This window comes from Pyxicephalus adspersus, chromosome 11, assembly GCF_032062135.1.
Source record: "Pyxicephalus adspersus chromosome 11, UCB_Pads_2.0, whole genome shotgun sequence".
Taxonomy (NCBI): Eukaryota; Metazoa; Chordata; class Amphibia; order Anura; family Pyxicephalidae; genus Pyxicephalus; species Pyxicephalus adspersus.
In genome coordinates, this window is record NC_092868.1 from 30,156,404 (window position 1) to 30,228,492 (window position 72,089).

General features: G+C 36.9%; 1 protein-coding gene across 2 annotated transcripts; it reads left to right on the forward strand.

The window, feature by feature from the left end:
• The first annotated feature begins 10,289 nt into the window (after positions 1 to 10,289).
• TRIM29 (tripartite motif containing 29) lies at positions 10,290 to 38,137 on the forward strand. 2 transcript variants are annotated; one of them, XM_072426191.1, is made up of 10 exons: positions 10,291 to 11,082; positions 21,215 to 21,310; positions 21,971 to 22,204; positions 23,480 to 23,666; positions 30,872 to 30,961; positions 31,723 to 31,812; positions 33,715 to 33,798; positions 35,803 to 35,895; positions 36,234 to 36,310; positions 37,715 to 38,137. In XM_072426191.1, exons 1-10 carry the CDS (start codon positions 10,477 to 10,479, stop codon positions 37,772 to 37,774), a joined length of 1,617 nt encoding a protein of 538 aa, XP_072282292.1. In that variant the 5' UTR covers positions 10,291 to 10,476; the 3' UTR covers positions 37,775 to 38,137. The 2 variants fall into 2 exon arrangements, with proteins under 2 accessions (XP_072282293.1, XP_072282292.1); XM_072426192.1 differs by lacking the exon at positions 33,715 to 33,798 and having other exon boundaries at positions 10,290 to 11,082.
• The last annotated feature ends 33,952 nt before the right edge of the window (positions 38,138 to 72,089 follow it).

Genomic DNA, 72,089 nt, shown 5'->3' on the forward strand with positions numbered 1-72,089 from the left:
TATAAGACGCACTTTTTCTTCCCCAAAACCTGGGGGGGGAAAAGTTGGTGCGTCCTATACGACAAATGTGTTGTAAAATAATTAAAAAAAGATACTCACCCGATACCCGATCCTGCGTGTGTCTCCTCTCCTCGCTGGCTGCATGCAGCGTGTGTCTCCTCTCCTCTCTGGCAGCATCGTGTCTTCTCCTGGCTGCAGTGCAGAGCGAAAGAAGCCAGCACAGCGCCCCCTGATGTTCCCTGTCCTAACTGCCGTACAGTGGAAAAAAGTACAGAGTGATCAGAAGGGGAATTTGAATGACACAGAGTGATCAGAAGGGGAATTTGAATGACACAGAGTGATCAGAAAGGGAATTTGAAAGGCACAGAGTGGTCAGAAAGGGAATTTGAATGGCAGATGAGTGATCAGAAGGGGAATACCGGTATGAATGGCACATGAGTGATCAGAATGGGAATAATCTTTCAGAATCTTTTTTTTCTAGATTTTCCTCCTTTAAAATTGGATGCGTCTTATATTCCGGAGCGTCTTATACAGCGAAAAATACGGTAGGTAATAAAGGGTATTAAAGGGTTTGGCCTTCCCCCTTGCCTGTGACTGGACAGTGAAGGGAAAAGCAGCATAATAATGAGCTCATCTCTCTGTTACTCTGCTTCAACACCATACTTTCTGTAGCATCCTTGCCTCCTTGTGCTCCTTCTACCTCTCACAGTTTGAAATCTGCTTTGCAGGGGTTTTAAAAGGCTGTTACAAAGTTCAGGTGCTTTTAGTACTTGCATTCAAAAATGAATGTTGTTGCTCTTGTTAATAAATGCAGAGCTTTATAAATCAGGGAATTTTGCATTCCCTCAAACATTCCCAGCTGGGAATCAATTACTGCCACTGAAACAAATGAACCTGGGAGATTCCCACCTGGGAAAGTTTGAAGGAGTGGCTGATTCCCTGTTTTATAAATAGAACCCTTAGGGTAAATCGAGAAAAATGTGACAATTATTATAAACTTACACACCCTAGAGAATACCAGATCTCGTGTAAAAGGCATTTTTTTCCTAGTTGTCAATTGTACATGACAATTTAAAACAACTTAATATTCTGAGTTATGCTGGTTAAACCGGACATGGTCTGCAAATACTGAAATGCTCATGTTTCCTTATGCCTGCAAAAAAAGAAGCAGATTTCAGATCTCATCACCCATATAAAAACATATTTTTGGTTATGTTTCAGAGGGTTTTATCTCTGTGTTGTGATGATGGTTCACTGCTTCTCTCTCTTCCTTCCCAGGGGGTCCTTTTTTTCAGGTGTTTTTCAACTGATATCTGCCTTATTTAGAATTACTCACAGGTAGGGAAGTGGGAGCCGTACTCTTAGATATCTCTATTCAAGAATTATTTTTATTGCACAAACAGGTTATTCTCACCCACTGACCTTCGTCCTTTCACTTACACTCCCAACTAAACTCACTGTTATGTGCAAGTGTAACATTTACTTTATGGTGTTTTTCATTAAGCAGGTGTTCCCAAATTTTTAAATATTCTACCATAACAGTCTCATGAGCTATACAAACAATGACATTAAATCTGAGTATAAAATGTAAATAATCTATGACCTAAGGATACAACTGAACTGTCTTTAGCACAACCTGCAAGAAAAACAAGTACTGAATATGATTTTCTTTTAATGTTTTAGTTTAGGTTAAAGTACTTAGAATACATTCATCGAGAACTATATCTGTTTTAATTTCAAGACATATTGTTTACATGACTAAACCTAATACCTGTAAAAAAACTTTCCTGCCCTCTACACCCTTACGTAGGTCCAGCTGACCCAACCCAGTTGCTATACTAACTTTTAACTAGATCTATTTAACTAGATTTTACACAGATGTTTATATTATTCTTTACAAACCTTCCTTTGGCTTCTTGATTAGACATTGTGCCTGCATAGTTCAGTCTCATAGATTATTATTAAAGCTATGTTACTTTAAATTTAAAATCTTTTCAGACTAAGCATAAATAAATAACTGTCCCTGTCCTATTTTGTTAATTTTGTGAATTATGATCTCCTGTTATAAAGTCGGGATCTCCAAGACATGAAAGGTAAATGCCCCATTTTTAAAAGTCATAAAATATACTGAATATAGTAACTGAGATTTAAAAAAATGTTAGAAGACATTGGCACATGTCCTCAGTGAAGAGGGACAGAGGATGTTGACTTTGTGTTATGTGCTCTATGATTATGATTATTATGATTTTATTAATATTATGATTATGATATTATGATTGCGCGAGTCATTGCTAATGTTTTATAGATTGTGCAAATTTTCTTCAGTTACTATGTCCAGGCATTTCCTAAAGAATTCTCCTTGTTGGATGGATTATTGGACTTTGCCCTATACTTACATATAAACCCGGCAAAGCCTGTACTTTTCCCCTGGTTAATATATGCAATCGTACTGTGCCGTATTTGTTCTAATCCATAGGTCGGACATTTATAGAGTATTCTTTGCTCTTGTTTCAAAGTGGTTGAACTTTGTTCAGAGCTACAATGACTAAGTCAGTAACAACAACCCATAGGTCAGCTTTCCATGTAATTGCAAGGAAACACATCTTTGTGTGTCTTGTGCTCAGTGTAATCATGTAATCAATAGCAAATGCAAATCCAAATAAAAGAATTGTGAAATAAATAGCAAAGTAAGCCATGACACTAGCTTTGTGGTATGTCTCCCAGGGTGTCCTGTAGCCCAACCTTGGAGCTTTGGGAGGCAGTCAGGTTCTATATCAAGTATTAGAACACATTTGAGCACCTGGGGGAGGAGAAGATGGAATATTCAAATGAAATCAGTGAGTAAATATGTTAAAGTGTAATACAATACCTTATTCTTACTGGCTGAATTCAAACCTTTGTAGAACATTTTGAATGGTCCGTCAAAGCACTGCAATAGACCTTTTAACTCACCTTCAGCATTATTTAGGCACACCTCAATAGGATGGTTCCTATCTGTTTGTTGTGGTGTAATCAAAGCACTGTTTTGTTGTATGTAGAGGATTTAAATTAGGGTGCCATTAAAAAAGAATTGCACCGCAGTGTACCACAGCTTCAACCCTGAACACAGAAACAGATTTGTCATAATCCGACCATTAGTTTTTTATGTTTCTGAGCTTAATTTCTTCTCTCATTCAACTGTTACACACTAACACTCCCATGATAAACTCCTTTAAGCTCAGCAAAAACGGGTAACCATCAGTTGCCCTGCTGGAAAATAACGTGGTAGGAGGCCAGTTGTGAATGGGCTTATGCAAATGAATATGCCATATTGTCTGACACTGTGGGTGTAAGTTCAGGTGAATCAGTTCTGCAACATCAATGACTAGACAAATAGGGTAATTTAATGTCAAGTCTATGAATGTTAAACAGTGCGTTGTCTCTCAGGAGCTTGGGTTCAACATATTGCAAATTGGATAAATTATTGGGTGAGGCTGGGTAGGACAAGATATGCATTAAGTCTGTTGTCTAGGCTCGGTGTTTACAACTGACACTTTTAATGTTGGTAGTAAACTTTAATAGCTGGTACTGTACAGTAGATAGATGCTTTGCTAATTAGATCTAAACTTATAGTTATCATGGAGACCTTTCAAAGCTTTTCACAATTTCCCACTGCTATGAATATATGAATATATATCACATTATTTACCCAGCATTTTGTAGGGCAGATTTGTAGATCCTAATACTCTAAAGATATATCTCAAGGTAGACTTGTGTGAACCTTGACCCCAAATAAACATTTTATTGAGGAAGAGGACTTTGAAGACACTGACATATGATATGAGATATATATATATATATATATATATATATATTTATTTATATATGTATATGTAGCAATGGTTATGCCTTAAGAAAAGGTTCTAACAATAAACAACTATGTGCAACCAATTAACATAAATACTATAGTTTTACATATTTCAGTTCAGTTTCAAATAACGAATCAAGAATTTATCTTCAGAACTTACAGATGATGCCAGCTCAGTCAGCCTGGACCATTTCTTACCCATGACAATAATATAATAATATATTATTATGTGTTGATAGTTTAAACCTAGAGAGTATACAAATATACCTCAATTTTAAAGGATGCAGGGTAGTTCAATGTACCTCTGGTTAATATTCAAAATTGAGCCAATTCTTATATCTGCTCAAAATGAGCTAAGTCAAAATACATATCCACACATAGACTGAAACTGCAGTAATTGTAACAAGTGGACTCTTACACCAAACAAGACTGTTACCATGTCTCTCCTTCATTTATATGCCTATAGGCTTGAACAGCAAATTTAGGATATCAACCCTCAAAAAGATTAGAAAGAAAAAAAACCCATAAAACATGCAGGATAGATGGTGTTGGGGCTTAATAGTGACTATCCAATGTGAGGGCACCTTTCTGTTTGACAGCCTTAAGTCTTGTGCAGACATTGAATTTCTGTTGCTGGAAACTTTTTAAAAATGTTCCCAGTTGATTCAGTATATTTGGCTTAGTTCGGCCAATCAGACCTCTAATCTCAAACAATTTTTTATTTTTCCACACAAATTGCAGGTTTTTTGCACAATAGGCATGGAAATAAATTGCTTCTAGGTTTAAAACTACAATATGATAAGGTAAGTATGTTAAGAGTTTTTTACTTTTTATCTTATATAGTACCACTTTTTTATACTGAGTCTGTATAATCTCCTGAGTCTACTTTTTTCCTATCATCCACCTACATTGACCTAACTTAGCGCATCAAGATCCAAGCATTGGTCTGTTTTTCTTTCCTTACTGTTATTCTGCCAGAACCTGTGCAGTACTTCCCCAATGGCTTCTATATATTATAAGGTGAAGCTTATTTTAATGAAATCAATAAAAATCGCCTCCCCTCTAACTTCCAAACCCATGCCTACTGCGTGCCTAAAGTATAACTAATCGCAAATCGAAAGAAGGAGGGTTATACATGCCATTAAAGCATTTTTTGTTTTATGGATACTTTATATCCTTATATAATAAGAAGACTATTTTTGTCTTCTTTTAGATACATACCTTATTTTACACCCAATTACATTATTATTTTCTAGGTAATGCAGGCAGATATTAATTGGCAGATCATACCATGTGGTTGTCAATGAATCCTGTTCAGCTGGGTTATGATGAAAACCAAACCCCGAAAATATCTGCAAACATTTTCCTTTTTTTCGATACATTTTAATGTATATATTTCATACTTCTTCAATATTTTTTGTTTTACTTTTTAACCATTTTGGTTTTAACTATTTGCAAATTTTAATGCACAGTAAACTTTATATAATGAGCACTTTCTACTACTTCAAAGCCTTTGTTGCTGTGTTTTTTGGATATTATAATAAGAAGGGAGGCATAGGGCTGAGAAAAAAAAACAAACTCCAAGGTACACATCATCCAGCACAGAGTCCTCATGTTGTATATATTGCTCTTTGGTTCATAAAAGGCCACAGTATCCTTCTGCATTGTTCATAGTGTGAGCAAAGATAATATTATTGAAGCAACTTACAAAAACACTATTTATACAAATTATGTAACCAGGCCTTCAAAGAGAAGCTACAGATTCACAATGTTAAACACACAACCATTGAAGTCATTTCTAATTTTACATAAAAATATAATTAATGTGGCAATCTCAATTAGAGCAGTCATAAATCTTCTATGTGTGTAGTGAACATTAATTTATTCTGTAATAAACTTGAAGAGAGTCAGTCATATGTACCGATTTTCAAGCATCTCTAAATCCAAAACCTTTTTCTGTTTTGAAGGGAAATATAAAAACTGACATCACATATTTTTATGCCATCTGTGTTTTTATGGTGTCTGGGTCTCAATGGGAAACTTTCCATATGTTTCTTGTCCTGTACACTCAATAGAAAGTTATATTTTCAATGTGATCCTTTCATTCCTCCTCTGGTTGCACATTAGAATTTTGTATTGACTCTCATTTTAATTCTTGGTGATAAACATGATTAGCACAATAGAGCGAGTTATTCTCGCTATTGGGGACACAAACAGTAATGAGAACCTGTCAGTGGTTCTAACCCCCAACCACTATATTGAAATCTATCAGCAAAAAAAAACTTTTATACTTTGATCTCTACTTCTGATCTGTCAAAAAACATAGTGTTAATAGCTTAACTATTATTTTTTGTTGTTTTTTTTACTATTTTTACTACATACGTTCTATGTAAATGCCATGGTGTTAAGCCATAGGGCCGCCCTATCTCTACCTGAACTCTGCTCTGACAGCAGGCAATTAGAAACTGTCACATAACAAATGTGCTCTCAGGATTACATGAAAGAAATCTGAGGAGTTTATTGAATGACAGAGTTACCCTTTGCCAGCAGCCCAGAGAGATTATCTATTATCAGCCCTGAAATGACGCAGCACACAAATGTCCCTCCATAAAAACAACAATGATGGCTCTGATCATAATGTGAAACAAACAATACCGAGGAAAGGTGCACATGGGCAGGGCCATGTACTCAAACAAAACAAGAATTACCCAGAACACTAAAAACTGGCTAGCAAAAAACAAATTATTTTGTTGCATTTCTAGGCAAATACTTGAAAAGCCACCCTGCTGCCTCAAGGAATTTCTGATGAATGTTTATTCTAGCTCAGAACTGTCTTCCCAGCTTTGGCACATATAAAGTAATGCACCAACTGAGAGCGGACTCGCTAACTTTTTTGTATTGCTGTGTCCCATAAGGGAGATTTCCCTTCATTTCCTGTCTCAGAGACACAGCAAGATCTATTTAGAGTGAGAGGATATATTATTCTAGACAGCTGTTAGGAATGGTAAACATGAGCAGACTACCGATTTTGTGCTTAATCGAGCAATCAGATTGATATTTAGATTGGTAATCTATCATGAAGTCTCAAAACACTGCCTACACATGTATAAGACTAAGTACACCCGTGCAATAATTGTCGTTGGAAAAGATCTTTCACAATCCTTTCCACGATTGCACGATGCATGAACGAGTGTTGTACATACAGCACCGTTCGTTCTGCTCTATGTAGAGGGAGAAGAACAGACGGGACCCCACTGTGCTTTCTCTTCACTTGCATTATGATCATTAGTCGTCCATCATCCGTGGATCCACCAGGACGATCGCTTAGGCAACTAACACTATACACATGCAAGATTCTCGTCCAATATCAGCCCTGAGCCGATTATCGGATGAGAACCATTGCACGTGTGTACGTAGCCCAAGATTACACTGTGCCTTTAATCAGATTTGATCAATCATTTGCACACAAGATGCAACTTGAGCAGTTTTGATGGATATTTACCAGTACATCTGATCCATCCACAACTGAGCAGAACTAAAAATATTTCCCCTCATCTCTTCACTCCCCAGGATCAACAGTTTTGGTGCATTTTCCTTGATAAGATATAGACAGCACTAAAAGCACAGCAGGTGTTCTAACTTCTTCGCATTCTGTCCAAACTACGAGGAAAAACTTTTGATTTTACACAAACTTTATTGTAAAAAAATTCTCAGGAAAGTAATGTCAGCTCTGAAAGTGTGATGGGAGCATATAAGCTGTGCTACTAACTACATGTATGTTCTGCATATTACCCCACAAGGAAAATGCTTTTTTTGTTAATATTCTATGTTTTATACAAGTTAACTTCCAAAAGATCTTCTAAGGGTTTGAGCATTATTGTTACTCCTGTAAATGGTAAGTAAATGCTTCACATTTTTATGTGCTCCTGAATAGTTTGGACTTGTACCCTGCAGCACACAGCAGTGTTGTAATATGATCTAGCCTCAATAAATACTTTAACGTGTTTTCCCTCTAATTCTGCTAACATTCATTTCTTTAACTGTGTTCAATAAAGAAAACTTACTTGACATATTTTTTTTCCTTATCTTTATTATAAAATGTTTAATGCATTTATTTGGTAATTGCTTACCATTTTTTCTTTTTCCCGTGATAAATAATGATTAAGAAACATTAGCCAAAAACTTTTTTACATTTTGGAATGAACAACATTTTATGGCTTATTCACATGTCAAATTTCTCTTACTGAAATCATGATCTTTAATGATTTTTTTCCAGTGAACATACAGCAATGGTCTATGGAGAGAGGAGGATGGGCAGGAGACACCCCGCTGCATCCTCACTCCATAACTAATTACAATATTCGTTCAGTGGTTGTTTTAGTGATCTGCTAAACAATGTTGGCAGGCTACTGTACACACACGAGATTTTTGCTGGAGATGACCACAAATGTTTTGTCTCAGATGTTTATCTAGTTTGTGTATGGGAGTGTAGCTTTATTGTCTGGGTAACTGTGTGGTCAAAGGGTCAGATGTTAGAATGTTTTCAACTAAATTGAGAAAAGTTAGAATCACTGTGAATTTTTTTTTCATTTCTAGGGGGATTCCCTTGACTGTCTGTGGGGTCATTGAGGCATGAAAGGGGTAGTAAAAATCTCATCAAAAGATACACATTGCAATAAACAGGGCAGCACACTGGCTCAGTGGTTAGCACTCTGGCCTTTGCAGCACTAGTTCCCAGGTTCAATTTTTGGGCAGAACACTATCTGCATGGGATTTGCAGGTTCTCATTGTGTCTGCGTGGGTTTCCTCCCACATTTCTAAAAATTGCAGTTAGGTTAATTGGCTTCCTCTCAAAATTGACCTTAGACTGTATAAATGACATATGACTATGGTAGGAACATTATATTGTGAGCTCCTTTGAGGGACAACGAGTCACGTGACTATGGACTTTGTACACCACTGCATAATATGTTGGTGCTATATAAATACTGTGTAATATTAATGTGTAATAATGATAAAGTTTCATTTAAAAAGTACAACAAACTATTTTTGTTGTTAAAAGTCAAACCCATTTCTGGGCAAATTAAAACCCCTTCAACACATTCTGAAGTTTTTTCCTTACTTCTAAAGCAGGGGTGTCAAACTCTGGCCCAGGGGCCCAAGGAATCCTAAATATGAACTGCAGTTGGCCCGTTGCTGCATTGAAATAGCACAGCTACTTCAGTTCTTGGCATCACTTGCGTCTATATACCAGCAGGCTTTCTGCCTATGCGTGGACCTGCATTGGACTGTTTTATAGATGCAAATAATGCCGGGAACCTTAGAAGTGGTGCTATTTCAAAAAAGAGGGAATTTCAGCGGCCGGCCACTCATAAGGTTTAGCTCCGCATTGGCTGTGTCTGGCATTTCCAGCACTCCCCCTCAGCTGTACTTTTCCTTGCTACTCCAAGGCATGGACTTGAATGGTCGGATTTTCATTGAAGAATATTGTTATTTTTATTGTTAGCCTGTGCAAAAAGGTTAGCATTGAAATTTAACTCAGAAGGCTACAAATAGAGAAAAAAGCACAAGATGTTTTCTTAAAATAAAAAAAGGCTTATATCTAATGAGAAGGAAAATTTTCCTCAACTTTTTCAATAAATTTCAAGGTGGGCCCACAACTTTATATAAGTTTTTAATTTTGTGTATTTGATTTTGATACCCCTGTTTTAAAGCAAGAAAATCTCACTTAAATTCACCTTCCAGGTTCTTTGCCAGTGAAATACCCAGGGGTAAGTAACCAGCATTGTAGGTGCCCCAGCTGGTCCTCTGTAGTCCCTTTGAAAAGATCCCATCACTAGATAGCCAATAGGAAGTGTTCATGTCACACAGCCAGTGATGTGGACACCTAAAGAAGCACCCCCTCCTGTAAAGAAGCCTGGAGATTAGCATTAAATGGATAGTCTACAGAATGCACATGTTTTGTTTCTTGTGCTTTATCAATATAATTTTACAGATTACCTACTGTGTTCAATATGGATTAATTGAAAACTGTTAGATCTTTTGAGAGTTATTGCACCTTACTGCAATGTGCTGTAATTTAGTATTAACAAAACAGCATAAATCTTGCATTGCATTGACTGAGCTTTATTTACCAAAGTTTATAGCTGTTGCTTTGTATTACTGTTGGTCTTTATATGGCCTTATTAAGCAAACCTAACATTGTTATAATGTAACTACGTCCACATAAAATCCGCCTTTGTATGTAGGTCACTAACAGCTAATAGTATACTTAATCAGCAGGTTGTGCAGCCAAAAAATAATTGTCCACAACCACAGGCAGGGCAGGTTGCAGCCAGTGAAAAAAATAATTAAAAAAAAAAAGTCTCTTGCCGTGAAGTAGGGCAGGGCAAGAATGTTCTCAGAGCTTCCTGGGTGTGGATCAGATTGTGTAACCTTAGCTGCCTCATCTCTTCATCATATCTCGTTTGCTGTCATTCATCATCATCAATAGGAATCTGGTTTCTTCACTAAAACAGGTGTGACTCAGAGGTAGACTTTTATCACAGCACTTTCTTTACTTATTCTCAGATTCTCAAAGTATCTGCAGAGACCGAAAAGCACAGGGAACCGTGCAGTGTTAGGAAGAAATGGAAGAACAAAATACAAAAACTACCAATGGCACCATTATCGAAGAAGCAGAGGATGTTGTACAACCGGATTCTGAGAACTCAAGCGTCAATGATGAGAATCAGAAAGTACTCATCAATAGTCCTGGCCCAGAACAGGGAGGTGTGAAGTCATCATTATTGAAAACCAGCCCTGGAATAGGGAGTATGAAAATTAGCAGGGTGAGTCTTTTTAATTCACCGGATTCGCAGACACCCAGCACTCCTAATCCTGAGAATTCAGAAGCTCGAAGGTCTGTTCGTGTAAGTGTAGGATCTATGGATAACGATGATGTTCTCTGCGATTCATGCATCGACGACAAGAAAAAAGCTGTCAAGTCATGCCTGGTCTGCCAGACATCTTTCTGTGAACCTCACCTGAAACCCCATCTGGAGGGGGCTGCTTTTCGGGACCATAAGCTACTGGATCCCATCAGAGACTTTGAAGCTCGAAAATGCCAAATGCACAGCAAAACGATGGAGCTGTTTTGTCAAACAGACCAGACGTGCATCTGTTATCTGTGTATGTTCCAAGAACACAAGAATCATAACACAGTGACAGTAGAGGCTGAGAAGTATGTCAAGGAGGTAAGTAATATTTTTGGATACTCATTTGGGGTAGAATAATATTATCACGAGGGGGAGAAATAAAGTCACACTTATTAATGAGCATGGCACAAACCTCCTAATGTAGTCAAGTAAAACATACATTTGTATTATATCCAGGCAAATAGGAAAATTCATTACACACAAACTGTCGACAAGAATCTAGATGTTATATTTTTAATGGCCTAGCCCATTCTTTATAAAGTTTGTATGTTTCACTGTTTGCAAATCCATTAATCAGACAAAGAGGAGTGTTGTGAGGTCAATATTATTTATACATAGTGCATCTAACTTGCAGGAAATGCAGAGGTTTGACATTTTATAAAGATTATATACGTTACGAGATCAGTGAGGCATGAATAGCATAGGGCCCCTGTTCCAGAACTTTTTGATCTCTTTAGTCAATGCCCAACTGCAAATGCTTTTTCTTTAAACGTAGATAAATGAATAAGGTAAGTTGACGCCTCTGTAATGCCCAGAACTTGCTCGTGGTAAATATTCAATGAGATTAAACTAAAAGCAAGGCCAGACCATTGTGAAAAACATGTCTTAACTCAAAGAGTTAACTTGAACTAGAAGAGAACAATGTTCAGGCCTATGTGACGTGAAAGGAGGACCCAGCATCCACCCATGCCATATTTCATGTGAAGAGGTCATTTATTCATGGGAAGCTCATGTTAAGTTTTACAGTCTCATTTAAAAAGATTGCCTATATTGTCTATAATAGTGAAAGGTTGCTTAAAAAATTAAATAAAAAACCCTGTGCTCAGGTTTTATAAAACTTATAGGAGTTTTGTAGAACAAACTTGGAGGTCAACACACAAAAGCTTATGTATGTGCCATTTTTTCAATGATTCTCCAGTGAAATTGATGTGAGATCAAATCTTGTTTCTGGGACAGGTTTAGCTGGTATGTCCAGCTTTATTCACCAAAACTATGCACTTCTATTGTAGAGAAGTGAGCCTGAAAAAAAGAAACTTGTTTCTAACTAGTCTTTAACTAGATAAGCATGCTATACCTTTAGCTAATTGATTACTGTCATTACATTGTTGTTACATCAATCCAAAGTGTCCGGACAGGAATGCTTAGGACATTATGTGCAGGCAGGGTAAGAGATGGCCTTTCTATAGACAAAATGTATCTCAGTAACATAATCTTAATGCAAAAAAAATATTCAGGGATTGGTTTTAGGGAAACCTTATTGTTAACAATTCCTAAAACTTATCATCCAAGAAAAAAGAAATACTAAAACAGTAAAGGGTTAATAAAGTTTTCCTTTTGTGTAAAGTTATTTTTTAAATTGAAAAGTATGAATAAATCTTCCTAAACTGGCCAGACATGAAAAAATGTAATTTAGCCATCAAAATTGCATTTCCTTTTTTTTTTTTTATATTGCAAATCAATTGAAGACATAAAATAGTGGTTTGAATAACAGCATGGAGATGGAATTAAAATTACCTACATCTCACATAGTTGAAAAACGTAATCGCTTTTCATGAGATTGTTGTAAAAAAAAACAAAAAAAAAAAAACATGCACTATTTTGCACATTCATTTGCTTTAGGTCCTGTTCTTGGGGATTATTTTTGCAATTCCTGGCAGATCGAAAGTAGTTGCAATTGACTGACAATTGCCACGTGTATGACCAGCTTAAATTCCTTTGCATTTAAATGCAAAACGCAATTGTCATCTCACTTTCTATAATTAGGTAGAAGTATGAAATAAAATCAAAACGTTGCCTATAATACATATGCAATCAAATAATTTCATGATCCAGAAACATAAAGCATTCAGTCTAACTGGCCTTTTTTATAACACACTGTCCCAATCTTAAATGAGAGTTTTTTTAAACCTCCAAACTTTTTATTGCTCTGGATAAAGCAGTAGAGGATTGGAACCTCTTTCTGGGGTGTGCTTTTAGTGGTCTGCGTTCTTGTTGACATTTACGAATTCAATGTACATTAGTGATCATTGTCACAAGACTGAAACTGAAGGAACATTCTGAAAATGTGGCACTTATGATCAACCAAGTGGGAATTTCCTTTCACTTCCTGTTGTGTCTACAGGACAGGAAGTAAATGTCAACCATCCAATTCCCCCCAAACATTAAAAAGGTTTTAACTTTTTTTTGGTATGTAAAAAAGTTCTGGCTTATGATATACATATAAAATAACATTTGGCTAGTTTTGCAGTTGCAGTTTTTTTATCTTGTTTTGATGGGCAGTTCTTGGCTTCTTGTGTATATAATAACTATATAACTACTTATCTATCTTCAATCCATCCATCCATCCATCTCAGAAAATATTGTTTACTAATAAGGTTTGAGAAAAAAACGAAACCTAATTGGCTAGGATACTTGATGGCAAGCATGGCGTGCATTGTAACGTAAGCCTAGGAAGAGTGCGGTTCGGAAGTGGTTAAATGTATGGAGGCTTCAATGCTGCTATGGTCCTGTCTCAACAGAACCTAGACTGAGGGCGTCTCCTTCATTATGACATTTCATAAATGCCTCTGTATAATAACTGAAATCTATGGCTGTGTTGCAGCCCCACCTTGGGTGTGCCTGAGCATTATGCAGACAAGGTACTTGCCTGCAGCAAAATTCTGCGTGTTACACAGACTGACATCACCCCAACCCCACCTGGGAAATTGATAAGTGACAGCTTGCAGCCGTGGTCTGTATTCGAAGGTCGTTTCTTAGGGCCTTAGGCTTTAAAACTGGATAAGTCCAGATTTACTCCATATATCATAAGGCAGACAGTCACAGTAATTTGTTGGGACCCAGTGCTCTTTGTGTGCTTTGGTTAGGTTAACAATTAAAATGTATGAAAAATCACCTACTGTATGTGTTCTTTATTGTTTTTAGGTTATGTTATAATATTCTAGATTTTATTTGGATATTACATGACTCTTAATGAGGAACTAAACTAATTGGTGGGTTTCTTTCATGCAGTATGCACAACAAACCTGCCGATTATGGCACATACTTACCCTGTGCAGTCACACTGCACCAATGAAAGGTCTAGGAACTGTCATCCCTGCATGCTAGGAAGCCGCCATCTTTACCGCCACTGTCTTCCTCCCCACTCATTGTAATGCTCAGGAGTTATATTATACCTGGCAGCTGACTTTGCTACACACAGAGCTGAGCTCTAAGCTACATGGCGCATGCGCTGTGTAGTTTAGCGCTTAAAAAAAAGCCACCAGGAGCCAGGGAGTTAATTTTTTTGAGTAAAAAAAGTATTACATTTTTGCATTTTTTTTTTGTCAAATAATATTACCTCCTGGTGTGCTTTTGTTTTTTCACTTTAGGTGTGCTTTATTATTTACAATGTTACCATCGTAAAATGCAACCATAACATTAGGATCAATCATCAAATTCCATTTTAAGTATTAAATTACATTTTTTATACTGATTACTTTTACATTATATACAAGTGATAGTTCTTTGAGCTGTAAATTTTAATTGAAGGGAAAGTCATCAACAGCATGTTTCTATTTTTGGTGGCTTTGGGTTGACTTAAGTCATTCCCTAGTTTTTACCATTTCTCATTGAGCATGTTTACGAGCATTGCAGTAATACCAAGTTTCCTATTTATTGCTTGGAATATAAATGAAATAAATGAAGGAAAACTCCCGCAATGAGAGTGAGATTCCCTCAAAATGGCTGCAGAAAGTGGTAAAGCTTGAAACACAAGTATAAAACCCAGATCATTAGAGACTTCAGAGGTACAAGTTATCATCACCCACCCAGTGCATCCACCCATAATTTAAATATATATATGCATATAGAAATAATTAATATACCATCTTTCTGTCAAATGTGATTTGGAAATTCTGCACAATCATTCCTGGTAGTTTGCATACCAAATAAACATTTATGGTATGTTAACAGGCTTTAAAAGCTTAACCAGTAACATTGATGTTACCATAGCAAAACAGGTTCTGCCACATTTGTGTAACTACACTATATATCAAAGTGTCACCATTGTCCTAATATGGGCTGTGGGCATCTGAAATATTTCAGTGGACGTGTTATGTGCATAGATACCAGCATTTTCAAAGAATTTTCCTGCTAGGTTTTATAATTCATCTTATCAACTACAATAAACTTGTAGGACTTAGAGCAGTACAAATTTAGGTATTACATGTTTGGTATATTGTATCCTAAATTATGCTTTTCAAAAAATGCATTTGAAGAACTAATATGCTAATAATCACAGTTGCACTAATTTACAATTTCTAAAAATTAGGAAAGCTGCAAAATTAGCAATGCTTGAAAAAATATTATATATATACTACCAAGGGAACTTGACACAGAAATGACTAAAAATAATAAAAAGTGACCCGATGCAATGCAATTACATTTGTAACATTAGCAGGATTAAAGTATATAATTGCCTTTATTAGACTAGCCTTAGGTCATATGGAACAGTTAAGTACATTTAGTATGCTGCTTCTTTCATTATTAAAATTACTCTTGCTCCCTTTCTGTGTAAGATTGCAATGAATTTACACCAAGCAAAAAGTTGTGTTTTTCTTTCCAACTGAAATATTTTTACTTAATGTTTTGGAGAGAATAGGGAAGGGTTTGGAGATCTGTCTGTGTCCCAGCAGGAATATTTACCATTATTTCTTGTCCCAGAAACACAGCAAGAAGTAAGAGACACTCTTTACAAACATAAAAAGATATGCAGTTTGAGATAATTGTTACCCACTGAAAGATTTCCCTTTATCTTCTGTTCTCAAAAATGTTTTATTTCCCATCATTTTTTGTATTGGAGATAATAGTCAACAGGATACACTAACCTACTTTTTGGCACCAAAGATTTTTCTTTTAGCTTAGAAGACATATTGAAGGGAAGGTAGCACGTTTCTTGCTAACTAGTACTTTCATATTAACTATAAAAAATGGGCTTTATTGACCAAAGACAAATGTATGGTTAGGGGAAAAGAAAAATATGCTGTAAGTTGAATGAAATGGCATGTTTTTGGATAATGACTACATAATGTGCTAGGAGAGCAAAGCAATGATACAAAAGGTGACCTTGTAGACAGAGATATTTATAGTGCTGAGAAAATATGAATTCAATTACATATGGGAGCCCATTATTGGAGTAATATACGGGGCATAAACATAAGCTAAGAAGTAGAGACTCAATATGACTGCACAGGATAATACTGTCTCTAACTATGAAACCCATGTGTAACCTCTACTAATGATAAGGAAAGGACAGTTATATTATAAATGATAAGGAAATCTTTCATCAGTTGCAGTTGTTTTCCTTTTCATCCTCTGGAGAAAGAGCCATGCTGTAACTGTAACATATCCACGAGTTAACTTACAGTGTGATTTGCTGCTCTTGAGCACATACTTTAAGTTTGTAAAGTTCTTGGGAATGGTTAAATATGTGGGATTCCACTGTAAGTGAGAAAGGGGCCTAAAATGGATATATCAATAGATAGATCCCCCAAAAATTCTTAAACAATATTAAAAGAAAAAATAGTATATGGCAGGGGCAAACTCCAGCCTTTAGGCAATATATGGCCTAGCCAATAGTCCCTTCTGGCCTAATGCCCCCTGGCCGATCCAGCCTAATGCCGGCCGGCAACCCTCAGCTGTGTACATCCATGAATGCTCAAATTATTTTACCTTAATCTTTAATGGCTGGCTAGGTACCAATGGACTGGTGGTCAACTAATTTGGTAGCAATATTTAAAAAAGGTTACCGTTCTTCACCAACTAACTTCTGACCTGTAAGATTATATTTTATATAGTAGAGGACTGTTTTTAGTTTTAGGGTTTTAGGGTTATATAAGGAACCACTTTGCCTGTTTTTGCCATAATTTAGGATCTTTTTGGCTGTAAATCCATGAGAAATCTCCATTGGGTACTGCAGCTGTAGGAGACTAGAACCAGGGAGTTGTAGGGTTTTCCAAATAAGATTGAAAAACTGAAAGAATGAAAACACAACACAGAAATGTTCCGGATGAACAATCTGGGCAGATCAAACACAAACTCAGCTTGTATATACAAAAGTCAATTACATACGTAAACAATATTAACAAGCAGTAAAGGTATGCAAACTCCTTATTATAATTTTTATTAGTATGCTGCCTGGCCTATTCATTTACAGTTTGTTAAAGTTTTGCTATAAAGATGTCACCTGCATACCTTATTGGGTTTTACCGAAAAATGTATATAAATTTATGAAGCATGACATACTTCAACAATATGCTCTAGTATGATCTGTATGTAAGGATGGTTATTTTTTTGAATTCATTTATCTGTATACATGTTCTTTTGTACTGTAATACTTTGAGTATTTTTGGAACTTGAGAAGTATGGTAATATATGAAAAAGGTGATGCATCCTTTAATTAACCCTTCAAACATGTTATTGAACTCATATCACCTTTAGTACAGGTAGTCCCCATGGTTACATACCAGAGGAACTATAGCTTTGTCCTTAGGATCACCCACAACTTCTGCTGTGTTTAGCAAAAGATTTCTTCTGCAAGTCATGCAAACTGCCCCTCCCCCCAACAAGCCTCCATCCTCCACACAAGCGAGCAGGGAAGCCCCGTTCGTATCTAGGAGTCGTCCTTATGTCAGATGTCCTTAACTCGGGGACTACCTGTACTCAAATAACTTTTCAAACATGTCAAACTCTGCAGTCAAGCATGACTTAGGTCAAACACGAGTTTGTGTGGGCTTTATATTTATCACCTTTCCTTGTTAATTTAATATGGCTTTTACAAGAGATGATCCCTGACCCTAGGAGATATATTTGAGGGTTCAAAAGAAATCTGATCTCAGGTCCTGTTCTGCCAGCTTCTTGACCTTATGTTAGTAACACTTTTGTTTCATAACAAAAAGTGAGCATAACAATATTAAATTGTAACACAACTGTCTCCCGAGTGTGCATAGCAGTATTATCTCAGTAGACCTGTGGATAAATTATATATCTAAAACACAAAGTTTTTGTTTTAAGTTTGGCTATAGTTGGGAAAGGGTAAATGTCCAATTCAAGTGATTTTCCTTCAGTTCCTTTTTTAGTCTCAAGTGAGAGACAATCTCTCCAAGTAAGGTAAATCCCCTCTTTGATGTTTGTCACCGTAACAAGATGTTTTTCCTTTATCCTGTTTTGGTGACAACTTTTACATTTTACATTAGTTTCAGTTCTGTTACTTATGGCCCCCAGAACAAATTGAATGAGTGAGCTTCTTTACGAGACAAAGACAGCAAAAAAACCTGGAATTCAGGGATTCCTAGCCCTCACCACTTTATCCAAAGGCTGAAAAAAGTTTTGGCTTTAGATACACTTCTATGTCTACTATGTCTACTATGACTTCTACACTTCTACTATGTGTAAATAACTACGGGGTTATGTGTTTGATACAACTATGGTAACTCAGTAGCGGGCCTTGCCCTGAATTCAGGTGGTTGACTGGGCAGCAGATGTATGACCTCAGGAGTCTTCTCTTTGCTCAAAGAGTCTTCTCAGAACAAATGTAATAAATAAAGGGGAAATATAAACTTCACAGCTTTGGTTTGAAAATTATAATAAATGATGACTACAGATCATATTCTGCCATAAATCCAATATAACCTGTTTTTTTAATGGGATCCCTTTTGCCACTAGAATCATTTCTCAGGACTCAGCTGTTGATTTATTTGTCTGTATATTCCCAGTATTATTATAGCAGTTTTAGAGTTTTAGTAGACTGGTCTTTTAAACTTATTTGTACTGACTAATGTGTTACTTATATCATTAAATCGGGCAGTTATTGCAAGGATGACTTTGCTTTATTACTGCAATCAATATATTTCCTTAGGATGGCAATGAACCTTTTATTTGTAAAATAAATGAAACATTAAATGATATTTTTTGGATTCTTTATATTTATACCAATGGGCTGAAACCACATTAAAAATTTGCAGCTCAGTCTATTACAACCCCTGTTTAGTATATTTTGTGCATCTATCTAGAAAAGTCAATTGTAACAATTGTTCTAATGACACCACACAGAAAGGTTTCCATTGATTTTTTTTGAGGATGGATTCAATAAATGGTTTATTTATTCAGTTTGCTTTGTGTAAGACACATAAGAAGAAATGAGAATTAATCATTTTAGAACTGGAACCCTTCGTATAAGCTTGTTCAGGCAGAAAGAAAGAAATACTCCCTATGCTAGTTTTGCTCCACTTCCTGTTCTGACAGTGGCATTATAAGTGGCTTCATATGCATTCCATTAGAGTTTTTAATCAGCGTTGGTTATTAAGAAGTAATAACTAACGTTAGATAAATCTTTTTTTGAATTTGCACTTGGCAGGAGAAACACTTATCCTTGTCATGTACTTCAGACCAATTAAACATGCAGATCAATATTTCGAGGATAATATATAATGATAATTAGAAGTGCTGGATAGCACAAGACAAAATTGATAGACTCATACCCTTTGTACAGAAGTAGGAGACTTAAAAAATATTTGAAGTATGCAAATTAGATTATGTAAAGGATATTACCAGGTCAACACAACTAGTAAGAATAACAGATGATATATTTGAATTTCACCTTTTCAGCTCCAAAGATTTTCCTATCAATAACCTCCTAAATTATGGCAATGTCCTCATTGTAGAGCTAAAAAATACCAAGGGCACAATGGTAATGTGTGTGTTGTCATGTATTTTACTGCATCCTGAAACAATGAAACCTATGTGTGTTACCATTCATTTTAAATATCACTGTAACATACCTACACAATTATTATTTATCTGTATTTATAAATCGCTGACATATTACGCAGTGGTTTACAAACTCCATAGTCATGTCACTAACTATCCCTCACAATCTAACGTCCATACTAGTCATATGCCAATAACATGGTCTAAGGCCAATATTGAGAGAATCTAACCGCATGTTTTTAGAATGTGACCATAAGGCTACGAACACATTATAGATTTTTGTCTAGAAAACTAAAAACCATGCAAACACAAGGACAACCTACAAACTCTGGTGGAGTGTATTTTGGCTGGACCCTAGACCTGAACTTGGGACTCAAGTGCTGCAAAGACGAGGGTGCTAGCTGTGTTGCTTATAATGCAGCTGTTCTATAGCATATCACAACAGCATACCACACACTGCATTGCCGTTTAGTATTTAAAAACTACTGCAGAAATATTTTTTTCTGCATTACGGTCTATTTAAAATAAAGAAACTTTCCTAATGCAGTTTGCTTTATAAAAAGTTTATACATTGGCTTGAATGGCATCCTACCCCCTGATAACCAGAAGCCAATAAAAACACTATGTACTAAAAATGAGCCAACAGAATAAGCATGAACAACTGAATATTAGATTTTTAGTCCAATTTTGCAATTGGCACAAATTCAACCAGGAAAACTAATTGTAAAGGTCCAAGGTAAACATTCCTATTCATCCAGTTTATTTTGATTTTTTTCAAAATGCTCCAATAAGACCAACTCATTCAGATAATTCCAGAACACTAAAAAGTAGCAGGGACTAGGGAAAACTGGGGGAAAAGAACAAAAATGATAGCAAGTGAAAAAAAAAATCAGGAGCGGGGAAGAAGGTAAAGGGTAAAGTGCTTGTCTGCCATTTGGGGAGAAGGGGGGATTTAAAAGACAAATAACTAAAAGTGAATTTATACGTTAAGCAGAACCATATTCATAATGTAAAATGCCAAGGACAGCTGAAAAAAAACATCCCAGTCATGTACAAATTATTTTTTTCCTCCCTTAGCTAGCCCTTGAAATTTGTAGCACAAGAGCAGAGGGACGGCAGAGGCTGCTAGGAGGACTTTCTTTGCTAATGAAGCATCTGATTCTATTGACATTGCCACAGCAACCACATTAATATGTGCATACATAATACATTCATCATAATACAAACTAGTACTACATTTATTCCTCATTTCACTAATTTGCTAATGCCATCAAATACATAACTAATGACTGCAAGAGCAGAGATGGAATTCTAAGTATTCATAGAAATGCTAATAGAAGTTCACAGAGACAGTAGCGTACATACAGTAGATTAGGGTTTTGATGTCAATCTAGAATTAATATTTTCTTTGTTTTCTTTCCTAAAGACAGAACTGTCTGAGATACAAGAGCAGCTTCACCTCCAGCTCCTTGATGTGGATGATGAAGTGGAGAGATGGCAGAAGGAGAAAGATCGCATTAGGGTAAGAAACTCAAAAATCCCATCACTGATTGGAAAACCAAACATTACATTGTAAGAGTTACCCAGTGTTAGTGTGGCTTGTTTATTATTGCTGAGGTGAACAGATTGGCAGTTTTTTTTAGTTGTAAAAATTGCAATATTTTGGCCTCATCACCAACATATTGTAGTATGCTAAAATGTAGTATGTAAAAGTATGGGGTTGGAATTGAAAATAAAATATTTCTATGTAAGAATTGTCATAACTTAGTAAATTAATCCAAGTAATGACAGTACAGGTATAAAAATATATAAATAATAGACAATACTGACAATAATTGCCTTTGTCTTTTAAAAAGTAGCAGCCACCAGCTATTACTCCATATTAACTCAATAGTACATATCAATGGATACCCTACAAGTATGTTCTTGAAAAATGTTAACAGTGGTAGTGCACTCATGTCTCTGAATATAGGTTCCCTTTACCCTGAATATTATTGAGATAATAGTACAAAAAGTAAAGCTGATGACAACAAAGCAATAAATCAATTAAAAACACACGTTAAATGGGATTGGTAACTAATAATTACTGTGCCCTAAACATCACCTTTGTAGTTTGCATGCTACATTATAAAATAAGGAGAATTGATCCAGGCTAACTGTATTTTTTTTTTTTTTATTTCAGAATTTCACAGCCAACCAAAAATCAGCTGTGGACCACACCTTCAAGGATACTATTAAAGAATTGCAAAGACAGCAGGAGGAGGTGAAAAACAATTTAGAGCAGAAAGAACGTGCTGCCGTTGACCTCATCGAACAAATTATAGGTGACCTAAAAGTGAAAAAAGAGCAACTTCAAGACAAGCAACATGATGGAGATAAACTGTTACATACTACTGATGCAGTACTCTTCTTACAGGTGAGCTAGTTATTACAAAGTTAATTACATACAACTTCTTCTAGTATGTAAACATAGCAATACCTTCATATTTAGTTTTAATAATATGCAAATTTTGACATTTTGTTAAAAGTCAGCACCCTAGTTGTCATGCCCTTCTCCAACCACTGACATATGGGTGTCAAACAAGGGCAACGGTGCATTTGATGTGCAAGCTATGATAAAGTCTGGCTGTACAAGAGGCAAGATGGCGGCATTCTAAAGGAGAATAAATAGGTCACTGGAGACTTGTGCAAAGTTTTGTTGTTTGTGTATCAGTGAATTGCTTACAAGCTGAGTAGTTCATATTTGGCTGCAGTTTCTGTAAACACTGACAAAGGAAAGGGTTGCTTTAATATGGTTCAAAAAAGATTTGTGTTTATCAAGTCCAACTTTGCACCACTCCTTCAGTTTTTGTTCTAAAAGAAAGCAAAACAAAAGCCATGGACATATGCTGCCAAACAGAAGCAAAAGTGTTTCTTCTCCTCCCAAGTCAAGGTCAGATGAATTTCCTGGAACTTAGTGAATACAAATTTGATGTTATTAGTTGCAGGACAACCAATATATATGGTGTTTCTAAATAAATTGTTTTTTTTATACCTTACTAACCCTTTACTTAAATCCTAGTATGCATATTGTCACTTATTAGTATCACTTATTAGTAATAAAGTTCTGCTTATTGCTATTAGTAAATCATGCTATTTCTATCAAATGAAAACCATTCCCCATACTGCCTAGAGAAATGTGCCACTGCTATGGGGCAGCAGAACTATGAGTGCCCTATCTGAAAGCAACAGAAACTTTAAAAACTTGTAAAGAGTAATAATAAAGAGCAATAAAGCATTGTACTTCTTCTTTTTGTAAATAACATTTTTATTCCTTCAATAAAATAATGAACCGTTCCCAAAACTTCTGTCCTATCAACATTGTGGTGGCTAAACGTATTCTACATTAGGCATTAAGGCCTAATTACATGAGCTGACAGTGAACCAGGCTAATAAAAAGATATCTTTAAATATCTATAGGCAGACAATTAACAACACCCACACCCTACATAGTAAAGATTAGAGAAGGGTGGGGGCACAAAGCAGAGCAGGTCAGTAAGTCAAAGAGACTTATTAGAATAAAGAATACTCAAAAGAAGAGAGAAGAGAATGAAAGCACAGTAATCTGTCATTAGGCACTATACTAAATATCTATGAAGCCACTAAATGATGATGTCATTTAACTTTTATGTTCTTTTTTTTAATTTTGCAGGAGTTTCAGGTGGTAATAAGAAATGCTCCTCCAATACCCCCACTACCTACGTATTCAGTGTCACTGGAGGGAGAAAGGCTGACTCAAGCTATGGGAGCAATGAGAGAAGAATTGCAAGGAGTGTGCAAGAAAAATGTTGAGAAATACTGCAAAATGGAGGCTAATAAAAATCTTGTAGAAAAGAATGGTAAGTCATTTTCTATGTTTCGGCACAGCATTATGACTCTATCAGTGAGTATTCAATACCTATTGCAATCAGATCACTTGGTGGCTTTGGTCCCGACCCTCTATTGTTTTAGGAGTTCAGACATTATTCTAGCTTGTATTGCTGCACATTTGTTCCAGGTCAGTGAAAAAAGGCCAATATTCATATGATTACAGTCATATGCAAGCCTAGGTATTTTATTGATGAAACGTGTTCTCTGTTGATGGGATCAGCATATATCTAGGAAAGTAAAAATAATCTAAAATGGTAATGAACTTTACTGCATAAAACTGCTGAAAGGTAAGCTATCAGCACAATTTTGTGCCGAGAGGAAGTAGTTCCCTTGCCCAAGTTGCAGCCAATAAACATGACAGAAGACTCCTAACTATGAAAGATAACTTAGTAAAGATGTCAGCGATGGACCAAAAACAGGGAATGGGGTGTGGTGGGTGCTTTGGCAAGTAGATCTTTCATAATATTCAAACACTCAGTGTATACTTGCACAGTATGAAAAAACCTGGGTACATGCAAAAAAGTTTAATTTCCACATATGGCATTTTGATAGCTGCCTTGATACGTCATACAGAAACTGAGATTTGCATATCACAGCAGAATACTGGCCAGGTGCCAGAATAAAATATCCTTATATTTCAAGAGCTTGCTTTTTTACCTATAAATAAATCTACTCTGCCAATTCCAAAATTTTTCATTATTCAGTGTTGTACGGATATTTCCTGTTAGGAATCATCATATTAATTTATCTTTCTTTTAGTTCTCAGGATGTGGTGCAGACTTATGTGCCACACAGAGGAGCTTAATTGCTTTTCTAAATGTGTGTTGATTTCTGCGGTTTCTGTACAATGCATTTTTTATTAACTGATCTACCTTCCAACCTCGGGCACAATATGCATAAAATAATTTTGCTGAAGTTCTAGTATTCTTTAAAAATCCATTATCACTATATCTAAAATTTAAGTAGATTGGGGATTGGGAATAAAATGCACTTTGCAAGCTTTCATAGATTGATGGCTAATATACCAAAATGGTACAGAGAGTATTACAGCTTCTTTGTGCTATCTATATGTAAAGACATTTTTAAGGGTGTACTGTATAGAATGCAAAAACATTAAGGGGATAACACCATAAGTAGGACAAATGTTATATATTTCCTATGTATGTTACGAAGGTAATGTTCCACAAATAATCCTTTCTTCACCCTCAGCCTTTCTAAACCTTTTTAATATGAGGGAACTCCTGAAATAACTTTCAGGTCTTATAAAACTACTGACAATAATTACAATATCCACACCTCATAATATTTAAGCATGGTGGTCTGTGGCAATAATGTCACCCCAGACAAAAAGATTGTTGGTGTCAGTTGTAACTGACGTAAAATAAACAAATAACAACTTCTGGAGGAACCCTGGCTGAAAAAAACCCCTCTAGAGCAGCAGTCACCAACCGGTGGTCCACGAGAACATTTTCGTGGTCTCCCGTATGTCTCCCATATGCATCGCAGGCTCAGGGTGGTGGGCAGGTTATGTCTCTGAACACAACCCACCGACTCTCCCATCGCAGACGATGCGATGGGAGAGTGGGCGGGTTCTGGTAGTATGACAGTATTATGACGTCACGTGACACACGGCTCCCCGCATATGCATGGTCGGCAGTCTGTAAATGTAGTGGTCCGTGACAACCAAAAGGTTTTCTGACTTGAATATCCTCTTCTTGCAGTGATTCAGTATGGAATCTGCTAAGTCCCCAATGCATGTAGACATACCCTGCAGAATGACCCGGGTGTGTCTAGGGGGCGTTATGGTGACCCACCCAAATAAATATTGTGATTGGTCTCCTCAGTAGGAAATGCTGCCACAAGAACAGTTTTAAAACAAGAAGAAAAGGAGCAGCTAAAAAGAAAGCACTTTAGTAAAGTAAAAATATGGAGGGTCTATGGGAAGTACCTATCCTTCCTGATTCAGTAGTAGCAGTAGAAGCTTGTAGTTCTGATTCTCTGGGGCTTTGTGCTGCAAGCTTAGTGGGATCCCCATTCAAAGTAGTTGGGGCTGATTTACTAAAGGAGTACAGAATGTACGTAGCAAATGTGTGAATGCTTAATGTACATGTACACCTAAGATTTACACCTAGATTTGCATTTCATTTTCTGTATAGAGTTGGAAAGGAAAGTTTATTTTGTTGCTGCCTGTGCAGACATTTCCTATCACTTACCATTTCTGAGATTCAAAAGGTTTATTGGAAAGTTTCCAAATTAAGAAAAATTTCCCTCCTAAACAGTTGTTTCTGCAACAGGTGTCACCACTGGATGATTTATCCTTACCTCTAGGACAAACTCTAATGTTTAATTTCTCTGTAATTTCTTTTTTAATTGACAATGGTTACCAGGACATAAAAAGAATTGTGTTTCCCCAGTGGGGTCACAGACAATAGTACAAACCCTCCCCTACTTTGTCAAAACCAAAAAACAAAAAAGGTTTTGTCTAGTAATACAAAATAAACTTTACCTAGGATGAAGCTGGTTGCTATGAAAGCAGAACGAGAAGAAAAACCTGCACACTGTACATGGTATAGCAAGTTATTGTGAATTTTAATACATCCCTAAACATTATTAAAGAGCAGAAGACATTGTAGAAATGAGATCCAGAGGCAACAGTTCAGAGCAAACGTAGTGGCTGGGTTGATAATGATCTCCTAACTTGGCTAACATTGCATGATGTGTGATAAATTGTAACTGAAGGCTTGTTGAATTTGGGGACTGGTTTAGCACAAAGTAAATAGCATATACAAAGAAATTCAAGCAGGACATGGGTTAAATAGAGATAGAGATACTATGCTACCGTCAACTTACAGAAAGAGATTGAGTTTCTGTAACAAAAGCTTATATTACCTTTGTTGCTAAGCATTAAGAGAAAGCACGAGGACTGCATTCCTGTTACAAATGTATGTCCCTCTACTGTTCCAATCACTATTATTCTCCCCGTAATAAGTGATGCAGTATCTGCACATGTCACCCCACCCTTCTCCATTCACGTAAGGTTGACAAAGCTGATACTGCAAGGTAATAACCGTGCTTATTTTTCTGCCTTGAGTGTAGTTAAGTGGTACCTTTGTATACAAACAACTGTCTATATCATGCAACCAAATCATCACAAACAATTCTGTATCTCTCGCTGCCCTATCAGCCTTTTTTTATATATATTTCAATGTTCTTGCTACACAGGTCAATCCCTACCCATAATTATTTGTATCATACTTACCAAAAAATACTTATCGATATTGCAATTAGTACACCAAAACTGGCTGAAATCTCTGAGGGAGTAGGCAATAAAAAGATGCAAGGGACAAAATGTTGCTATGGGGACTAACTTTTTTAGTTATACTTTTTGCCTTGCAAAATACACCATGTACTAACTGAAGGTTGCCGTGAACGTTCTTAAAACATAAAGTAGCTGGATGTCTAGAACTAAAAAAACAAAACAAAAAAACAACCAACAAACAAACAAAAAACAATGACCAAGAAGAGGTCTGAGGACAACCTAAAAATGCATCATCAAGGGTCAGAATATCTAAGTAGGTTGTGGGCAGCACGGTGGCTCAGTGGTTAGCAATTCTTTCGCAGCGTTAGGTCCCAGGTTCAAATCTCAGACAGGACAATATCTGCATGGAGTTTGCAGGTTCTCCCTGTGTTTGCATGGGTTTCCTCTGGGTACTCCGGTTTCCTCCCACATTCCAAAGTTAGGTTAATTAGCTTCCCCCCAAAATTGACTTTAGACCGTAATAATGACACATGACTATGATAGGGACATTAGATTGTGAGCCCCTTTGAGGGACAGCTAGTTATATGAGAATGGACTTTGTAGCGCTTGCATATTATGTGGGCATTATATAAATACATAATAATATAATATTAATAATACCAATAAAAAGATTGTTCAGTAATTTGTTAATTAGTAAACACATATAAATACAAATACACTTTGATTGTGGTTATTTGTAAAACAAACCAAAAAACTTCAAAATGCACATGATAGGAGAAACCACGATAAATAAACAAAAGACCTGATAATTAAAAAAATATACATAAAACATAACCGAAAATAATGCAATCTGTTGATTTTTTATACCTGATAATGGGAGTATGTTTAGTGTACAACCTGTCAGTCTTTGTTTCAATTACTACTAAGCCTTGGCAAAGTGTTTGACAGAGTCCCTGAACTTGTATATGGTTTTGTTATAATTGATATATTTGCATTTAAAAAAACATTTACTATTACTGTGTATTATATTAAATAATGATTTACATGTAAAAATATGTGCAACTAAAACAATGTTTTATTAGAAGAAATCTGTGCTGTGATTTGAAGTTCAGTTGCAAAGAGAGAATACATCATAGTGCACAATCCTTACATGCTGTTACTTTTGTCATCGCTTTAGTTCTGTCCTTGATCATTATGCATAATTCATGCATGAGGAATGTTTAGTAACATTGTATAATTGCATTTTACTAACCTTGTACTGGAAATGTTATGATATACATTATTCAGTGACCTCAGAAAAAGTATTTATCATATAAAAGACAGAGTTGTGATAAAGCTGCAACTAGACTTTAGTTTGTTTGTGATATTTATGGTGAGAGTCAAATAGTAATATATGTGTAAAAGTTCAGTGTAACAATTGTTACATTTCTGGGATTGGTAAGATTCCAGTTGTCATTCTATCATTTTCATTGCTGACCTTTCAAAGTCAACTTTTAGAAACACCATGTTTGGACTAAGTGTTTGGTGTCAGTTTACCAGGAAACAAAAGTCATAATACTCGCCCCTAAATTGGCTTCATGACCCCCAAAAAGCATCTAGCTGTACATTTACCTAGGTATAACCAACACCTTTTTCTTTAAGATAGGATGCAAAAGGATGAAAACACAATCCTTTTATTTTTTGCTCTCCTTCTACTGTCTTGGGGATATTCATTCACTTTACGTCTTGGATATACAACAGAAAGTGATAATCTCTCTAAAACGAGGGAAACTGGTTCCCCTGGGCTGATGATTTTCCATTCCTTTAGAGAAAAATTATGTCTTTTTCTGTCCTAGTGAAAATAGTCACCGGGAGAATTCAATGGTTAAAAATTCCCAGTGGCGGCAGCAAAAAACTTCTTGGTGGTTAGTGGTTCTAAACTGTGGTCAAAAGCTGAAAAAAGAAGTTTTGCCTATACATACACTTCCTGCTTGATGCTATAGGATCCGCAGCTATTTACTGCACACTCATCTCTGCTCCCATTCAACCTAATAGGAGTAGTTAGAAAAATGCGTTTGCGTTGTGGATCTTGGAAGTAAGATATTACTTATGGCCACATGGTTGCCTTTTCTCCATTTTAGAAGAAAATGCATGCCTTTCACAAACGCACAAGGGCTCCTGGGTGCAAGGAAGCAGTTAGCTGCACTAAGGATCGGCTTCCCCCCATTTTTATACCTAAATTACATTATCATATCATAATATTGTATTTATAGTGCCTCCCCCCAGGATTCTGGGTTTCTGGGTATCTACAGCGGCTGCTCGAGTAGGGATGTATGAATATTGAGAAATATGTTAACTAGTTTAAGAATAAAACTATCTGTCTAATTAAACATTGATAATTGAATCAGTGGAAGATACTGGTCATTTTACAGGAATCCAAAAAACATCATACTCATTGCTTCTGTAGTACGTCCACTCTTTCTGCCCCAGGGCCATTTTCCACCTTTACTTGCCCACAATGCCTTGATCCCATAATGAGAGCCAGGAGTTGCTGTGTAAGCTATTCTACATGTTACTGTCAGACAAAAGGTGCTGTCTGACATAATATTTGTATCACTCTTATGATGAGACAGACATACAATGTGACTTTATTGTTTCTTTTATATCTCCTGTTCCATTCATCTGACGATTAAAGAGATGAGCTTTGATCTAAAGATGATGTCAGTTAAAGCAACCTGAAAAAATAAAATAAATGTGTTTCTTCTAGTTTCATTCTAGTTCCCTGGTTAACTCTTTTTTTCCCCTTTTCGCTATTCTTTCCTGATGTTTTTTCTGCGTATTTTTAGTTTTCTAACCATTAAGAAAAAAATGTTTTTGTTTCATTTGGAAATAACTCCTCAGCATTTTGTACCAGAATCATAATTTTAGTGTAATTTCAACTACTACAGATTATAATTATTTTAAAGCACAAGCATGTCGAAAAACTGCATTTTTCAAGTTTTTTATCCTGTATAATGACAAGGTTATGGCTCCATAAACTGGCCCATAACAGAAATGTAAAAATAGCTCTGATCCTTAGGGAGTTTTCAGGTGTCAGAGCTAAACTGGTTAAAAAATAAATGACTGGGTAGATTGTACAGTAAGAAATGACAAATTTGTTACACTTTCTGCAGTTATTTTTGTTATTGTAAAGCCAATGTCCTGTGACATTGTTATATGACATGTCAGCAAAAAATGGAAAGGCTGTACAGAAGGGCATTTTCAGAACTGCCTAAGCTGCATGTTTTTAATGCAAATATATTCAAGAATTTATAGAAAGTTATGTAAAATGGTTTGTGCCAGAGCTAAATAATGTAGAATGCATGTTGATACAATAATGTATAACAGTAAGGTGGACTAGGTGGATCAGTCTTCACAAAATACGCAGTGCAAAAAACATAAATGATTGTGCTAGTATTAGGAAACACTATTTTTTGTATTTATAGAAGAAGAAAAAATAATAATTACCAAGGTGTATATTTTTTTTATCTTGTTTCTCACCATGGACCGCGGCTCTGGTCACTTTCTCAAGGCACCGCTGACGTCCCTAAGCCTCACTTCTGCTTCCTAGTAAAGCAAAGTATTCCATTCCATAAAAATGTCTTCCAAACCTGTGCCGAGGTGCGTTCTTGCTGGATTTGGGGTACTAAGCATGGCCAGAAGGCAATGGTGAGGCTTGGTGATTTTACTAGCATCCAGGAACCAGGGTCAAATGTATTTTACCCCTTCTTATTTTGGGCTCTTTTTGGGCTCACAATGAAACTTGACTATAGAAATTTGACATCAGAACAGATAACAAATAAACAAATATCTCATGTTTGAATGTTAATAAATAATAGCCTGTTATCAATATTGTAAAGTTTTGTTGGACTAAACAAGTTTATTCTTTTGTTTTAGTGGAGAACAGATACATGACTGGACATACAACTGACTGGACACAAGCAGGCGACCCATACGGAAGGTTCGGCTCTCTCTTTAATGTGAAAGGTAATAGCTGGCGCAATTTAATAATTTATTTGCAGTTTGTCTTATATTTTTATTGTTTTGTTTTTGATACTATACAATTGTGGTGTCACTGATTATTTGGCACCCAATATGTATACATAGTATACAAGTTTTACTATACATAGTATACAAGTTTTACATAAATGAACCAGATTATACATAGTGGCAACCATGCTGGTCAGAGGAAGAGATCAAAACTCAATATGAATGCAAATCATGGACCAAAATGTATTTTAATCCTATACAGTCATAAAACTCTGCAGCCCAAGCCATTAGTTTCCTAATTTCTTAAGCAGAATAAATTCATTTAACAATATGGAAGTGGTCATTGGATTACAGTGCAAATCAAGGCTATTTCAGATTACATTCTAAAAAGCTAATAATAGCATATGTCCTTTGAGGGCTATGCTGAACACTCAGTAACCACTTTACTCCATACACCTAATTGTTAAAAATAACGAAAAGAAATTTATGGATTTTAATGAATATATAGGTAAGGTAAAGATATGCATTTCAAAAGTTTATTTAAACATTACAAAGTTGATGATGTATAAAATAGGTTATTGAGACAAGTGGAAATATTATGGGGACCAGGTGTCTTGGTTGGAACTTTCTAGAAACTGATGGATTTCCACATAAAGTGGGTTATATAGTTATGTACTGTAAATTAAAGATTAATTTTATTACATTTATTAATAATATTATCTTGATGCATACATTTTACCTTGGTTTATACTCTGCAGCCACTGGACGACAATCCTTTCAGCCCTCTTCTGTACGCACGTTAACTGAAAGCCCTTCTGCAGGCTTGAACAGCCTCTATGGAGCCAAAGGTATAAAATACACCTTTAATGTATTCTGGTGATGTTTTGTATGTTAAATACGCCATGCTGATAAGCTACCAACTAGTTTCATAGATAAGGTACCCACAGTGCTAGTTAGAAAATGAATTTAACATATATAATAAACAAATTCCTATCAAAAAACTCCTGAGTCAAGGCAAATCACAATATACCAAATTAATTTGTAATGCCATATCTGAAAGTTTCATGAAATATGTTTTTTAATTTTAAAAAGTTGAAAACCTTTATTGACATACATTTTCAGCTTTCTCTCAAATGTTCATTTACTATAATCTGGCTATGAAAAAATAATCAGGCTATAAAAAATTTAATTTGAGAGATTTTAAAAGTTTTAACAGGTTTACAAGGTGACAGAAATTTGAAAAAGTTAATACCCAAGGTATTAGGTTTTACTGTCTTTATACTTTCACACCCCATCAACTGACAAGCATAAGAAGGATTTTATTTGGATGATACCTAAAATTTAGTGGTAGAACTTAATCCAATATATAATAAATATTTTCGTAAGCATTAAGGGATGTTCCCACTAAAATTGCCTTTAGAGTACAGCCCTGACTAAAGCTTCTCCAAATTCTTGGTTTAGCCTTGACATGCAATGGAAAGGGAGGGTTGAACATTAGACGTGTGAGTTGTGATGGTATGAGTCTATGATTACAAAGTCTTTAAAGATCCAAAACGATTTTAAAGAACAGATATACTCTAACTATGGGCTGAAAAGTTTTCATATGCCTTTCCTAAATGCATTAGTAAAAACCAATGCTGCAAAAAGACTTTTTTAAGCCAAAATATGTGAATATCTTGCAAGCTATTAAATAAACATTTTAGTCTATTTTACCAGTGTAAATAATATAAACAAAATAATAAAGATTTTTTATAAAAAGTAATATAATTAGTAAGTATATGCATAACAACCTAGCAATTTTATTAGGCAATGAATAGTAGCTGAACATTGTGTTCTGTTTTGCAACTTTTGAATAGTGTTTATATGCTTTTTCTTCATACATGCATGATTTGCCCAGTTCATACTCTTGCATGTTGTATACTCTAACTCTGTTTGCCACATGTAATAAGACCATGCATATATTAGATGTAGGTATTGCATCCCCCTGGATCTCAGAGGATGTGCATAGTGCTTCTTGATCTCAGGGTAATTGATCAACATTCAATGGTGAATTAAAATGCATTTCAGCTTAAGTGTTCCCTTTCTTTTACTGTGCAGGGAAAAGTAAAAGGGTCACCCCTGCCCCAACTTCCCAGCATTATGTAATCACCTTTCCTTGATACACCAGCTCTTAGTTTAGCTCTCTGGACTGGTAAAAAAGTTGAATATGTAACTCTTAACTTACTAGTTGGGTCATAAAAATTGGACCATATTTATCAAAGCTCTCCAAAACTAAAGAAGATAGACCATCATGGGTGAACCTCATGATGGAATGAGTCTAGTCCAAGACTGAATGCATTTGCCAAATAATAGCACATGATTTTAAGAAATCCATTCCAATGCAATAAATGTTCCTTGTTCATAAAAGTTGAAGTTATCACAGCAAAGCTGGGCAAAGTGAATATTGTACACCTAAGTATAAATATTTTTTTGCATATAGGGTCTGCTTTTCCTAATATATTTAACGTAACTTTGATTTCCTATCTGCCTTTGTTTAAATTTTTCATGACATTGCCTAATCTATTGTGATCTGCAGAGCTCATTCAGCATAAGCTTCATTATGACTCCCCCATCAGATACTAAGAGTTTTATTTTTATAGAAGAATGATTACCATGATATTTTTGTAAACTAAGAGACCTCTAAAGATATTTATTAAGTAAGGACTTTGTTCTGTAGTGTAATGCTCAAGAGATAGCAACTTTTGTTATAGGATCACACAGGATGTTCGACACTTCTTCCCTTACGAGCCAAGACGATACTCCCATCTTCTCTGCTTCAAACTACTCTCAGAAAGGTATTCTTCCTGGTTTTGGTGATATTTAACCATCACACCAAGTGTTATGTCTGCATTGGAAATCAGAGTATAGCTCCTGTAAAGGGAAGTTTCATCTTTTGATCACTGCATGTGCTTTGCTGCCGGCTTTTCTGACCTACACTCAATGTCATGATTGCAACCTTTTCTTCTCTTCTAAGTTCTTAAGAACTAACATATCTGAAGACAGATATATTTTATTATATATATTATATATATATACATATAATATGCAACTTGTGAAAGATAATAAATAAAATGTATTTGTTCTCTATTGTGTACAAAATACAAATATAACAGAGTGGGTTTTAGGAGACATTAGGAGATCTTATACTTCTGAGTAAAGCAAACCTGTAATATATTGTAGTTAAGATGATTTAAAGGCCTATGTGCCACTTTCCTGCCCAGGCATTGCCCCACCATTAAAAATAAATGGGCTACCTTAAAACAATAGACATTACAAGGCATGGTATTGGGCATGTTACTGCACCTTTGATAATCCATTGCGGTGACCAGCAAAAATCTGAAGAAGGCTATTATTATTATTATTATTAATATTAAACAGGATTTATATAGCGCCAACATATCACACAGCGCTGTACATTAAATAGGGATTGCAAATGACAGACTAATACAGACAGTGATACAGGAGGAGAGGACCCTGCCCCGAAGAGCTTACAATCTAGAAGGTGGGGGAATTTCACACACAATAGGATGGGAGATAGGTAGTGGTGGGAAGTAGTGGTGGTTTCAATTGACAGACTATGTGATCAGTATTTACTTCCTTAGCTGCTCAATTAATGGCTCTTAGCTGCTCAATTCCAAAAATGTTTTTTTGGAAAGCTTGGAAAATGTACTGACACAAACAAAACATTCTGAATGTCACAGCAATTAATTTTCAAGTATAAAATGTGAAATCCACTTCAACAATTGTCCTCACCTGCTTTTGTATGCAGTTATTATATAACCAATGCTATTTTAACTACTTGAACTGGAAGTTTGGCTGGGGCTTAGAAAATCTGATGCTGTCACACTAGGTCAAATTTGATTGTTTCTTCCAAGAGCTCTCTTTCAATGAATAAACAACTCGAGGCAGTACTACGGTATTCTACTTGGTTCTAAGAATGGGAAACTGACCAAGGTAGAAACTGCACAAAGGTAGTAAAAAGAGATATTCAGCTGCAAATTAGGGCTAATTTTAAATTTTGCTTTATGCTAAAGCTCACATTTTAATAGGTGTTGCTGCAACACACACTAATGTGCAAGTATATGTGTGCTGTATTATGCTGCCATTTATTCTGAATAAGGAGTTTTTTTATATATGATTAGGAGCAACAAAGGTCCATCAGTGTGCAGGAAGATAGCTGCTAGCTCACTTTACACTTTAATTCACCATTTTATAAACTGTGCAATAAGCTAGCTGAAGATAAATTAAAAGTCAATATAGAAAATGACTAACTCCATATTGGAGGGGTGAACCATAATAAAAGGAAAGCAGATTAGATTTGATCATAGATATGTCTGTTTGTAGAGGTGTAAAGCCATCTTGAGCTGGAGCCATTACCATGTCAATGTTTGTTTAGGTATCTGTGACACCAAATCATTCAAAACCACATATTCTATTTTAAAATGTACCATATTATAAAATACATTTGCCTTCTAAATTGGGTGCCAAAATACATTTCCTCTTTTAAAAATGTCTCCTTTGACCCACTCTGCTTCTACTAATTGTGCTCTAATTCAGTATTCTTTTTTAATTTGTTTTAGGGTAATGTTTTATTATCTTGTAAAATTACCAAGCTAGTAAGTACATTTTAGAGATTTTGATAAACATCAGTTTGTATGTTTCTTTTATATCTTTTCTCAGTAATTTTCTTTGAAAATACTTAATAATAGTGGTCAGTTTAGTGATTTTCCTGCTATGGAATTATGATTGTAAAAGCTGTATTTTAATTATGTATTTCATTTGTATTGAATTTTTTCTAGTTACTAGCCAAGTTCCAGCCTACCAATTTTCATCCACTGTGACAACCACAGAGACTTCTAATCAACAAGACAGCAGCCCCTATAACATGAATGGTAAATATATTATTTAAACTGCTGATGATGTATATACTGTCACTGAGTCCTCACAGTCAGTACATTTTATGTAAAGTATGTATTTGTATTGTCACATAAATGAGAGGGTCAGTGTGCACAGATTTTGTTAAACTTACTAGTATCCGTTTGGTATGGGGAAAAAAGTTTTGGAATATACTATCCAATCCATGAAGACACAGGGAGAACATACAAAGTCACCATTCTGAATGTTATCTTAAATTCCCCTTGTACAGCTTCTTATTCATCTGTGTAATAAACATATAGCAATATGATCAACGAACAAGTATGGCCTTTATATATTTCTTCTGTCCCTACAGTGTATCCAATGATGTCAAGGCACCAACCAACAAAGGCTTTGCCACAAACATGGAAATCCTCAAAGCAGAGTCTGCTGGTGAGTTCAGTGGTCTTGTATGATCTTTACATCATCTATTTCCAATTCCTAAGCTCAGCCTGTGAACTATAGTACCCATGACTGGTGGCTGTTTTTGATGTTTCCCCTACTTCTATTATTACTGTCATAAGTCTACACCTAGAAAAGTTTGGGCAGATTTGTCATGGTTAGATATGATATTGTATGCCCCAAAACATATTGCTTATTCTGTATTATTGTTATCAAGTTGGGCATCGAGTGGTTAGAATGAAGACTATAGCAATTCATTGATTGCATCATTATCTGTATATTGTCAGATCCACAGCATACTCATTACTATTCCTTACTTCATTATACCAAAATGTATAGATACAGCCATGTATGTGTATTACCAACAGGGCTAGATTTGGGGTGGTGAACTTTGCTATTGCCCAGAACCCCAACCTTCTTCAGGGCTCCAATTGACAGAATGACAGTGGTGCAAGAAGCTGGAATACCCAGGGCCCCATTTTGTCTAAAACGGTCTCTGATTACCAAATCTTTTTCATCTTTTAAAATGTTAGGCTAAAGTTAGCTTAAACATAATCAAGGGGTTGCCATCGTATGGGTATTTGTATTGTTTGCAAACAATGTTTTTGTAGCAATGAGATTATAAAGGGTTGATCTAATGTTTCTTTTACTTATTTGTGTAGTTTAAGGTAGTTGTATTACTCCTGGTATTTCGTTTTTGCTGCTCCGTTGTTGGGAAGATTTCTCATGTTTCATCCAGGAGAAACTAGAAGAATTGAGGGAAATTCCCATTTTAACAGTTCTAACCAAAACTGGCATCCCGACATGTATGGCATTGCCGTATGGCAACCATAACATTTAGGATTTTCCTCACTCTCTGAACTACCGTAGTGGCAATGGTTAAAGTAGGGTGAATCTCTCTAGTGGGGACACACACATGACAGGGGTTGTAAGCCTTCCTTTTCTATACAAAACTTAAGAAAAAAAAAAAAGATTTACCTTTGAAATACACATTTAGTTCAAAGTATAAAACAGAAAGAACTCACAAGTGAAAAAAAAGTTTTCGTTGCTGTTCAGATATGTTCAAACATGTTGGAAAATCTTTGTGAATGTTTTGTGATCGCTTACCAGCCTCAAGAATAGAAGGAACAAACTTTCAAAGAGCATGTACCACAATAGAAAATCATCCAAGTCTGGGATAAAATAGGAAAACAAGCTCAGTCCAATCCCTTACCCTCACTTTTATCCTGTATGAGATAACTTTATGCACTAAAATACATTTTGCCTAGAGTCTGTCTATGTATTAATGCGCTATAAAGGATGCATTGAATTTTATTGAAATTTTTTATGTATCAAAGTGTTACTTTATTCAAGAAACAATAAAAGGTGCTAACATCTATGCTTGTTTTCTTACAGACTCAGCAACGCCCTTTCTATGTGAACAAGGGAAACACCACTAGCGCCGAATCCCCATGAATCCCTGGGACCAAGCTCTAAGATTACGCACCAAAGCTTTACATATGTGGGCAGAGAGAGGGTGGGGATCTGTGCTTAATTCCTTCACTGCTGTTGTAGTGAATGTGTTGTGACTGGATTTGGCTGGGAGGAAGAAAACTGGTTTTAGTCTAGCCAAGGGCAACAATTGCTTACTGGAATTCCAGGGTGGGTCCAGCAAGAATGAACCTTTATCTATGTTTTTCAAGTTAACCCTTCTATTGACGTAGAAAGCATTAAGCTATTACTCACAAAATATAACTATTATAATAACTGATTTCTAGAATACCATGGAAAAGAGTACTCAAGGGAAAACAATCTTTAATAAATACATTTGAAAAGCTATTTTCATGTCTTCATTTTGTGATAGATGAACTGTTTGCCAAATAAAAGTGCTGTTATATTTCTTTTGTTATTTGTTAAAAACAATTCCCTAAGGTTTTCTAGGTTTTCTTTTAAGAATAAGTTTTACACTCAAGATTTAAAAAATGTGCACTGAAGATTCAAATACTTTTCAAATTAAAAATGGAAAATTTGGCGATAACATTTGGCAAAATCTGCAAGGAGTTTATATGTTTTCCCCATTTTGTGTGGGTTTTCTTCTGGTTTTCAAGCACATTTTGGCAGGTTTTTAGCACCCCCCAAAAATGTAATATTGATAATGGCTTATGGATATGTGAATATGGCTTTGGTAGGGTGATTAGATTGTTAGTTAAAGGGACAATTATCGACTTGACGATGGACTTTAATATGCTGCATATTATTACATACTTATATGTGTATTATATATATATATTATAAGAAGATTTAAAAAAATATAATAACATAACATAATAAATAGTAAATAATTAACAACAAACATAATTATTTAATGTAAAAAAAAGGTAATAAAATAACAATATAAATTTATAGGCCCTTAAATATTTCACAAACACCAGTTATGATGTAAATTATTCTGTCAACTAACCCACACAGACAGCATTGTTTTATACTGTTTTGTTTTAAGAAAGACCTTGAGATAACAGCAGGAAATTGAAGCATTCCTATTGCTGCAGAAAATGTTTGCAAGATATCTTGTAAACAATGTACAGATCATTGGTAAGCTGTACAGTTTCAGTATGCAGAACACAAAAAAGAGAATAAAAGAAAGTAGGAGGAAAATGTTAAATTTAGTGTCCCATAACTTCTATTAACCAGGGTGAATATATTGTTTTATGAAGTTGGGGTGTCAGAAGAATTACAACATATATCAAAGAAACTGTTTTTATTGTAAATATTCAATCATTATAGTATATGTGACTTATAGGAACTGATATTAAAACACAGTTTAAATCAAATATTCTACAACCTCTTTGTTTTAATAATCCAAGACAGGTCTCCCAAAGTAAATAGAAACATTTTAAGTCGTATTCTTGTACACAGTATTCTCTAAATATATGTAATTCAATAAATCTATTCTATTTATTAAAGCTGAACTTTTTGAAAAGTGACATTTGGGTGCCACCCTATACATTTATGATCCACTGTTTATTGGAGAAGAATGTAATAGAGAATATTCATTCTTTTGCAGACAAGGATTGGCTGACACCATCAGTATGGATCATAACAATTTTAAATATGGTGTTGCACTACTAAAGAATTTAGGAGATTGACAACTGTGCTGGTATTTTTATATTCAGAGAATATTACTTAATCCATCCGCAGACTTCTCCCCAGTTCCGGTATGGATAAATGATCACATGAAGCTGCTGCTATTCTCCAATCATGTTGTTTCCTTTCATTCTGAAGTCATCACATGCAGCGTTGGATCAGTTGCCTCCACTGGTCATGGCACATATTGCATTGTATGTGATGGTTTTGCATGCCCACCTAAAAATAAGGTAAAGCGCTGGCTGCCATAGGTCCAGGGAACAAATTAGGTATCCCTCTCTATTACGTGCCCCCAGAATAGCCAAGCATTATCCTGGATCTTTTGATGACACACACAAGTCATGGTTAGCGTGGTGGCTAGCACTCTTGCCTTTGCAGCACCAAATTCTCAGGATAGTATCTCAATCAGGATAGTATCTGTAGGAGTTTGCATGTGCTTCCTGTATTTCTGTGGATTTCCTCCAGGCACTCCGGTTCCCTCCTACATCCCAAAAACATGCAGTTAGGTTAACTGGCTTCCTCCACAAAATTGTCCTATACTGTTCCAATGACTTATGAGGCTCTGTGGGACAGTTATAGATAACAATGTGGACTTTGTAAAGCGCTGAGTAATATGTTGGTAATATATGATATATATAAATAGAAAGTAATAATAGTTCTTGGTAAGAAGCATAATTTAGCTTTAATCAATAGAGATAGGTGTCATGCACAGAGAGACAGGACCACTAGGGGGGTTATGGCTTACGTGGAGGTGGTGTGGGCCGTGGGAGAGGCCAAGGGCAGAGTCTATGCAGTAACCAAGTCTTCTCCAGAGCCTCTGATGGTGAAGATGTTGGGAGGCTGGTTACTGCCAGGTCGTGGTTCCACCAAGGTGGGCAAATCACGGTACCAAATCACAAAGCAGAAAAATATTTGAAGAAGGCCGGGGTCCAGCCAGGCAGCAAGCAAGAGAGATCAGGTCACACGCCAAGGGTCAATTGCCAGGGATCGAGGAGACAGACACTAGTGACATGGGCCACTGAGGGAACAGGGAACACAGGAAACACTGGAAGCAACAGGAGGAACAGGTGACTCAGGGATATCCACAGAGAGACAGGAACACTGGAACAGCACAGGTAAGTTGGCTGAGAACCAACAGACTGGATAACAAGGGGTTAACACAGGAGCTGGACAGAGGAAACACTGAATTAAGCAATAGTGGAGACACGTTGTACAAACACAGAGTGCAGTGTGTGAGCTAGCTAAATAGTCAGAGATGGTCAAGAGGCTATTTTCTGATTTGCCAGCAGATTGGATGGAACTAATAAAGCTTGGAAACAGAGACATGCCCAGCGTCAGAACTGCCCGCATGCGCAAGCGAGAGGCGTCTGCGCTTTAGTGAGGAAGAGGTAAGTGTGACAATAGGAATAAGATTTCCAATATTTTGTGGTTATTGATGTTGCTATAGTCCATAGTTTCCCAATGGGGGTGGTACCGGTGGGCGCTAAAAAAATCTAAAGGAGCATTTTTGTCCAAGACAAATTAAGGAGGCATTGAGGACCAGCTGCCTCCCCCTTGGGCAATACGCACAAGCATCCCTCTCCCTGTGTGCTTCCAAGCTCCTCCTCCTCTGTTTATTTCACAGCCATGGCTCAATAGTGCACTGTTATTGGTGGGGGCAGATAGACAGGTGTCCTATGAGATAATCCTACCCTTGGAATGCGTACTACCAGCTGATTGGGCGTGTACAATAACTTCACAATCAGCTGTGTCTGATTGCATCTCCTATCTTTTTCAAAGGATTCTGCTTCAATGTGAGCTCCCGGAGAGTGGGCGTGTTCTATAGCAGCCGTTCGCCAACCGGTGGTCCGGGAGAAAATTTTGGTGGTCCGCAGCTCTGGCTGGTGCGCCCCTGAGTGGGGTCAGGGGAAGGGCTCCGCTGGGGAGACACAACGGTCTGACCCGCAGACCATGTCTCCTGTAAAGATCACAGGCTCAGGGAAGTGGGCAGGATGTGTCTCTGCACACAACCCGCCCACTCTCCCATCACAGGCTTAGATCTGCAATAGGGGAGTGGGCAGGGATCTGGCATCATGAAATCACTATGAGGGAGGTTTCTCCCCCTATGAGTGACACCCGGCCCCCCGCACATGCGTGGTCCGGAGCTGGCTGTTCTATAGACCTTCGAAGATCAGCTGTGCCTGCTCCCCACTCACATTGCAAATAATCCTATTCTTTGTACACCAGCAGCACTGAGCTGCTGTCATTACCCCAATGTATGAACCTTCATATCTCCCAAACTGATTGTTGTACAAACGTGAAATTTTCAGGGTACACGGGATAATAAACTTAATTTCAGCCCCCTGAACATACCAAGTTGCCAGATACAGGGTCTCAAACATAAAATCCTAATAACAATCAGGGATCTTTTCTCATTAAAGTGGAACCAAAGTAAAAATGAAAAAAATGGCACCCTTACGTGTGCAGATCCAAGCCTCCTGTGTAATAATGACAGAAGGGGAGGGGCTTTGCCTTTTTGTTTTTTTTTTAAAAAAGGTATTTAATGAAAAAAAAAGGGTTATCCACCCTTCTATGTAAAGTAAAAAATGGTGTGATTGGCTATTTCAAGACCAGGCAATATGCATTGAGATTACATAATATGGGACTTCCGGAGGCCACTTCCATTTATTAAGCATTAGGGTCCCGCCAATTGTCTGTGAACTGTGGTGCCTCAAATATAAATTGCCTCTCTCACCAAACTTTTAGGATGCGTTCAGACTTAGCTCTGCTCTGCGATTACCCTTTCCTCGTGCTATGGAACCCTGCCTGGACTCAAATCTGCAGGCACTGTGAAGGACTGAGTGGCTGGCGGGGTGCCTGTTACTGCTGGACACTTGTCACCCAGCTCATCTCATTAATAATATTACTTTCATTTTTTTTAATATACTGTATATTTGAGAAATACACCAATATTGTTAATATGTTCTAATTAAATAATTTAAAAAATCTGTCTTTGTTTTTCAACATATAGTATAGTAAAATTCACCCAAGGGGGGCGCTATTGAATCATTCCTTGAAAAAGTGGTCTATTCGGCTTGCCCCTACTTTCTGCTCATTTAAATGAGGACTCAAAACCCATTTTTTTAAACTTGCCTACTCGTCTTCTTCTGTCCTTTTGAAACCATCACTTCTTCCCACCACTACATATCTCCCCTCCTATTGTGTATAAATTCCCCCACCTACTAGATTGTAAGATCTTCGGGGCAGGGTCCTCTCCTCCTCCTGTATCACTGTTTGTATTTGTCTGTCATTTGCAACCCCTATTTAATGTACAGCGCTGCATAATATGTTGGCGCTTTATAAATCTCATTTAATAATAACAATAATAATAATAATAATGGCGTACACGGTAAATACTCTGTCATTTATTACCTTTAAGTTCTATTGGAGTTCATATTTAAAAATGTACCTCTTAATATTCTGTGGTGTTACCAGCTATTGCTCTGACAAGAGTTCAGTAACTCAATAACACTGACAGTGTTTATTTAGAACAGATTTCCTGCATAGTACTGTTAAATATTTCAGTAGAAACCACTGTTTGTTTGAAAATTTCCCTGCTTGACCTGAGACATCAGATTTAATTCAGGAATAATACAGCTTTACTTATTCTTTTCACAACACAAATCCACCTCTAAGCATTTGCACAGCACCCCTTCAATATCTCTGGTGCAGACATTAAACTGCAATGTTAGCTCCGCAGGTAGGACGAGCACCACTTTCAAAGTTTTCTTCTAGTGTAATCTTCATGGCTAAGTGGATATTCCCTTCTGCTTTCCTGCCTCCAGGTGCTTTTTGAAATTCTAAAGTCGGTTTCAGCTAATGCAAGACTTATCTCCTGCGTACTTAAATGAAATCGGCTTTGGTTCTTTGCCTTCCTGTATTTCCCGTTAGCTTTGGTGAGTAAAGTGTATCTCTAACACTGCTCGTTACAGCTTTGGTAATGCCCAAATGTTACCTGTAGAATCAAAAATTACAATAAGGCAATGTTCAGAGTAGTGGTTTTTGCAATCGCAATTTTGAGTGGTCTTTTAAAAACCATTAAAAACGGCTTGCCAAAAATTGATAACATGGCTAAAACTTTTTTAATGCTTTTTTCTATTGTTGTCTGTGTTTCTGCTCTTCACTCTTACTATTTGTCCTGGTTACTACTGTCACTGATGTCAAACAAAAGTGAGGGAAATTCAGACTCAATCAAAAAAGAGGCAAATTTGACAAATTATACACTTGTTGCAGTGACAATTGTCTAAAAGAAAAAAATCCCTTTCCTCTCATTAAACGTTCTTTTACTTTTTGCTGTGGATCCAGGACAGAAAGTAAAGAGAAGTCTTCCTAATGAGAAAAAAAAAACTGAAGGGGATGTTTGATGTTTAAACATGTATCTGATTAGTTAATTATAGGTTCACCAACTTTCCCCATTGGGTAAACACAAATCCAGTGCTTACAATGGCTGAGAGCCCATTGATAAGGTTTAGAACTACAGGGTATTGCACTACCATTGGCTGGCAGTTGCTGGGTGGGTGGGACCCATGACAACCACCAGCCAATAGAAGTTCTACCAAATGTTTCCCTTAATAGGCAATACTACAGTACAAGACATATACATTCATATGTAAATGTTTACGTGGATGTGCTCTTTCTACACATCTTAAGCTACAACTATAAAATCTCAGGCGAAAATCATCTGACAATATGTACAGTGGTACTCAATGTCTTTCATCAATCATCCACGATGGATTGATGAACAATGATTGTGCATTGCAAAAGAGGAGACCACACAGGGATGATGCTCTGTTGTCCCCCCCCCTCCTCTCTCTATAGAACTGAATGACGATGTGTGTACATTGAGCACAAAAGATTATTTCCAGTGATAACCATCTGACCTCCATTGGACATCTGTATGGGGCTTTATACAGTGTGATGTTTTCTGACATATATAACTAAAGTCTTGTGACCCCAGTGACCCCTTCCTGCCCAGGCAAAATTTCAGAACATGTTAAAGTGTTAAACCAGCCAGGCTGGACATAATAATTTTTATAAGATAACATCACAATGTGTTTCAGGTAAAATGAGTGAAGATCAAAGGATTTTCATGGTTAGGACTAGTTCCATGTAATGAAATGACCCATCACAACCCATCAGGAATTTGCACACCTGGAAGTTCTAGCCCGGGGCAGAGTCAGGGGGATTTCATGTTTACAATTATAATCAAGGAACTTGTAAAAATGGGAGTTTAAAACTGAACTCGCAAAAGACTAAAAACACATAAATTGCACATATGAGAATTGTTTTACATTTCAAGGAGTTTGTATTTTTGTAATTTGTAATTTGTACAGCTCTGCCACACATCACAGCTGTGTCTGACGGGACAGGAGATCTGATTGTTTTTTCTGCTACAGGGGCGGATTTCCTATTCAGGTGAACCTGGAGGAAATGCAACAGCTGACCAATTGTAACAGGCCAATTTTTGATGATCAATGAAAATTAAAGGATTTCTGATTGGATATTTTATTGGTTTTAATATGTGAAAAGCATTAGAAAGGACAGAATCGAGTGTACTTATACATTGCTTTAGGGATTCCAACTGATTATTGTTTGGATTATCGATCAGATCTGTCAAATGTCAAATAATGGTGGATCTGCTCATGTGTGCTAGACATTACAACCTCCCCCTTATCTCCCACCATCATCTCTCTGCTGCTCTGCCCTCTTCTGCTATCAGCATGTTTAGAGCATATATATATATAAATATATACAATTGCAATTTATATATAATGTTTTATTTTGTTTGCTAGGGTGACACAAAGGAAAGCCAATAACGTACTAAATTTATGTTAAATAATACCACATGCATATATGGAAAATAAACCATCTATAATGTGGCTGTATGTACCACTTTCTGTGCAGCCATTTCTCTATGAATTGCTGTCAGTGCCCCTGCCCCTCCTCCATCCATTTATTGTTAGTATATGGTTTGCTGAATACAATGACAAATCTGTGCCATGTTCTCACCATCCCTGTAGGTCACATAGTGCTAATGTATGATGGATACATGGTGAATTTGTAAAGTAGAATCTCATGTCACAGTAAGCACTATCTTCAGTGTTCTATCACTTTCTTTATTAGTTATAGCACCAAAGAGGGTCATAAAAAGGGAGATAACCCTATAGCCATCATCTGAATTTCAGTTAAGGCTTCAGCTTTAGGTTGACGTACAGCTATATAGAAAAAAAAACCTTTTCCAATCTGATGTTTACCAGCTTCCAAAAACGAGTTTCTACAAAGAATAGTAAAATACTATACATCATTGTTACATAATTACTATCTATGTTTCTATCACTATTGATAAGGTTTGGGTTAGCTGCCACCATGGGTTCGGGGCAAACACCTAAGAACTAGGGATGATCGAGAATGCCTCTGACAGTCTTGATTGGAGGAACATGATTGGAGATTTTCCATTGAGAGGGCATATGAGTTCATTAGTACACCTGCGATCATGGCTGATTGGAGGCACGTGATTGGAGATTCCCCATTGAGAGGGCATATGAGTTCATTAGTACACCTGCGATCATGGCTGATTGGGGGCACGTGCCTGCGATCATGGCTGATTGGAGGCACGTGCCTCCAATCAGCTATGACCGCAGGTTCCCACAGTCCAGGTTCCCACGCTCCCTGGGCTGTACTTATCATTGATAAGTACAGCGCAGGGAGCGTGGGAACCTGCAGTCACAGCTGATTGGAGGCAAGTGCTTCCAATCAGCTGTGACCGCTGGCGTACTACTCATATGACCGCTCAATGGACCTCTCGCTTGCTCATCCCTACTAAGAACTTGCACAGCGTACCGAAAGCTTGACAACTTGCTGCAAGAAATTAGAACACCAATAATGCAGTGTGTAGTCATTTTAAGGAATAGATCACACATCTTATCTATAAAAGTGTCTGTTCACAACAGCCATATTGTAAATGTATTGCTGTTGCTGAGCTTGTTGGCAGTGCCCGGCTATCCTTTGACACAGTCTTCCCTATTTTCTTTTTTAGTGGTGTTGCTAAGATTTAGGTTGGTAGCTGCTGCATCATTACCTACAGTACAGAATGCCAACACAGAAAAAAAATTCCCCATGGTTGCTTGCAATCAAGGTTATAAACTGGGTAGTAATACCATTGTCAATATAAATTTAAATGAGCACTTTCCATGATTGGGGTGGCCCTAGTAAACTTGGATATTCCACATCCAAATTTTTCAGTTCAGCCAAACTAAAGCAAATTTGATAGAGCGGCAAAATTGTTTGTGAACCAAACCCAAACAAATTCACTCATCTCTATCTACAGCTATCAATCAGGTATATTCAATATTTTTAAGTAATATTTGACGTTCTGAATGTAAAATTAGATTAAGATTGTAAACAGTGAGAAGCACTGGCAATCTCATACTGGGGCAGGCTATAATAATGTATGTGCATTATCTCTAATGGATCATTAGTCCTTAGGATTCACCAAGTCCATGCAATTCTAAAATCCCCAGCAATATTACCATACCAACTGGAAAAACAAAAACAATTGTTGTATGCCTCCTGACACTGGGTCACTGCACATTTAAATATATAGTACATGAAAAAAATTAAACAGCAGAAATATATTTCCCATTGTTCATTGCTTATCACTCTGCCTTTGACACAATCTAATTTTTATTTGGCTGCCTGAAAATACACTTTGGGGGTAAATATTATTTTAAGTCTATCTGACAAAGTATGTGCATTAGGAATGAGTATTGTTTGATTTGTTTTCTAATTTATTATACACCTTGGGGCCAGTTTCCTTTTTTATTGCATGTATACTATAGGGACAATTATCATTTTTTATGTTTCCTCACAAAATGTACATTTTGGGGACAGTTATGCAGTTATCTCCAGAATGTCAGTTTAGATGTTATCACTTTGATTTACGTCTTATAATTAAGAACAAAATAAGCTTTTTTGGCTCTGGTTAGGGGACATATTTGTAAAGCGGTGGGTAGTTCATTGACCAGACATATTTGTAAAGCGGTGGGTAATTCATTGACCAGACTAATACCCGTGAATTATTCCTAGTATTTAAAATACATTTGGTCTGAAGATTCTCTGTATATTTATGGATTGGAGAACACATAAAGCCCAAAATATAAATTTATTGCCCCCTATCGATTTGGAAAATATATCCTTGATACCCTTCCACTGGATAAGTGCAAAAAAATACAAAAAGTATTGTGCTCATTGGGGACGAGCAAGAATGCCTCCGACATTCTCGCAAAGTTTTCCTCGAACTTCCGATGGGTCTGTGAAATTTTGGCGAATCGATTTTGCTGACCCATTGGAAGATTGAGGACATCATTAAAGGATGATTCCCATGGCTGCATTCATTCATGATGAGCACAGCCGCGGTACCCCTGTGTTCCTGGATAGCGAATCTCTATCCAAGAACACACACTACAGGGCTGCAAGAGTAATCAGGGGAGCGGAGCTGACAGCAAGATTGCTCTTGCAGGTCCCAAAAAATTTGATCTCGAATTTACACAGGCTGTTTTTGCTTACATGTTCGGTAAGCGAGAACGGCCCGATTCGCCGCAAAATTGAATTTTAAAATTTCACTTGCTCATCTCTAGTGTTAATCAAATACAAGGGCTTATGTGATTGGTCAAACAAAATCCATTTCATTTTATAAATAACACATGCCTGCAATGGAAAATATGTTTACTATGTTTCTTAAGGTCCTGAATTTGAAAATGACATCCATTTTTCTCATAACGTAAGGTTTTCCCACAAATCACTATATTCATTTTGCCAAATGCAATATTCCCTGACAGTCTGTACTGTACTCCCACAGGGTTTTTAGATCTTTTCTTACCAAAATGACTGAATGTTTTTGTTGCTTTTTTAAGCAGCAGTCATGGGAGAGCAATAAGTAAGACGTATGAATCCATGCAAAGACAGTGCTGAAACTAAATTGTGCTATCATGAATATGGCTACTTGAGGTTGTCGCACTTCACCTGCCAGTTTTTGTTAGATATGTGGGAAATATCTTGTGAAAAAACAGCATCAGGAACATCACTGACTTTGTTAGGATAGTTTATTTTGCATATTTTGGAGTAAGACTTGGTGATCAGGACAAGTCCTGGGCTCTTCATAAAATCTGTTTCGATAGTGGTCCCAAGGTGAAAAAAAAACTGTTGGCTTTGGTGTGCCTATGCTCCTGACATCTGCAAAATGATGAAAGATATACCGTTTAAGACAAAAATGGAGGAGAAGAAAAAAAAAGCCTGGCTTTTGTTGAAGGAAGTGGTCACAAAATTCCTTGGTAACAATACGAACCCAAACCCTGAGGCCATTGGTAAAAACATACGGTCAAAAGAACTGGGATGTTCATAGACCCTCAAGCTGCATTTTGTTCTCTCTTTTGCACTACTTCCCGGAGAACTTGGGTGTAGTGAGCAAAGAGCAAAGCAAGTGGTTCCATCAGGATGTTAAAGAAATGGAAGGGAGGTACCAGGGTTGGTTGGGTGCTACAGCAAGAAACTGGGGACAACAAACATAAAAGGAGAAGCACCAGGAGAAGAAGGAATACATCCTATAAATAAAGATTTAATAAACTCCTATTGGTGATCGGAGCAATTTTTTATCGATCGTCTCCTTGCATTTTGTAGAAAAACCTTATGTGATGGGAAAAATGGATGTTATTTTTAAACTAGGCACCCCAAAAAACATAAGGAACAGCTAAAATATTGAGGACAATTTTCAAGTCATTGAAATTTACAGGCCTGTGTAATTTTAGCATTTTATTTTGGACAACTTACTGGCAATTACATTTCTTCTTTTGTTTTAAAATTTTAGATCTAGAGGTCTACATGTCCAAAAGAGTGCTAAGGCTCAGATACTTTTAAGAGCCCTCTGAAATGATCCCATTCACAGACATATGATACCATTTATCTACATTTTTTTTCAAAAGTCCTTTTAGTTCCAATATCCTTAGGGCATCATAATCAGATGTTGAGTGGAATGCAAATTATGTTTTGCTGGGTGTTGTGAGTAATAGAAAAGGAAGGACATTTTAAAAATGTGAAACTAAATCTTTCCTCTCTGAATATTTTGGTAAAAAATAGCTCCAGAAACCAAGCAGTAATGTCAAGAAATGAGGAAAGACACAAATATGTTTTCTATATACAGAAACACAATGTAAAATATGTGAACACTTTGATAAATATTTTAAACATGTCTGAAAAAAAATACCTTTCTATAGACACAGCATACCTAGCTAGATATCCTTACTATATATATATATATATATATATATATATACTATTACTATATATATATGTTCTATATATATATATATCTATTTTGCTTTATCCCCTGCTGCAATTTATTGCTCAAATGCAGGGTATTGTACAGTTTGCATCTAAAGGCATATCTGACATACCATTTTCATCATAGACTATCCTGTATAGTGACTATCCCTCTCCTTAATTGGACTCCTCGGCCATCAACATGTCGCCATCAGGTTTCAATGGGTAAATGGTGGATGGTCATCAACCGGCTTCAACTGTCCCTATTATTTTCCTATGGGCAGCCGTGGAACAATAACAGTCTGCATCCAGCAGTCCTGGGAACAGACTAACGTAGAGTTTGTTGGAGTTGTTGTGTCACTTGGGTTGGTGTAACCTTGTGTGATAAATAATGGTGTCATATTCCTCAATATGGATTTCCTCCTGTAACAGATCAAAAAGAATCCTTAGTGAAGATACACTTTTAAAAAAATTGACAATAGGTGACAAAAGAGATGAGGTGTTAGAAACAAATACTTCTGTTCTCTGTTGAAGTCCATAGCATAATCCACCTAATTATACTCTACAGTATTAAAAAGTCCTAAAAAATCATCTCATGACATGTATTCTGATAATGAGTATTTTTTTTCTGTATTCTTGTCCACCTGTTCCAAGCACTGAACATTAGGGATGAACGAGAATGCATCTGGCATTCCAGCAATCTTTTTTTTAAATTTTTTTTTGAAAATTGTTGAAAATTCGAGCTTGTTTGGCGAATTTACACCGGCCATTCTTGCTTACAATTTCGGTAAGCGAGAACGGCCGAATTAGCCATGAGATCGAGTTTTTAAGACTTGCTTGCTCATCCCTACTGAACATCTGCCTGAGCAAAAATTGTGCTTCTATGCCACAGCCTTGTATGATGGATATACCTGTCTGCTTCCAGCCAAATCCTTTTATCCATTTAGGAACACTTCTTTTCTCTTTGCTACCTATATCTGCCCTGTATTCTTGCTATTCTTTTGGTTTGCGCACTCATCCTAATTTTGTGAAAAAGTCGGCTCTTATCAGTGTTAAGATCCTTTGTGCCGTGACTTAGTAGCACGGGGTATCTTGCTTCCCTAGAAACACCTTAATGATAATACCCTTTCACAGAAGCTCCAGCTCTTGTGCCATGTGGCTATATTATTAAAACGTACTACCTAAATGTACTGTTAGAGACAACCTGAGGTCTGCTATGTGTACAGGGCAATTTTTCAACTGTATAACTAACAAACAACAGAAACCAGAGATTATTTCCTGTCTTCTGAACTATACTCTAACTCTGATTTCCCCAAACACTACCATCCCAAACAGCACTCTACAGTCCTCCTAATTCATTGGGCCTGATTTATTAAAGCTCTCCAAGGCTGGAGAAGATACAGTTTCATCAGTGAAGCTAGGTTATCTAGAAAACCTGGAATAGATCTAGTCTAAGATTACTAGCAAATAGCAAATAACTTTTAGGAAATCCATTTCAGGTTTGCTGGACCTTCCAGCTTCACTGATGAAAGTGTATCCTCTCCAACATTGCATACAGAAAAATTCCAGCCCATGGGTACAACTGCTCTAAATACAAACCTGACTTGGAGCGGGGGGGGGGGACTGCTGATCCCCCACAGAAAAAGGCCCTTACCAAATTTTCTTCCCCTCTGAAATTAGTGTCTTCTAAGCCAGTAAAAATCCCACTGTGTGCATCATGAGTCCTAAACAGCCACCACAACCATTACAGACAGTGGGACCACCTGAAACAGCTTTGTGTGCCCTCCTTGCCCTAGTACTGGCACAGAGGAGCTAACTACTTTCAAAACAGAATCATTTCACGCAGCTTCCTGTGGCCGCATCATATTGATTATCCCACATTGGCACCATAAATAGGTAGAGGTCGTCTAAGGAGCAGAAGACCAATCAATGCTGGTGCTTCTTTATGGGCCCTCAGGCCTCTTTAAGACTTTCGGAGTTAGAAGGGGGTGGTATGATAGCTAAACACTTGACAGGGAGTTTGGAATAAAGTTTGATAAATGGTTACCCAGTGAGGACTGATGAGTCCTTGGTCTTAGCATATGCACTTGCATATACTAACAATACAAAGGTCCTTGTTCAGGTGTGCCAGGTGCATAGACTATTTTTCTTTTCAGTTAACAATTTGTGATTACCAGAAGGACTTGCTTGCTTTTTCTATTACTATACTCGAGTTTCTGATGGAATTGTAAATTATTGCATATACTGGAATTTGGAAGTGGTGCAGCAATTGTAAATTGTGTTCTTCAGAAGAAAAGAGCAAACATAATACTCTGGAAGGAGTGAATGGCTCTTCACGTAGGAGTGGTCTTTTATTGTAAATCTCCTTTTACTGTGTTCTGCAGTGGATAGGATTTTCAAATTCACCAGTGCCAAGCAGGTGGCGGGACTGAATAACAATCAACTCAATAATTGCAGACACTTCACCCAAAGCCAGAGTAGACAATAAATAAAACAGGATCGCTAGCAATCCTAGTAAGCTGCTTACACAACACAGATGCACAACCCTATTTACTTGAAAAGCAATGTAAGAGATGCAGCTCTAAGCAATTCCCTTGCACAGAAAAATATGAGTTCTCTGTCTGCTTAGGGAATAACTATCAGGAGGTATAGATTCAATGTAGCCCACAATGTACATTTGCATTTGCTATTATATGCAGAAAGATGCACATCCTGCTTTATTGTGGGTTGCTTGCCGCAAATGAGTTCTGTTCCTCTACTTAAATTTCATAGATGTATGTAGCAATAATATTTTGGTCATCATCTTTAAATATATAACTCTATTTTCTTATATTTTCCCCTAAACGAATGCAGAATGGAGTCCTGTCTTTATTGAAATGTGTACAGCAATTCACTGCCGGAATCCATTACGGTTATTACTGTGATTAAAAAACAATCAAACATAATCTTAGCAGCAGTGCCACTAGTATCTTGAAATGCAAGCTCTAAAAGACTCCCTTAAAAAAAATAAAGGAAGAGACAATACAGAATTCCAATTCACTAAGCTGTCAGGGATGAGCAGCAAGCAGAAGGATTGAATAATGGTAATTAAAGCCCACACACATAAGAGAATAAGGCTTAGATATTTGGATTAGAACAAATCATTGCTTTGTACCATATGTCCTATTAGGATGCTGACTTCCTTTATACTTTAGTGGTATGCTCCTGATAAGCTTGCAAACACCTGGCAAAGGGATCAGTTTGACAAATACATCTATTGTTTTGTAATTTTGTATGTCTGCTCACTAAGACTGGATATGCAGTAGTTGTATGTTCACTTGCTTGGCTGGACTGGGATGATGTTCTTTCCGGATGTGGCAGGTATGCTGACTTCTTATGCTAAGCGGCGTATCCTTCTGAGGACAGCAATGAGGCAGGTAAGTAAGGTTTTTAAAGAGACAGATGATGTCTCTTTTGCAATAAAGCCCTGCCTGATTATACATTTTGAAAGTGGAAGTTTAAAACTGAACTGGGGCCCTCCCTTCACTATTGCACTGTTGTACAGGTTCTTCCCCTCTACTATAATTGCTTGTTCTGATTTCACAGCACACTGTGAGCTGCTTGCAGTATGAATTAGAAGCTGCAGCCTCATTACTTTGCTGCAGGACTTCTAGCTTTCCTCCTTTTTTTTTTTTTTTTACTCCCCAGGCTAATTGTCCATAGGCTGCTGCTTTATTCAGTCATGGAGGTTCAACATCACATTATATTATTATTATTTTTATTCATAAACAGGATTTATATAGCGCCAACATATTATGCAGCGCTGTACATTAAATAGGAGTTACAAATGACAGACGAATATAGTGGGTGACACAGGAGGAGAGGACCCTACCCCAAAGAGCTTACAATCTAGGAGGTGGGGGAAGTAACACACAATAGAACGGAAGATGTGGGTGTTATAGATGTGGGTGTCACATGTGGGTGTTACGGCAGCTTCCTGTTTTTGGTAACTTATGTAGGGCACCCTGTCGTACCCACATATCATGATCTGCCATAATTGCATTGAGAAATGCCAAGAACTATAAATGATATCATTGGAACTAAAATAATGTAGAAACAGTTTTATTTAATATATCATTACCATGATAATTAGGGGTGAAAAAATAACCAAGGATAGCAAACTATAACCTGGTTATATTTTAGCTCTAAATTGTTTTCTTCCAATGTAATAATTATTTAAAGCCAAATATAGTATTTTTGGTCAGCTTGTTAGACTGCAGATAAGTTAAAGTATGTGCATGATGACCAATATTTCCTGCAATCATGAAGAGCTCTCTGCAGCAATTTACAGAGAGATATCTGCAGGACACTGCGTTTCCACACCGGGCCAGCATTTTATAAATGTCTATTTAAATGGAGGCACAGCAGTAACACTGCGGGTCCAGCTGATAGCGGTATCTGCTGATGGTAATAAACAGGCCTCATAGGGTGACTATAGTAATATAGTGTCATCCATAAACATGTTTATGTTGGATGGAATTACCTTAAGGGACTGCCCATTTCTAATAAATTAATATTTGTAAGTTTGTTCCAGCAGAACTGGCATGTTTCCCAGTAACAGGCCAGAGTATAAAGCATGGGCATGGTGACTTTAGGCACTGCTCATTGAGAAATGTATACTAGTTCTCTGCAAAAAATATTTTCAGAAAAAAATGCAAACGTTGCTTGGTGGGGCTCGAGTTGAGTGCTTCGTTCATTGAGCTATGATAGCACTGCACAGCCTTTGCTCTACCAGAATACTGATTTGTGGACAGCAGGACTAATTTATCTAAGCTCTCTCTTTATCTAAGATTGGAGAAGAAAGACTATCATGTGTGAACCTGAGTGATCCAAAATAGCAAATGATTTTAGGAAATCCATTCCAATTTTGTTGGAGAAACTAGGTTCTCCCATAATAGCGTATCTTCTCCCATCCTGGAGAGCTTTGATAAATCAGACCCAGTGTGTCTATGGCATGTGAACAGTGTTTATGAGCAGAAGGGACATTAATGGAGCACATCATGTAGAAGAGAGATTTCAAGCATGGATCCCTTGTAAATAGTATAGTCAAAAGCTTAGTGATATCTTTACACAGACCATACCATTTATGCTAGCTAGCACCAAATACTTTGTAGAATTTACATTTATACAAATGTCTATTTAAAATATATACTTATACTATATATATACTAGAGAGAGTCAAAGTACTAGTTTCAGAACGTGTATATATATCTTACCTATACTTCCTCTACATCCCTCTGTACTTTGCTTTATGGAAACCTTTTTGCAGTTGTGTTGGAACAAATAGGGATGGGGTTATGTTGGTGGTGGCAACTGCCTTTGGTGTGAATGGTTGTTTTCATTTTTTGGAAGGTAAAACCTCCTTTTGGTGATTTATGCATTTGTCTTGCCAGAGAAGGACAATTTTGGCCTTGGGGTTCATAGCCAAATGCTCATTTTATATTAGATTGATGTTCCAGCATTACATAGCATTGTATTACATAGCATCCTAAAAATGCAATAAAAGTTCATGAAACCTTGTCAGATTCTCTAATCTGAAGCCGATGAGAATTTATTGATCAGCAGGTATTATTGAATGCATTTCCCATCTTGATGGCAGTCTTAATAGTAAAATATCCCCACCGAATCCCCCAACACAAATATTTTTGGTGCTGGCCCAGGGGGTAAAAGCCCCCTACCCTCCATCCAAGTCCTTCCCTGTGTGCTGTATTCATTACCAGCAGACACCATTTTTTTCCGATTCTTTCCTACTTTAGATTTTGGCACCATGTAAGTGTTTCCTTCATATTCAGTTTTTTTGTGCTTGTCAGTAGCCTGTGAGATGGGATTTGCTTCATTGACATGCCTCGTTGTGCTCCATAGCATTTATATTGTGATAGCCCTTATGTCCTCTGCTGTATTTTCTGGAACCCACCAAATAAGTGTCAAAAATTCATTTTAAAAGGTTTTATATTACTCTGGCTATTTGTATGGTGTATGCCGGCTATCCCAGTTAAACATCAGCTATTGGCACTTGTATAAAAAAACCACAGTCTCACAACCTGTCACAGGAAAAAGACTGCAAGATGGTTGGAAAGCATGGTAACAAGTAAGATTAATTGGGTGCACGCAATATTGATTAAACTGCCAATGACATTCAAAGAGATTTCTATGAACTCTTCTCATGTAAATCCAATTAGGCAGATGGAAAATTAGAAGCACAGCCACTCCTAGCTAATTACAGAAACAAATTCACTGTGTGCTGAAATACAATACTTGTCACTAAAAAGAACTGTTTGTGGTTATCAGAGGATGAATTCTCATATCCAAAAGTCAAAGGATTTACTATGCAACTAATATGGGATATTTGTCATCCGATAAGCCATAAACATATATGTCGCTTCCATGAGTGTGCACATCAGATATGCTGCCTTTATATATCCATGGGGAATATAAAAATGAAAGTCAATTAAAGCTGCCCAAAGGACTCCTGACATATACTATATGTATACCTGTAGATGCAGCAATATCTACATTACCTTGCCTGTATATCTCATGTAATTGGGTAGAAATAAAATCCGTAATAAGAGCATACATTCCCTAGTTGTGTATAAAAATGAAAAATATTTAGTTTTGCCATAACAAATAGATAAGTCCTCAGAGCCATTTAGATACTGTAACTGCACTACTTTATATATTCTAATCTTCTTCCTGTGCTTAGTTTTATGAGCCTGCATATTGCTAGGAAATTGCACTTCTTAATAAATGTTGTAAATTGCTCACTAGAGGGCAGTGTTACACTGATGATAGGGCCACTGGACCTTATAATACTACAAGGCTAATCCAGAATTCTCTCCCTGGGAGCCTTTGCTGATCATTCATGAGAATCAGATACACCATGCTGTTTGGACCACTTGCCTCTAATTTAGCAGGTCACAGTCTGGCACATACATATGTAACCACATGCAAGTTGTCAATATTCATCTGCATTCCCAAATGTTATACTCTTTTCCTATATTATAATTATAGCAGGCAGGCTGCAGACAGATTCAAAATACTGAAGGACAAAAAAAGAAGAAAAAATAACCTTCAACAATCAGAGTATGGGTGAATGGAGACAGTGCTTTAATTTTGCCAAGGCAGACTTTATGGTTTTAAAATGTCAAGCATCTTAGTATACCAAATACATCAAGATAGGCTTTCCTGGTAATGGTAGGGTAGTGGGTTTGCTGCTCCCAGGCACATTTGCTGCTCTGAAATTTGCCACTCAATTGCTGGTGATACAGTGGCTACATCATTATTGGTTTTGACCACTGCAAAGAGTATTTCCCTGCAAAGGCAAACAATATTCCCAGTGATGGATGCACCCAACATTGGGGACCCATTTAAACCTATCTTTGTCTGTCCCCCAATATTGCATATAATGTCCTAATTTTTAAATAGACAGGGCTAAAAAAATTGATTTTCTTTTTTCAGAGGGACCTGTAAATGCAAGGTAAAAGGGGCTTAATTTGCAATGATAATGATCTTAGTAGCATAGTATCAATATTAGGTTTTATCCCAAGTCAAACGGCACTTACTTTTAGGATTGATGTGAATTTGTGGGGACCTGATTTATTAAAACTCTCCAAGGCTGGAGAGGATACACTTTCATCAATGAAGCTGGGTGATCCAGCAAACCAGGATTCAGGATTCAAAACATTTGCTTGGATTCCCGGTTTGCTGGATCACCCAGCTTCACTGATGAAAGTTTATTCTCTCCAGCCTCAGAGAGCTTTGATAAATCAGGCCTAGGATGTCTACTGGGAACATACACTTTATTTTTTAATAAAAATTGAAAGAATTTGCCTTTTTTTATTTTAATAAATTTGTCTTCATTTATTTTTACGGTGTGTTGTTTTTATCGTTATTCTGCCTTTCAAGTACCATTATTTTGGAGCCTACCTGATAAAGGGGGCGTCCAGATTTCAAGGGGTCACCCAAGTTCTATAAAAGGTTGTCTAATAGGGATTTCCATGTCACTTTGTGAATAAAAAGTGTTGAAAAAAAGTAAAAGTGAAAGTGCCAATTGACATGGGACAAAATACATATTGCTTTAGAGGAAATTAACTTTAATTAACAGAAGAAACACATGCTTTTAAAAGGATTTTCCAAGGTAATGCTCCACACACCCCCTTCCCAAAAATGCAGATTTCACCTATGTTGAATTTACTGCTCATCTGTAAGAACTTGACCCTCTCACAGTGAGCTGCAGTTACTGGCAGGGGGAATTGCTCACTTTGGGAAAGGAATGCAAAGTACAATTTTTTTTGTAACACTTTATATCAGAGGTCCTGAACCCCCTGACAGATGGCCCGCAGCTTTGGCTGGTGCACCCACCAGCAAGGTCAGAAGAAGGACCCCACTAGGGGGGCGCACTGGCCAGAGCCGCGGACCATGTTTCCTGGAGACATCACTGCTCAGGCCAGTGGGCAGGTTGTGTCTCTGGACATAACCCGCTAAATCGCTCATCGTAGGCTCAGACCTTTGATGGAGAGTGAGCGGGTTCTGGCGTCATGACGTCACTCTAGGGGAGGTTTCTTCCTCTTTAAGTGACACTCGGCTCCCCCCACATGCGCAGTCCGGAGTCTGTGCATTTAGTGGTCCGCTATGTGCAAAAGGTTGGGGACCACTGCCTTATATGGCTTGTGCAAAATAAAGAAACAACATTTTGGTACTTGCTTAGATTGTCATACTGGAGCCTTTAGTTGGAGTAAAAGGAAAAAAGAAGTAATTAGCTATTTTATAGCCTAATGTTTATGTAGGTGGAGCCTTTAGTTGTAAAACACATTTCTGCCAGTGCCCATCTAAATCTTGTTAAAGAGATTTCCCTATACATAGCACAGGAAGTATGAGTTAGTCTTTCTAAAGTGAGGTAAATCTCATCCAAAGTCTCATTCAGACTCAGGTTTTACCGCTCAAAAATGCTTGCAATAAACAGTTTACTTTGGACCGAATAGGTCTGTTCATGCTCCTTTATTTGACAGGCGGCAGGAGGCAGCAGCATTTCCATACGGTTATCTGGAGGCTTACAGCAGCGTCCAGGGGTGGTTTGCCACCTCTGCCATCTCCATAGACTTGAATGGAAAGTATTTAAATACACCTAAGTTTATTTGAACTAAGCTAAAAACAGCCAAAATGCCTAAACAAGGAGTGCAAATTCCTGCATTAGTGTTTGCAAATGCCAGCCAAAAAACTGAAAACAATCCTGGACACCTAGCTGTGCACTGTAGACATCTAGGGTAGATAATGCCCACATTTGTTCCTGCAGAAACAGATGTCCCTGTTGAATGTTTTGCCTGTTCTGGTGGCAATGCAAACTTTTTGAGTTTTTGACACTTTGGGTCCCAGGACATGGACAGCAATACAACATCTCAATTATGTATCGTCCTGTCCTGTACTGACTCCTCAAACAACTAATATTGAAAGTACTTCCAATTTGAATGTCAACTTTCCTGCTAAATGTCAGTTATCACTCAGTTATCTGGTCATTTGTTCCTCACTTAGTTTAGCATCTCCTCTCTTTTTCTTCTTAGCAACTCAAGGCTCACACCACTCTAACAAACATAAAAAAGAAGCCAAGCTGACCTGCTAACTTCAATACATTGTATAAATTAAATTAAAGTGTCAACAATAGAAATGTAGTCAGGTGGGGAATGGTAATCCCATGGGGCCCTTCTCTATATTAGGCCCAAACAATCTGTGTGCTGCTGTGCTGTGAGTATAGCAGCAAGTTTATACATGTATTATAGTGTACTGAATGCACTATAAAGGTTCTATGATTCTCCATAGGATTGATTGAAATTGTAGAGCATATGCCAAGGCCCAGCTGGGAAAATCTTGATGAACAGCTGTTTGGCAACAATGAAGACGCACATCCGATCCTTATTGTTAAAAAACTGCGAGGAGAGCTAGAGTTGTCTGTGGCTTTATAATAATTGCAGTCCTAGCCCACATTTGTGGTTTTCTGTAAGCCTGTTCCATGGTTCATTGACCTGTTTTTAAGTCCAGCTGCAGAAATGTTCATGTACTTGTTGCAAGTCTGCAGAATGATCATACAATGTGGACAAATCTTACAACCACAATATCTATCTATGGCTAGCCTTCATATCACACTAACAGGATTGAGGTCATATATACAGAGTTTAAATCAATACCAAAATTGATTAAATCCAAAGTCACACAGCTCGACTCCAAACACACGTTCACAGAGAATTACAGCAGTTTGTCACAACCAGAAATGGGTTTATACAGACAGAAGCTTGCTGATATGACAAGAAACAGGATCACAGGGAAAGAGCCAGAATTGGATTCTAGTGGAATGGAGTGACCCGTAATGCTGACAACATATTTGATATTTGAGATAGATTCACTGATAAATTTAACATAAAACAATTATTTAGGACAACATTACCAGAAAACAGGGTACTACTGAACGTTGGTAAATCCATATATCATTTGAACATTGATTGGGAATTCTATTCCTTCCCTGCTCTGATTACTTGATATTAGTCAGAGCAGAAGGGTTGGCATTGATTCGGGGAAGAATGTCCCTGATTGATAGGTGCACATTGGTAACCAGGTGAAAGATCGATAACTAGGAGATATTGATCATTGACCTGGTCATACATCTATCAACCACTGCATAGCCAGTATAAGTATAAATTAGACTAAGCCACCATAAAAATGAATATGTAATACATGGAAAGCATCAGTGAAGTCACTGTTATATGGCACTATTTATAATGCTTTATTACTCTAATACTCAGAAAAGTCTTTGGTTTAGTGGCCATGCCAACACATATTAACACCAGTAGAAATCCAGTCTAGTGAAATAATGAGCAACCAAAGGATATATAACTGAAAGAGGCCAAGGAAGATTAGCATAAGATTGAAATCTTATAAACTTTTATAAGATAAAAACCAGTAATACACACACACATATATATATATATATATATATATATATATATATATTAATATATATATATATATATATATATATATGAGTGATCAGAAGGGGAATACGGTATGAATGGCACATGAGTGATCAGAAGGGGAATACGGTATGAATGGCACATGAGTGATCAGAAGGGGAATAATCTTTTAGAATCTTTTTTTTCTAGATTTTCCTCCTTTAAAATTGGGTGGGTCTTATATTCCGGAGCGTCTTATACAGCGAAAAATACAGTATATATATAAATATATATATATATATATATATATATATATATATATATATATATATAAATATATGCAGTTATTTCTTTTTGTATATAAAAGCACAGCTTGCTCCAGAAGTTAATGAATGTTTAGGTTCCATAAAGTTTTTTTTGCTTTGTTGTTTTGCTTTGTTTGTGATTAGCTTGCAGTGAGGATTTTATACAGTAACTGACACCACATTGACTAATAATATGTTGAGACAAACTTGTCCCAGAACAAACATGTCCCAGAACATTTTAATAATTGCACTTAATAAAATAATGTACTGTAATATTCCAACTTACATATAAATTCTACTTAAGAACAAACCATACAGTCCCTATCTCGTATGTAACCTGGGGACTACCTGTGTATATATTTATATTTAATTATTTAATGTCAGTTGCTGAGGCCACACAATGCTTAAGCAAACTTGTTGTCATTTTATAGGTTGAGTTCAGATCTATTTTTAACTGCATGCAAAGTCAAGCTAAATGCTCAAATATAACAATTCAAAGTCAAAATTATAATCATATTTATGAACTGAGGACTTCAAATGGGAAAATTGTCATAGAACTACACTATCCATCTTTGTCAGTTGAACCCAAGACGTGTCATATGCATGTACATATGTTCTTTATTCTGCACATCAATAAATACAGTATTAAAGACAGAGAATTTTTTCTCAGAACATATTTTAGATACATTCCTGGGAAAAAAGATATTGTGTGCTAAAGTGAGCTTTATTTTTCTATGCAGGATAGATTTCCATAGAAATATCACAAGCACTGGACTGAAATGTGCATTATATAGATATGTGGAACACATCTCCATAAAAATGCTATTTCCACCATGTGAAAATGGGCTTTATTTTTCTAAACAGGACAGATATCCACAAAAATGTCACAGGGGTTGAGATAAAATATACTTTTCACAAAAAAGCCAATGGTCTCTTTATAAACAGGTATGCTCCAAACAATAAAAAGTGCACATGAATAATAATCCAACTTCTTGAGTGTCTTGGGTAATACAGTTACCTGTGCGCAGTCCTAGCATTCTGCCAGACTCTCACTGTACATTGCAAGAACGCTTCTTCTGGAATTCCCAATGCATGTTCAACATTATAACAGGCAGAGGAGGAAAACTTGCAGCACTGGATATACCAGGGGGTGGGAGAGTCCCCATAAGACATAAAACTAAGCTTTTCACACTTTAATCATTGCTGAAGTTTTATCCATATCTTTATCGTATCTTATACATCTATGCTCACACTTTCATTTGTAACTGCATTTTCCCCTGATATTTTTATATTTAGAATTGTGTTAAGTACATCATTTGAGAGCATCTAGGAATCTGGCATTTTTTGTTTTATACCTGATTTTCTAAGTAGTTATGTTTTATTTTTTTGGGAGTCCTCATAAATTATTTATAAAGATTATACAGAGTGTTCAATGCACAATATACAAAAGGTGGAGAGAAAAGTCACCCCTTGAAAATATTCATATTTTGTTGCTTTGCAGCCTGAAATAAGGACACACACATAAAAATATAATTTTCCAACAGTATTTACTCAATCCAGTTTATAACATTTTAATAAAAAAAATAAAAACAACAGTTCAGAAAAAAAAAACAGAAACACTTAGATGGGTAAAGGATCACTCCCCTGCATCAGTACTTTGTGGAACAATTTTATGCTTTAATTACAGCCTTGAGTCTGTTGGAAACTTTTCTACCAACTTTGCATATCTAGGCTGTGCATTATTTGCCTACTCTTATTTACAGAACTGTTCAAGCTACTTGTATTGCACTGCAATCTTCAAGTCATTCCACAGATTTCCAATATGTCCAGGATTTGATTAACGCCATGCTAGGACATCCACCTTTTTCTCCTTTAGCCCCCGGGTGGTCAATTGTGCTTTGGGTCATGTTGGAAGGTGAACGTTCTTTCCACAGACAACTTTCAGGCAGAATGAAGCAGGAGTTGATGGTATTTTACCTCCATCTATATTTTCTTCTATCCTGATAATTTTTCCAGACCCTGTTGTCTGACCCCACAACAGGATACTTCCACCCCCATGCTGTTCTGTATAAATGATGTTCTTGGGATGATGAGCTGTATAGATGGACCATTTGGTGTTAAGTCAAATAGTTTAATTTGGCCTTTTTTCTTTCTACATTCCTACACAAGCCATATTTGTGGAGCACTTGACGTATTGTTATCACATACACAAAATGACCCTTCTCTACTAAAGATTCCTTGGTTTAAAGTTGCTATAGGCTTCTTGGCAGCCTCCCTGACTAGTTTCCTTCCCAAGGGAGGGTCCGAATGGTACTTAATACTTTCAACTTTTTAAATATATAATGTATTGTTCATCTATGGATTGATAAAGACCTTGAAACTACAGTGGTACCTTGGTATATGTCCGCTTTGGAATAAGTCCAACTTGATATAAGTCCTGTTTGGACACAAAAAATTTAGCTTGGTATACAACCTTTGCTTGGTATACAACCTTTGTGCTAGAACTTGTATGGGTCAAAATGAGTCATAACATCGCGCGCTACCCTTATTTATCTCTCTGGAGACAAAGCCACAACTGCCCACGAGCTTCAGTACGCCAGTTGCTACCATTCAGTGAACAACCCGCGCTATAACTCTAGGATGGCTATAACCATCCTAGTAGGCACTCAACTCTTCTCGGCAAGGTAATGTGGGGTTAAATTTTCATTTATTTGTTCTAATTGCTTTTGTATTTATGTATTTTAGTATTAGGCGGTGTTTAAATTATTTCATACAGCCCCATCAATACCAATAGGATTTTGCATTTTTCATGGGAACGGATTAATCATTATTCTTTTTTTTCTTATGGGAAAACAATTTTGGTATAAGTCCTGTTTGGCATAAGTCCAAGGATCTGGAATGAATTAAGGACTTATACCAAGGTACCACTGTATTTGGTGTTGATTTCTTGACCTGTGCCTTTCTAAACCTTTATTTCTAAGATCGTTAGAGTGCCTTACCACCCATAATTTGTTTGGATTAGTTTGCATTACCAAGAAACGGAATGCTCCAGAAATATGGTATGGTATTTTTTGTTAATTTTTTAAGGGTAATTTATAAGATTACAATGGTTACTGAACTAATAGGGGGCCTAACATAGAACTTTTTCATTAAAATGAAAAATTGCAAGCAGACAGACTGGTGATAAAACAAACGTACTTGCCTGTTTGCAATCTTTTTAGCTGCCTGGAATGAATATGATCCTGTCCACATATATGGGAGTTAGGTCATGTTGGTCTGACCAATCAAGATGGCTAAAGACACAAAAGAAGACTGGGTGAAGATGACAGTGCCGCCGCAAGAGCGAAGAGTACTTAAAAAATATTTAAAAAATAAAAGGTGTACATAAAGATTTGTGAACAGGTAGGTATGTTAATAGTATTGCAGAAGGGTCATTGTCTGTCCCTTCTGAAGTAGACAACTTAGCTGCTTCGAATTTTTTCAATGCTTTAAGATATCTTTATAGACATTGAAGAAATTGACAACTGACAATTTTATATTTATTCATTATTAACATTTCCTGTGATTTTAGGTGCATTCTCCTGTTGGCTAAAGCGAGAAAACATCAGGGGGAAAAAAAAAGTATTAATAGCATTTATAAAGCAAACATATCCCAATTTAGTTTTTTTGCCTTGCCTCCTCCTCTAACCCCTGATGTTGCCTCAGTAGCATTATTTTTGTATAATTTTCGTTATGTTTTTTTCTGCCATTTTCTATCTTGCATTCCTATGGACCTGTGACTGTTGCAGACCTAAATTTTAAAGAGATGATGTGACCTTAATGCCTGCCTGTAAGAGGATCAGCATCTAACTATGGAGCAGGTTGCATACCTGGAGCATGGAGAGAGTGATTATTTTTTATATGGGCAAGACAATGAAAATAAATAGGCTGAACATAAACTCTGGGATTAACCTGTAGTTCACAGATTAAGGGCTATATTGGATATGGGTATTCAACCAAAAGAAAAATAAATAAAAAATATGGCCAAGTAATATGTAGGGAAACAATTGTGGGCTCCCATTCCCGGCCCACCTTCTTTGGCCAAACCAGAATTGCAAAGTATAGAGATCAGGTAGGTATGTATGTTTGATTTCAGTCCCTTCTGCAATAATAATCCTACCTGATCTCAGATTTATACATTTTCATTATTTATTGTTGATGGTAATATTTACTCATATAACCAATAAAATATATACCTTACATTATGTTCCTAATATCTTCAGTTTTCTCTTTCCAGTGCACCCAGCTATTATGTGATAAAAATTACTATATGACCTCGAGGATCAGAAATTAAAACAAAAAAATCAGTGGATAAATGCCAAGTAATAAAAGTATTCTGTAAAAAGGGAGATTACAAATCCCAATTGCTGTGGTAATTAGGCTCAATTCAGTAAATTTTGATTTAGCTTTTGTACTAATAATTAGACTTTTTATTATATTACATCTATTCCTCTTTCTTTTTTTCATATTAAATGTAGATAATTGCAGATTAAATACTAAAGGCAGAGAAGGTTAACCTACTAAGCTGATTCTGCCCACCAGTTTATTACCTGACCTCAGGCACTCGAAGAGCACTTTGTTTTCAATAAGTCATCTGACTTATGGGGCTGATTTAGTGGGGGGACAGTTCACTTAGCACAGAAAATATTTATAGAGCTCAGGTAAAGTTGAAGCTTTGTTCATGTTAATCAACCAATCATGCCCCAGCACATTTTTTATTATGATTATTAATATTATTCAATAACATTGCACCTACAAGTAAAAACATTTTGCATACCAATGTTCTACTCCATTGGAATGTCAACCCCATGGACATAAATTGTAAGAGAGTGGACAAAAGACCAACCAAAGTGCAACACTGCAAAACAGGAAGCAACAATTGTATGTGATGTGCACATTAGGCCCATACATAAAGAGTTAGAATTTATACAGTATATGGAAACATGTTTTTTGAAGAGTAAATCACATTAATATATTTTATTTTCATCAAACAGATCCCCCTTACGTCTATAATAAAATAATAAAAAAAAAGAGATTTACTTTTAATACAAAGCTAACCCACCGTTTAAGAATTCCTAATTCATTAAGAATGACCTGTGCTTGTGTCAGCATTGCCTCATATATAGGTCTGCTTATGGATTCCATCAGTGCTAAACTAAATCCAAATGGACAAAAAAATCCCTTCTTTAATCTACTGGTTCCAACCAGTCTTATCTAACTAAAGGTTAAATTGAAACTGCCAGTCTTACTTTACAAGGAATTGGGGAGATGAGCGCTTGAGGGTGAGGTGTGAAATCTATGTACCTGTCTACTACTTTTATCTAATTAAATGAAGGTCTTTACAGGGCTGCAGAGTGTAGGTCATTAATGTCACAGTCATGGTGGCATATAAGGTCTCCCTGCCTGCTGAAGATATGGATGATGTTCAGCACCAATGTCTGATTTTTTTTAGCTTGTTCATGTAAGAGTGACAGAAACGATGCTCCAGGCTGATATTCTGTCATTGTTACTTATTTAGACAGATATTCCTCCACCTTTTTACCGATATGTTTACAATTAAATGAGAAAGTAGAAAGTGTAAGTGAAAATGGTATTTGCCTCCATGGTATCATTGATAGAAAAGAAGGAATGTTTGGAGGCAGAGAAAGGACATAAAACTACAGATAGAGATCTGAAATGTAACACTTTTTGAAAAGCAATAATATATAATATAGATAAATATAATCTAATAATGGATATTGTTTCACAATATACACTAAAAAAACATTTTATTTTAAAATGTTCATGAACATTAAATGCAAATTGACCAAGGTATTTAATGCAGTGGTCGCCAACCTTTTCAAACCCACAAACTATGCTTGATAGATGAGGACTGATTTATCTTTAACAGGACTTTTTTTTAGGACTACTAGAACTCTTTTAAAGCAGAGCTTTATTCAAAAATAACTAAATAAATATGAGAAGCCCATTAAAAAATAAAACTAGCCTTTGCTGAAATACTCGTCTTCAATCAAAGGATTAACACTGCAGTACTTTTTACTGCCACTGGATGTGCACAGTTTGATGGTTGGCATCATTCAAATGACATCCTCCAAGTTTATACTTGTGTTTTGACATTGAAAGGAGAAGCAGCACCGTGATGAGATCATCCTTCTGTCACTTTACTTTCTTCTTTTTTTCACCTTACTTTTTGTCATCACAATGCCCAACAGGATATTTGTGCTGCATTTTTGTTTCACACTCTAGCTCTGCTACATAAGGACTGCAAGAGGCAGATACAGGTCAAATTCAGGTACTTACAACACTTCAGTGTATTCAATTTAAATATATATATACTCAAAACTTGTCTTTATTGTGAATAATAAAAGGATAGATTAGGTGGGAGAGTGTGGAGTGATTTAAAAACAAAACACAATGGATTCACAGGCAGCAGGTGAGGAGTGGAGGGACGGATAAATAAATCTGGCTGCAGCATTCATCATAGATTGAAAATATGAGTTAGTAGAGTACTGAAGAAAAAGATGTTGTAGTAGTTGAGGTGGGAGATAATGAGTGTACCCAGAGTTTTGTGGTCTCTAAGGGGTCTCTAAGGGATAGTAAGAGATTTTGGAGAAATGGCACAGGGGGAAGTGGCAGGACCTGGAGATGTTCTAGTTTCAGGGAGTGAAGAAGACTGCAGAGACATCGCTGACTCCAAGACAGAGACCCTGATTCATCAATAAAATCCGCGCTCGCTGGAAGCGCGAAAGTACGCGCGGCCAGCGATCGCGGATTACCGCGGTCCGGACTCGAGTGTGCACGTACACTCGCCTCACTGCCAGCCGGATTCCTGCCTTCACAATAATAAGCAATAGGGAAGTGCGAATCTGCCAATTAAGGCGATTAGATTTCAGCTGCGCGATTAAGGAGGATCTGTTAAGCTCAATGGTGAGATCATAGCAATTAATTAGCAAGCTCGCCAGTGTAAAGCTGCCGGAGATGCGCGGCTCCGGCCGCGATCTTTTTCAGTTGCTGAATAGCGCGATCGCGTACGATTTCGGATCACGAATACGAATGCGCGACCGATAATCCGATTTTGCTTGATGAATCAGGGGCAGAGTGTCTGTAAAGTGAAGCAAACTACTGTTTACAGATAAAGAGATTTCAAACATAGGATTTCAAAAGTGGGAATGGGAAGATGATGTGTTCGAATTTATGCCAGTAGAGTTTAGGATCCTTACAGCCATTCACAATGAGACGGCAGATCAGGACAGAGGGAGACAAGTTGGGGGTGCACAAGTAAATGTGTGTGTCATCCTCATACAAATCTTTGGTTTGGCAAATCAGGTGCATAAAGGGAGGAATACAGATCCAAGGACTGAGTCCAGGGGAAAACCAAAAGGAAGAAGTGGGAAAATTACCACTAAAAGATTTTTGGAAGAAGAGAGGAAAGTGTCACCAATACCGATAGTGTGAAGGCTCTGGAGTAATAGAAGGAGGTTGACAGTGTCACTGACATGGCTAATGAGGGACATGACTTAGGGGATTCTAGATGGCCCTCCCCACTATTTTTGACTGCTACACCCATCTACTCATCAAACCCCTTCCCCCAAAAAAACACTCCACACGCCTATGATGCTTTTTAAAATGGCTGTAGCAGCCGGTTCATTACAAATAATTTTCTTAGCCATAACAATATATATATAATTAAGAATATATATATATATATATATATAAAACCATATCAATCAATATCAATTGACAACCCTTACATTCGAAACAACATAAACATTCCCATTAACATTAACTTCCCTGCCCCTATTCTCCAGAAAACACCTCGGTTGTAGGTCCCCGAAGGCATCCACCTTTCTCAAAACAGCACCAGAGTCACCACACCTAAGGCGTTACCCCGCAACCCGAATGAGTATCACCGCTCTAGGACTGCCCCCAAGGACCTTCCAACCGCCCTCCGTGCAGAACCACTCCCACACTCCAACTATCAACCCTATATACAAACCCGGCGGGAGGGTGGGGTTTCCTCTCCTTCCCGCTGACTTCAAAATACCTCCCACCTTTTCAATATCCCCCTTTTATCTGCTTCCCGCCTTGCACTATTTGAATCCACCAATCACAGCTACCTATTATCTTAACCCTCGCCCTGCCATTCCCATGTCCTCCCTTTCATGTCAACCTTCTGCACAGTTTATGCTACAGGCTCCCCTTTAATAAGATTGTGAAAGACTTAGGGCACTACTGAGCACCCACTGAAATAAATGAAGGATATGCATTCCTACACAGCACGGCAGTACGAGGATTTTAAATAAGTAAATTTAAATAGAACCTTAGACTGGGCACACACTTAAGCCACAGTCCTTTCCTGCACAAAATATACTTTCATTATCATAGACAAACATAAACCTCAGGACAAAGAATCGTTAAAAAACCAATTACATATGCTTTTCTGCACACATCATATAGACATACAGTAGAGATAACACATTGTCCGAGCCTATCTTAAAGGAAGAAAATTAATGAGCTGGTAGTCCTACAAGTCTGAAGAAGGAATACCACCACAAACGCTTTTCTAAATGTTAACTATATAGATAAAGGCTCCTGCATTTCATAGAAAGAGCATTATACAACACCTTAGGGTCAGAAACAGTTTGCAAATGTTATTTTAGCCCTGAAATCCTTAATTAGAACTTGTCATGAGAGATATGTCTAAGTGGCTTCTACCCTTCTGAAGATAGCTGGCTGCAGTGTTGCTCCTCTGGGTTATGATACTGCCTTTTTTACTCGTGTTCATTAATAGATTAAAGCGCTTCAGATAATGCTGGAATACTGTTTTAAACTACTAAACTTATTTCTTCTTTTGCATGTAAGGAAGTTAGGATAGCAGAAGATCTTTTAATTGCAAAGGATTTTATATACTTCAGAGATACACATATCCAATGCTTATGTATGCAGGGCTGAAGAGTGCTAATGTAGATTAGGGGGTTCTTTTATTTCCCAAAGCCTCTGATTTCTCTGTTCTCAGCAGGTGCCTTTAGTACTAGCGAGATAAATGTAATAAACACTTAAACCTTGAGAGAATAGAATGGCAACCCACAGCCAGTCAAGGAGGGGAGCAGAGTGCTCCAAGTGAGATCAGTAGTTGAGTTTCAAGAATCCTAAGGGCAGTGGTATCAATGCGAAAAATAATATTCTGACCCCATGGGATCCAAGGAATGACATGATTCCTTCTATATTGTGTTCTTTTCAAGTACACTTATCCAGTGAACATTGGGAATGGAATATAATTTTGACAGCTTCAATATTTGTATTTTATTTTCCCTGTTTTGATTTTATTAAAATTAACCAATGCCAGACTGCTGTCTGCCTTCAGAAACTGTGGACGCTTGTAAAATACTTGGTAATATACCAGCAAATCTTTTCCTTAGAGAAACATCAAGAGAGGCAAACCATACAGAATGGCAGAACTCTCTAGGTGAGGATGTTAGTTACATTGCTCTGCTGACACTGTTGCTTCGGTAGTCAATTAACCCTGATAAAATGTGCAGGTAAAGTGAAACCAATCATCTCATTCTCACATAATGCAAACATTTTAATCAAATTTCAAAACTCATTTATATTCTTATAGTCACAGCTTTCAGTTAAATAATATCTAGTGATCCTACAAATTAAGTTCCCTGTTTAGGCATATGAATGAGATGACAATGCGCTAGGAACTTGTTTAGAAGCATTTTAACATTTTATAGTCACCACCCTTACTAAATCCACCAGGAAGCTCTATTTCCTAACACCTCGAGTCTCCACTGATGATTGGAGCTTGGTTCTCAATCACATGATTTCTAAATCATGTGATGTTAAAAGTAATACAATTTATTATACAGTTCTTGTCAAGTCAACTGGCACTTGCTTGACTAGGATAATAGCAGCAAAAGCCTCCTACAAAATATTTACTCCAACATTGGTGATTAGATAAAATGCTATATGTCAGTGGTTGCCAATCTGTAGTCCGTGGCTCTGGCCGGTGCACCCCCCAGTGGGGTCAGGAGAAGGACCCCGCTTGGGGGGGCGCACCGGCCAGAGCCAAGGACTATGTCTTCTCTATGCATCAGAGGCGTGGTGGGTGGGCTGTGTCTCTGGACAAAACCCACCCACTCTCCCATCACAGGCTCAGATCTGCAAAGGGAGAGTAAGCAGGGTTCTGACATCATGACGTCACTCTGGGGGAAGTTTCTTCCCCTTTGAGTGACACACGGCTCCCCGCGCATTCTTGGTCCAGATTCCGTAAATTTAGTGGTCCATGTTGTCCAAAAGGTACCACTACTATATGTGACATGTCAATTACATAACCTCTTTACTTTGTGAAGAATATTAGTCTAACAGTATGAACTTTTTTTTAAAACATTCTTTATAAAAACAAGAAAAAAAGAAAAGTAAGCAATTACAATGTCAATCAAAATGAACATCTTGAACTTGGAGACAATACGGCATACATCAGCATGAGCTTTTTGTATCAAAAGGTCTTCTTTTTAGTTTCTCTTTAGGCTTAACTTAAAGCCTCAAAACTCTTTTTTAAATATATTCGTTGCTTGTCACCTAAACTTACATTGTGTGTACCAAATATCTTTGCAAACCCAGTTTATACCACTTAGGGCTCTATTTTTAAAACAAAGACTCAGACATTCCCTCTTGGAAATGTTCCAGGTCAATGTGTCTAATGGCAGTAATTGATTTCCACCAGGGAATGTTTGAGGGAATATTGGAGCCCTTAAAGTAGAAGTAATATCCTCATATATAGCCAGTGCAAAAAGCAGAGCTGTGAGTGGGACCCATCAGACCAACCCACTATAGGCTGACTGCAGAAACCTGCAGAGGGGCCACCTAACACACACAGAGAGAGAGTAGCACTGACCGATCTTTATTACAGAAAACTTTGCAAAAAGGCAGGATTTCATGTTGGGTTATTGTAGAGATTTGAAGGGAATGCAT

Excerpts from the sequence above, each read along its gene's own strand:
- TRIM29 (XM_072426191.1), top strand. The coding sequence starts at position 10,477 with ATGGAAGAACAAAATACAAAAACTACCAATGGCACCATTATCGAAGAA. Across the intron at positions 30,962-31,722 it reads CTCTCTCTTTAATGTGAAAG|CCACTGGACGACAATCCTTT; the intron begins GTAATAGCTGGC and ends TATACTCTGCAG. Across the intron at positions 36,311-37,714 it reads CCTCAAAGCAGAGTCTGCTG|ACTCAGCAACGCCCTTTCTA; the intron begins GTGAGTTCAGTG and ends GTTTTCTTACAG.